Source organism: Prinia subflava, chromosome 2 (genome assembly GCF_021018805.1).
Source record: "Prinia subflava isolate CZ2003 ecotype Zambia chromosome 2, Cam_Psub_1.2, whole genome shotgun sequence".
In the NCBI taxonomy this organism is placed as follows: Eukaryota; Metazoa; Chordata; class Aves; order Passeriformes; family Cisticolidae; genus Prinia; species Prinia subflava.
The window spans coordinates 43,277,158-43,349,246 of record NC_086248.1 but is presented as its reverse complement, the minus strand read 5'-3'; the positions used below and the strand labels follow the sequence as shown (position 1 = coordinate 43,349,246).

At 38.3% G+C, this 72,089-nt stretch overlaps 1 protein-coding gene across 3 annotated transcripts; it reads left to right on the top strand.

Annotated features, from left to right (window-relative positions):
- Positions 1-14,130: 14,130 nt before the first annotated feature.
- Positions 14,131-66,365, top strand: HACE1 (HECT domain and ankyrin repeat containing E3 ubiquitin protein ligase 1). Of its 3 annotated transcripts, none has more exons than XM_063389713.1 (24): positions 14,131-14,331; positions 18,682-18,736; positions 19,834-19,923; positions 24,811-24,915; positions 26,234-26,309; positions 26,608-26,739; positions 27,600-27,682; positions 30,358-30,454; positions 33,136-33,237; positions 34,848-34,954; positions 38,787-39,033; positions 43,973-44,310; positions 45,409-45,477; positions 46,124-46,211; positions 47,430-47,541; positions 47,625-47,722; positions 47,906-47,993; positions 48,579-48,728; positions 53,602-53,798; positions 58,485-58,616; positions 59,324-59,422; positions 59,728-59,798; positions 64,895-65,008; positions 65,455-66,365. In XM_063389713.1, the coding sequence occupies exons 1-24, from the start codon at positions 14,256-14,258 to the stop codon at positions 65,555-65,557; spliced, it is 2,829 nt and encodes a 942-aa protein (XP_063245783.1). In that variant the 5' UTR covers positions 14,131-14,255; the 3' UTR covers positions 65,558-66,365. The 3 variants fall into 3 exon arrangements, with proteins under 3 accessions (XP_063245783.1, XP_063245784.1, XP_063245786.1); XM_063389714.1 differs by having other exon boundaries at positions 14,132-14,331; positions 38,787-38,937; XM_063389716.1 differs by lacking the exons at positions 14,131-14,331; positions 18,682-18,736 and having other exon boundaries at positions 19,852-19,991.
- The last annotated feature ends 5,724 nt before the right edge of the window (positions 66,366-72,089 follow it).

Genomic DNA, 72,089 nt, shown 5'->3' with positions numbered 1-72,089 from the left:
GCTTAATGGCTGGTTAAATAATTTTTAACATACATACCCATATATAAATTAGGTCTTGCATGGGGATAGATACCACCCCCCCCCCCCCCCCAACTTTATTTAAATATTACATAAGGGTATAATTTGTATGTAAGTGGATCAGTATTAATTCCTTTATAGTTGGATTTTGATTTTCTTATTCACAAGGAATCTGATGCCCTGGCTATATATAGAAAACTGGCCAAAAATATTATTCAACCCCTGTTCTAGTCTTATTGACAATATTTGTTTGAAAGACAGAGACAAGAACATAATATTTCTCATATATATATATGATTGTAATTTTTTTGATTAATATGTTTAGATAATAATTTTTGTTCCTGGATTAACTATTTAGGTGCAGTACAAAAATCAAATTCTCAGGTTAAAATAGCTATTTTATTAGCTATTATATAGTCTGCTTTTATGAATAGCCAGAAACTAGGTCATTGCGAGAACTGGAAACATCCCAGTGGTCTGTCATATTCTATATTTTTATGTGTAGGTAAGACAGTATATCGTTAATGTGAGATCTGGCATGTCTTATTCTAGAACACCCTAATTTGTGTCAGCTGTGACACTTGCCAAGGGAGGTAGAAGCCCCCACAGTCTGTGGATGCTAGGCTGTCTTAGCAACTTTTATGTGACAGCTCAGAAGTCTCTTGACCTCATGACCTAAACATATTTGCATAAGAACACAAAAGTTTAAAAACTCTAGGTTTCTGCTTTGTATGTCTGGGTGAGCTCCACAGCACAAGATCTTGGTGCTCCATGCAGCCCTACAATTAATCCAGGACGGGTGACCTGAACATGGGGCTCTGCTAGTAGAGTCTTGTTCATGGGCAACTCATTCCAGCCCCTGGAAGACGGTGCCAATAAAAGAAACTCCTCTGTAGTACTTATCTCCCTGCAGCCTTCTGCTGCTGCTGTTTCCTGTGCAGTCCTGTCTGTCTGTCCCACATGGCCGCAAACACCATGAGTACAGTGCCTTTGCTCTGTGCTGCCAGGTGCCCTCTCTGGCACCCCACCCATGTTACAGGCAGCAGAATGCTGGAGGGTGTAACTTTCCCCATGCTTCTGTAACTCATGTTACAAAGAACCAACGTGCAAGTAAACTTCACCCAACAGTCAGTGGCTACGTGCCACTTTTTGGCTATGGCTATGTTTTCTAGCACTTTGTAATAGCTGTTTTTATCATGGCTTCATTTTCCATAAGTTAATCTTTTTATACATACATTGTCTTCAGAAAAGGTGAGCTATAATTACAGACAGTTTGTCCAAAGCATATGAAATAGACAATTCATCTCACTGATTTCTCTAAGGTGTCCCCAAAGAGCTCAGGGAGGGAAGTGAGTAACAGCCCAAGATAATAGCTCAGAGTGATGTAAACCATTCTGCTTCTTGTCCTGCGTATCCTTTCCTTTCTTCCCAGGCTTCACACCTCCTTCTTGCTCCAAGGAAGTTATGCAGATGATATAAGCAAGTATGACAAGACTGGCTATTCTATGCAGTTATTTTTCCCAACTGCTTTTGATGATTAACTCTTCACTTACAAAGTTGTTCTCAATTACAGAGCTGAATTCTTTGGCAACAGGCACAATCCAATGATAAACTTCTCTGAAAAATAATAGATACTATAAGAAAGAAAAGGTACTATAATAAGAAAAAGTAATGGTGTTATTTATTATGATTATATACTTGTGTTTAGTGTGCTCAAAGTTTGCCAGGTGTTTTGAAAGTAACAGAGCAGGAATGACCTTCCCTTTCAAATGTGGATATGCCAAATCATCCTTTAAAACTGCCATTTGTTTAACTCTCTCCTGGCCCATGTTCCCAAGCCATGGTACCAAACAAAGAGCTACAAGATATATCCCCAAACTAAACTGTATCTGTTTTCTGGATCCAGAATCCCACAGGCCAGGTGCAGCAGCAAACCCAAGTGATCAGTTCCATGCGGCAGGGAGCACAAGGGAGGCCACAAGGTTCAGGAGCACCCAGAGGTACATGCTGTAAAACAGACTACCCAGCTACAGTTTTGCCCTTCAGCAGGTCCCCTGTTGCTCGGGAACCTTGCCATATGTCCAAATTCAGGGAGAGAAAAGGTGAGTGACAAAGATGCTGAGAGGTCTGAAAATTTCAAAATTCAAAATTCAAACTATGGGTTTCATGCAATACAGGAAAACACACACAACATAAAGAAATCTGGAAAATCATATTTTAATTTTTTTTTTGAAGCTAAACTCAGGATAACACCCTCAATCCTATCCTTCCACAGCCTTGCTAGAAGCTTTTAAAAAAACACCTTATCTTAAGGAACACAACATTCCCATTTGCTTGGCTGACTCTTCAGGCAGAGTCCTTAGCCCCATCCTGCCCTCTGGAAAATGCTACAGTGCAAGGAGGAAATGAGACAGAAGACTGGTAACATCATCAGGTCTGGGTTGGTTTGTTTTCTGCTTGTGTGTGTTTGGGATAGTGGAAGTTGATGTGGAGTAAGTGGATGACGGTAGTGGTTACGGGTGGGCAAGTTTCTAAATAAAAGTGGCAGGATAGAAGATAAGGGATGCGATAGGCAATCATAGGAATGCAGGGCAGGAAATGCATTGGGAATTAGTGTCTTGCCATGGGGGAGGGTGTACATCATCTATCATCATCACTGTCAGTGGTCAAAACTGATGTTGAAAGAAACATCAGTCTATGACTGTTGTGGTTTAACCCCAGCCGGCAATCAAGCCCCACGCAGCCACTTGCTCACTCCCCCACCAGTGAGACTGGGGAGAGAATTGGAAGGGTGAAAGCCAGAAAATTCAGGGTTTGAGATGAAGTCAGTTTAATAAGGAAAGCAAAAGCCAAGTACGCCAGGTAAAGAAGAACAAGGAACTAATTTGTGGCTACTCATGGGCAGGCAGATGTTCAGGCATTTCCAGAAGAGCAGGGCCCCATCATGTGTAACAGTGACTACAAAGATAAAAATTATACCACTCCAAATGTCCTCCTCCACTTCCTTTTATATACTTCCAATTTATATACTAAGCATGATGTCATAGGATATGGAATATCCCTTTGGTCAGTTGGGGTCACCTGTCCTGGCTGTGTCTCCTCCCAATCTTCAATTTACCCCCCAACTTCCTTTCCAGCATGGCAGCAGAAAAGGCCTTGCTTCTGTTCAAATGCTGCTCAGCAATAACAAAAACATTTCCATATTGTCAATCCTATGTTCAGCACAAATCCAAAACACAGCCCCAGAAGAGCCACTATGAAGAAAATTAGGTCTACCTGTGCTGAAACCAGCATATTCCATGCCATTTACATCATGCTCAGGTCCCACACTGTTCAATACAACCTCATTAACCACCACCCCCCTTCCAATTCTTTGATATAACACACAGATGTTGTTCCCTTAGCCTAGGGACCACCCCTGCAAAATGTCCACAGAATGCCCACAAAAATGTCTGTTGAATTTATGTAGTAGTGCATGACTTTGGGCTCCATCTGTTATGGTCACTCAGGACAGGAGAGGTGGTGCATATGGGGAGTTACTGGGCACCAAAGCCAGCTCAGGTCAGGTCACTGATGGACTGAAACTGCCTCTTGTAAGGTTTCTCCTCCATTGCATTGGGTGGTTCCTGTTACAATAATTCCTGAAACGTACAACTCAAATCATAGCTTACAACACTTTAAAAAGACACATCCATTAGAATCTCCACTTCTGGTCCCCTGTGGGGTCATAAGTCCTACCAGCAAACCTGTTTCAGCATGGGCTTCTCAGAGGGTCATGTCACATCCTCCTTCAGGCATCCACATGCTCCAGCATGGGGTCCTCCACAGACTACATGTGTATCTCTGCTCTCTTGTGGACTCACTCACCCATCACAGTCCCTTCAACTCATGCTCACACTGGAGTTCCAGCCTGTCCAGTACAGCAGCACAGAACACAGCAGCAATGCCTGGCCACCTGCCGACCCAGGCACATCACCATGGCTGTTATCAGAATGTTCTCAGGCACAACAGAGTGAGGTGATAAGCAGTACTGCAGCAGCGAAAGTGAAAAGCAGCCAGTAACGAGCACAATACAGTCAGGCAGGCAAGCCCCATGGAAGCAAAGGAGCCTGCCCATTACTAGCTAAACAGCACTATCAGATGTAAATTCAGTCTGCCACATCCTAATAAAATTTATTATTACCTAAAATCTTTGAACCCCACACTGGGTGCCAAAATAGGACAGACATGGTTTAAACCCAGCCAGCAACCAAGCCCCACACAACTGCTCACTCACTTCCCCATCAGAGAGATCAGGGAGAGAATTGGAAGGGTATCTCATGGGTTGAGATAAAGACAATTTAATAGGGAAAGCAAAAGCCAAGTACACAAGCAAAGAAAAACAAGAAACTAATTCACTGCTTCCCATGGGCAGGTATGTTCAGCCATTTCCAGAAGAACAGTGAGATGGGAATACAAATGCCATCCCTTCAAATTTCCCCTTCCTCCTTCTTCCTTCCACTTTATATACTAAGCATGATGTGAATATGGTCTGGAATATCCCTTTAGTCTCTTTGGATCACCTGTCCTGGCTGTGTCTCCTCCCAACTTCCTTTCCAGTGTGGCAGTATGGAAAGCAGAAAATGTCTTGGCTCTGTGCAAGCCCTGCTCAGCAATAACAGAAACATTTCTGTATTATCAATCCTGTGTTTATCTCACATCCAAAACACAGCCCCATAAGAGCCACAGTGAAGAAAATGAATTCTGCCTCAGCAGGAACCAGGACAATAACTTTGTCTTAAAATGGTAAAACTAGAAAAGCACATACTGAGAAGAGGTGAACAAGAGAATCACATTTAAGAAGCTGATTAAGCATCAGGCAAGGAAAGAAAACTTTCTTTTAGTGGAATACAGTAACTCTATTAGCTATCTTCAATGAAACTTGAGCTTGGGTTGTACTGACTAATGTAAAGATACCCATGAAACCAAGTGCTTCATGAGCTTCTAGTGTAAGAGCTGGGGTGCTACACTACTTAGTCTTGTGACATGAACAAGCTCTTTCAATACCAAATTCCAATAGAGGGTGGTTATACGTGTTGAAAAATATAAATATTGTTATCTGACTGATCTGAAAATTGGGTTTTTTTCTGTTGGAAGCATTGGACTTTCTGCAGCAATTATCTATGTCAGATATATTTTCAGATAAATTCTGGAATTTCATTGTCTTGCTGACATTTTGCATCGCTCCAGTGGTACTCATTATAAAAGAATTGATGAGCACTAAATCAATGTAAGTTAACTCCTGAGTCTATGATGCTGCATCCCTTGTGACTGTGTTAGTGGCCAATATGTCTAGTTGCTTTCCAGAACAGAAAGTACACAGGAATGAACTGATTATGCACCAAAACCCAGACAACATCCCAGGCAAATTACAAGACAGAAGTTGGGAGAAACAAGAAAAAAACAGGTTCTCATCCTTACCTTTCTACTTTTAATATTTGCAAAGGATTATTGTAAGTAAAGGATACTGTTATAATAAATTATGTATCAGGAAAAAGCTTCAACATCCCAAAACATTTTCCCTCCTAAATTCTGAAACATCCTACTACAACCCATTCATTTTACAAAGCACAGAACAGATCTCAGCAGAACATGAGTCATCTTTCAACCAGATACACAAATAACGTATGTTTGCAGCCATGCTTGTCCCAGAGAGCAGGAGACTTTCAACCTCAGGATGCAGGTTCAGACTACTGGAGGCTCCACATGAGTGCATCATCTCCCTTCTTGCCCTGTATAAGTGCATTTTGTGTGTACTCTACTTGTACTGTTTTGGGATTAGTATTAGGTAGTTGCAGAGTGGTGTCTCTGCTCTCTGTCATTTTCTTATCACTGAGAAACCAGAGCCAAGCCCCACAGCACCTTTAATCTGCATATTAGGATGCCTGCTCTTGTCAGAAAGCAGAAGAAAATGCCCCAAGGGAGACTTGCAACCATCAAACAGTGCATTATGAAACCTGAAGATACAGAAGGTTAATGAAATTTTAATAAAGTAACTTCAGTAAAATTGCTTTCAGTTAATAGCTGAATGCCAAGAGTCAGTCACCTTCAGTTAAGTGGTTTGTAAGGCTGGAGGTGTGAGGTGCAGGGGAGGCTGACAGCCTCTGTGAGGATCCCATAAGATGGCCTGCCTGCAGCAAGCCAGTGAAGGAACCAAAGATTCAGAATTAAATTTCCTGGTAAAGTGTTGTGGTGCCTTGGGATATTTCAGGTACAAGATTATTTGTAAGGAGTTTAATTGTGTTATGGACAACCTATCTGTGATTGCTGAGGGAGCAAATGTTGCAGCTCGTCATTGGATTTCACAGTAAAGGAAGTGAAAGCAAATCTGGGTCAAAGCATATTTCGGTGTTTTGTCTGTATTTTTCAGAATCTGGGAAAGATCCTGCTGGAAAATTGCCTTTTTTCACAAGGTGTCTTTATAGATCCTGGATATCACTTCAACTTTTTGAGCACAACTGAAAGATTGTATGGACTGAAGAAATAAAGGGTTGATTGGAGGCACAGAAGCAAACAGCAGTTTTGCTGCAGATCAGAGCAGAGCAAAGCAGCACAGTGAGCTGAAACAACCAGAAGAAACAACAACAGGAGGCTGTGACTGCTGGCAGTAGCTAATGGTAAACCTGGTGAGCAAACAGGTAGCAAATACAAGAACAGGGCTGGTGTGAGTAGCAAGAGGTAAAGACAGCGTCCCTCAAAAAAACCAATGTAGAGCACAACTCCTTGGTCAGGGCTGAAATGATGAACTATGAGGGAATGGATTGTAAAGTATTCCAGGAACAATGATCAATACCTGCCACTTGGATATGTCCAAGCCTGGACTGGAAATGGAAATTGGACTTTTTCTTCTTAGCTTACAAACATTCAGAACTGTATGATTAGAACATGGTCAAGACTACTAGGAAAATAAAAATAGCTTTACAGAAAAAGTCCGAAGTCTACATAATCTGGTACTCCATCTCTGATGGAAGATGCTTTGAGAAAATATGTGGAAAAGGGCAAGTGGGGAGGGACAAATTCCTGCTGTGTCCTTCCTGTGAGTGCATAGCAGAAGGGTTAAATCTTCTAGAAGAAACAAATATGCGCAGAGGCTATATTTGGATCCAATAGTTCATTTTCATGAATGTGCTTAGGACTAGCAATATTATTCCCAGATCACTTTCTCCACAAATATTTCAACATGATCAATAGTTTTCCCCAGCCTAGTTACTTATAAGAAAGGAGCCAATCAGAATAATCTACTGTAATTTATTAAGACTGACATCTTGTGGTTGTTTTTCATATAACGCCTTCTGCCCGAATTTCTTAGGAACGACTGAACTTATCCCTTGGCTTAACCAGGGATAATACATCCTCTCTATGTTTCTGAGGATGTATTAGACACACAATTCTGAAAATTATTCAGTAACCCCACCAGGGAGCTGAGAAAAGAATTAATGCTGTATCAAAATTTACTTCTCTTTTTTATTTCCCCTGCAGAGCTTTAGGTGTTGAATTGTTAATACACAAAAGCATTCTTACCACTGCGATCACAGTCTCTTTAATTGTGTCTCTGTTTACACATTAATAATTATCATCTTGAATATTTTTAAAATTGTTAGTAATCCTATCCCAGAACACTGAGAAAAGCACTTCAAGGCACTGGCTAGAGTAACAAGGGAGTCTCCTTTGGTTTGAAAGTCTCTTTAATGTTCTACCTTTTGTGAGTTAAAAGTTACCATGTCCAGCAGAATGTGTATAGTGAGACTTGCCTTTTGCATATATTGTGTCAAGACAGCTACTGGGACTCAGCTGTGTTCCCAAGGTTTCATGATGTATTTTAGTATGGTGCAAGGATAAAAGATGCACCTCTTATCTCTGCAAAATAGGATCCATTTCAAAGAATACTATTTTTTGCCAGTCCAAAGACTATAGAAATTGCCACATTATTTTTTTTAAATCTCAGGGATTGAGTTAAGAGGTTCGATATTCACATTCTTCTAAATTTTAAAGTAGAAGTTCCTTCTTAGACAGATGTTTGCAACCGGCAATATGTTGACACAAAGCTAGAAAGTAATTGGGACATTTATCTGAAACCCTGCAACCTTCCACTGGTACTTGATTAGCTTGTTCATAGGCAATGAACAATGAACAATGTCTGCAGGACTGCTTTACATGAGGTCTGGGATAACAAGGGGAGCCCACCTGGGTAGCATCAGCAGCAAGAAACAGAGAAACAGCAGAAGAAGTATCTTCAGTTATTTTATCAAGTGAGGACAGATCAACCCTGATGTGTATGATGATACATACACATCAACCTGGTGTATGTAACTAATTCATTTATTTATTTGCTTGAGAAAAGAAAGGAGATTGCCTTCCTTTGAACTTTTTTGACTGACAGAATGCTTTCTTGTCTGCCAAAAACTAAAAATAGCCCAGTTTTAATATACTCCCAAGATGAAAGTGAGTTGATTAGGACCAAATGAATAGATTTTTCTTGTCCTTCAAAACAGAATCAGTTCCAGAATGACAGAAAATAGTGTCAGCTTGAATGAATTTTAACAGTTAACAAGGACCTGAAAAGGGAGAGAGAGTGAAAAACTCAGTATATCAGAAACTCCAAATCTGCAGCAAATGGAGCAAAATAATGGTTCCACTGTTCATTCAACATTTTTAGGTTGCTGTTCAGGATGTAACATAGTATTTCAGCATTTTTCACCTTGTAGGTTTCCTTTTTCTGATCTCTGCTTGAGTGTAGTGATGATGACTTACAGGACCTTAAGTCATGTTTATTGTTGCAGAATTGTAAATATGCATGTTCTAGAAACAAAGAATATAAAGAAATGGCCATCATTATGTGGAGAAAAAACTCCCCTAATATCTGTAGAGAGCTCCTGTTGCACAGAATAAAGGTGCAAACTCAACTAACCAGACAAGTGGTAGTAAAAACATAACAACCAGAAATAATCTTGCAAGAACAACATCACCAGTGTTAGAGAGACAAGGACAGAATGGTTATTGATTTCTTCTTGGCCAAGCAGTTATTTAAATACTTGGCTCTTCCCTGATTCCACAGAGACTAACACTGAGAGAAGCATAATGATTAGGCGAAAAAAAGCCTTACGTTTATATCATACTTGCTGTTTGGTATTTTTTTCTTAAAAATGCTTTGTGCAGAAGATGGGTTTTACTAAAAGAAGAGTGATGATATTTTTTAAATATGAAACATAGTTGTAAGCTTTTCAAGCCCCTCTAAAGACAATGCAAAGCTAAGGGCTATGACATTCTGAAATAGTTCAAAGTATCTTCACTGTAATCCTTGAGCACTCTGGATTTGTTTTGAGGCACATTAAAGCGTCCTTTTGAAAAATTAATGCTAGAGAGACATAGCACAATTATAGCAGAAATAGAACTGGTGGGAGCTGCTTCAGACCAGGAGCCTGGGTGAATTAGACAAAGAGAAAGTTTAAAAATATGTCTACAAGCCTGGACATATTATTTTTGAGAAATTTCAGCAACCTAGCTTTAAGGAAATGTAGGTAGGCATCAAGTAGCATTAACTGCTCCACAGAGAATAGAAACGGACAAGATGTAACTGATAGTCCTTTAGTTTAGAAATTTTGACTCTGTAAATCATATGGGTCATAAAAATAGACAATAACATTTTAAATATTATTTTAAAAAAAATATACCTCTTTTGCTGCATAATCTCGGGACACAGGATAGTTCACACAGAAAAGCAGCAAAGAAATAACAGGCAGGATAGTTCAACAAGGCAGCTAAAATAAAACCAGAAAAAAGGGATGGGGAGTTTTTGTGATGTCCTGAGCCATAGCTGCCGACTTGTCAGTTGGCAGAATCAAAGAAGCTGTGGTGCTTTCAGGGCCCTCTCTGAGCAACTTTCCCTGCTTTGAAATTTCTTCATCGTAAAATGAAAAGAAACCCAGGCAAAGCATACACAGTTTGTACTTTTCTAGAACATAGTTTTCAATGTTATCTAGGGAGCTCAGTTTGTCCATTAAAATAATATATTAAAAAGACTTCAAGAAATCCCATTAAGTGATTATAAATCACCTGCCTTTTTACATAGGCTCATATTACTCAAAACTAAGACAAGGCATAGAAATAATAGATCTTGTTTTGTGATTTTTTAAAATCATTATTATTAGAATTCATTATTATGATGATAATCAAATATAAAATTAGTATTTTTATTATTAATAATTATGGCAGCCTCTATTAGTATTGCTTTGGCATCTATAGCACAAAAAATGAGGATCAGAAATCAAATCTGAAATCAGCCAAGTTCACGTTTCTTTTGACAGTAGAAATAAATGTAGAGGTAATCCATACTATTATTGACTTTTAACCCCATTGACAAAAAACGTGGGGTTGCATTGATTTTTTAAAGATAGATATAAATTAAAAATAGATTTCCAGTACAAATAACACATAAAAGTGAAACAGTTTAAAGCTACATTTTCTTACCCTCAATACTAATGATAACAAGGTGAAATGTAGATTTTGGCATCCAAAAAATCTCTGGGAAAAGAAGGATTCATGTATACACGTATAAAGCTTATCTATTCAATGGCAAAAATGTTGCTTGAAGTTTCACTGTGGTAGCATTTTACATGGCCAGATGTACTAAAACACAGCTGCAAGAATTAGTGTATAGGACAGACATGCAGCCGTGTTAGCACTGGAGTTCTCAGAGATATGTATAGATCCTCTGTTACTGTTTTCATTGGGATTATGCACAGTTCTCTGACTGCAGTGCCTTGATCTAATTTCCTCAATCCCAAAGAGTATACATCCAGCGATAAGAACGGACCATTTATGGGATCACTGAATGGGCTGAAACATCTCTCCTATGAAAACAGATGGAGAGAACTGGGGCTGTTTGTCCTGGAGAAGGCTCAAGGGAGGTCTTCTGTGGTCTTGCAGTTCCTAAAAGCTGCTTGCAAGAAGGCTGGAAAGGGACTTTTCACAAGGGTATGTTGTGATAGGACAAGGGGGAAAGGCCTTAAGCTGAGAGAGGGCAGGTTTAGAATAGATATAGGAAAAAAATCTTTACTGTGAGGGTGATAGAACAGGCCTCCCAGAGAAGTTGTGGATGTCTCATCCCTGGAGGTGTTCAAGAGCAGGCTGGATGGGGTTCTAAGAACCTTGGTCTAGTGGAAGGTGTCCCTGCCCATGGCAGTGTGCTGGAGCTAGATGACCTTTATGGTCTCACCTAATCCAAACCACACTTTGCTTCTTTGAAGACAAGCCCCCTCAAGAGCAGAGGAAAAGCACCAGGCCAATGTTGCCTGTGAATATCTTATGTTCTTTGAAGGTAACGTGGGGAGGGGGAAGGTAATTGAAGATCTCTGTGAATTAAGTTGATCTCTACTACAATTCTGCAAAGGTCCTCAGTTATATAGCTTCATCTTCACTGCAGGCAAGTCCCAGCATGGTATGTGTGGGCAGTTTTCAACCTTAGCCTGCTGGCATGTCCAAAAGAAGCTGATTCAGCCCACAAGGAGCACACAGCTATTGGGAAAAATGGCTCCAAGCCACACTCCAAAGACATGCTGACTCCTAAGCCTGCAGTGCAGTGGAGAAGAAAATCTCTGCTGGCAGAGCTGCTTCCAGGAAGAGCTCAGATTGTCTTAGAGTTCACTGCTAGGAAATGGAATTAAGGCAAATGAAATTGCAGGGCGAAGAACATTGGGTCATGCCTGTCTATCTGGAGTATCCCATAAAAATATTGTACTCTTTTCAGATTTTTAGTTCATTCCTTGATGAAACATGGACTACCATGCCATCTGGGTTTGTATCAGAAACAGTGTGGCCAGCAGGACCCGGGCAGTGATTATCAAAGATCACACCCTTGTACTCAGCAATGGTGAGGCTGCACCTTGAATCCTGTGTTCAGTTTTGGGCCCCTCACTACAAGAAGGACATCAAGGTGCTGGAACATGTCCAGAGAGTGGCAACAAAGCGGGTTAAGTGTTTGGAGTACAGCCTTACAAGGAATGGATTAGGGACTTGGGTTGTTTAGCCTGGGGAAAAGGAGGCTTGGGCGGATGTAATTGCTCTCTGCAACTCCCTGAAAGGAGGAGGTCAGGTGAGGGGCGGTCTCATTCCAAAGTAACGATAGGATAAGAGCAGATTCAAGAACATATTCAAGTTGAATCAGAGGAGGTTTAGATGGGATATTAGAAGAAATTTCTTCACCAAAAGGGTTGTCAATCACTGCAACACGTTGCCCAGGGAAGTTATTGAGTCACCATCCCTGGAGGTATTTAAAAGTTGTGCAGTACTTAGAGTTTAGCGCTGAGCATGGCAGTGCTGGGTTAATGGTTGGACTCAATGATCCTAGAGTTCTTTGCAGGCAAAATATATTTTTAAATCTATTTCTAAGTTCTAATATTTAATTATATTTTTCCTTTCTGCAGAGATTTACTATTTTTTCAAAATAGTCCCTTCTCACAGTTTTCCTGTAAATTAATAGGGCTTGTTGAACTGAATCTGAGCAGAAACTTTTTTTTTTTTGTAAAAGGAGACAACAAACTATAGATGAAATGCACTTTCCTGCATACTGAATTTATTCCTATATTTTGGTGTTCTAAAATGACAAAAGGTTCAGTTTAGGACTGGATGTTTGGGCTCAGCACTGTCTAGAGAAAGCTCTTTGTGAATAAGTAGCAATCTAATGACAGAAAAGGTGTGAAAAAACCTGAGATCCAAAGTTTATTAAGTCTTTATGCCACAAATTTCTCTTGGCATTTAAACATGGGAAAATCAATATCAGTTCCTCATTTCTATGCTGTAGGCTAACTAGCATAAAGTTCTTCTATTTTTTTATGTCTTTGTGAAGAATGTACAGAGGAAAAACAGAGTGAAAGAGCGGCATGTTTTTAGTTTTACACAGTACTGCATTCCATTTCTGACAATAATCTATATTCTACCCAATCCTAAAAACAAAATAATTTTTTATCTCTGAAGAAAACTTTTCTTGTAGAAAAATAAATGCCACAAGCACCAGTTTTAAAAGTTAGAGATGGTATTATCTTTTTTGCAAAGAAACAGCCTACCTCTCGTTGTCCTTGAGACTGCTCACAGCAAGAAACTTCCTGTAGGAGTCAAGGGCAGTGTATCTTTCACAGGGCGGATATCTGATATTGATTTGATTCACTGTGAAAGACAAGTTTGACCAATTGCTCATAGGCAGTGGGACATGACATCTTCAGATGTGTAAGTCCAAAGGACAGATATATTGAGGTCCCCTTATCTCAGTGTTGAAGGGAACTCTGCTGACTGCATTCAATGAGCAAATGACTCAAAGCTCAGGTTAGGTGGTAAGGTGGGAACCTTATTCTTTCCTTGAGATGTCATTTTTTTCTTGACATCAAGAAAATTAATAAAATTTGGAAGTATTGCTGCACCTGTCATAGTGTAAAAAAATTAAGCTAATTTTACTATTCTCAGCTAATTTTACTCACCTGTAGCAAGACTTAGTCTTACTACAGGTGTCTTACAAACACGTCCGAAGGTGTCTAATTCTAGTGCAATACTCACTTCTAAACTAGACAGAATTAATTACCATGCAGAGGTGTCTAATTTTCCACAGCAGTCAATCTAGGCATATATATATACACACATATATATATATGTACATATACGTATATATGTATATACATATATACATATATATATATATATAGGACAGCTGCAATACCACGGGAAAAGCACATTGTTCAAGTAGGAATTTCCTGGGACATACTAAAAGCTCATAGGGTCAAACTAAGACTTTTTTGGGGTTATGAATTCCACTACAAAATAGTCTGCTTTTCCAGCCTGATCGATTCTGTGATTCTGTCCCGCCCAGGCGCGTTTGCGGCCCCATTCCCTGCCGTGGCTCCGGGGAAATGAGCCCGCACGGGCAGGATCCCCTGGCAGGGGCGGCTTCAAAAGGTAGCACTTATTCATTTTTATTTGTAACAAGCAGGCATTTAAAGATGCATTTTCTACGAGCTTTGAAAACTCACGCCCCTCATCCCCTTCCTTTCTTCGGGTAAAAGCGAACTGAGGGAGACCGCCCCGGCCCCGCCCCGCGCATGCGCGCAGCCTCCCGCGGCGGCGGCCTGGGCGGCCTCGGCGCCGCCAGCGCCGCGATGGGCTGAGGGCCGGCGGCGGTGGCTGTCCGCGGCTTCGCGCTGGGCGCTCCGAGGATGGAGAGAGCCATGGAGCAGCTCAACCGGCTGACGAGGTCCCTGCGCCGCGCCCGCACCGTGGAGCTGCCGGACGGTAGGAGCGGGGCCCTGACGTAGCGGTCGGTCCCGGCGGCCTCCGCGCCCGGGCCGGCGGGGATGAGTTGAGGCGGCCGGGGAGAACGGGCACGGGCTTCCTCTCTCCGCCTGCGACAGGCTCTGTTTATTTGTCGCGCTGACAGCAACAGCGGCGTCCGCCTCCTTCCCTCCGGCGCGGGGGATCCCTGCTGGCTGCTGCCACCCCCGAGCCCGGGCGAGTGGGGGGCCGGGGTGCCGGACAGTGGCTGTATTCGCTTTTAAATCCTTCGTCAGGTGCCTCGCCCAGGACAGAGTAGTGATGACAAGTCTTTGTGGTTGGCGTTTGTTTGTTAGTGGTGCTGAATTTTGTTTGAAAAGGTATTCTGAGTCATAGTCACCCGTCACAGCCTATTTTTTTGGGCTCTAAACCACTTCACACAGAGCTTCAGGCTTTTATGGCAAGTGGTCCACTTTTTGGGAGGACTAACTCTAAAACTCTTGGATATGCAAAATTTCTGTTCTTGTGAGTCATGTGCTGTCACTGTACTTTCTTCAGTGTCTGCTTTTATGGGTGAGTCTTTGGCTCCCTGTCTGCCAGCGTTCATCTCCAGTGGTGGAGAAGAGGGAGCAGTATTATGTTTTCTCTGTGCATTCCCTGTTTGGACTTCCTGGTGTCCTCCTGAGCTGCGCTACTACACCCTTCACTTATTGTCACCTGTCACAGTTCCAGTGCCTTCCAGTGCAGTTGCTAATAAATTTCACTTGACAGGCAAGTTTCAGGCAGATTTCACTGCTGCTTGTAAGCCTTTGAATGGCAGCAGTGAAAATTGATGTAATACTGTTAACTTAGACTTACAGAAATGATGAAGTAGCACCAGTTTAACTAATTGAAAGTGCTAATATCAATAACAATTTGCGCAACCTGTATCAGTTGGAGCTGCTTTAAATTTACTCCAGTACTAATGTACGCAAATTGATTCTGAATTTCGTCTGTTTTCTTCACATCTTGGGCATTTTTATCTTATTCTTCAGAGGCAGTTATGTCTATGGAATGGCAGTGCAAGTGCAAGCTCTGAGACCTTTGGAACAAGTACTTCTATCACCCTGTAGTGCAGAAGGAAAGTGAGTTCTGTGCATTCCCTAGGAATTGCATGAAACAAATCAGTGGGACCGATACAAGGAGATAAATGGCCTTAACACACTGAGGTCTCAAATTGCATTCCAAGAAGGTCTCTGTTCAGTGGCCATCCAACTTTGGGTCCATCTTAGCTTGTTAGATATCTTCTTTCTTGACCTTAGTGTTCCTTAAAGTCATGCAGGTCTGCCCAAGCTCTTCTTGAGAAGCAGGTTTGGCTTCTAGCATGTTGTTCCAAACATGTACTGACAGGATCAGCTTGGAATATTCCACACTGGTCTAGGATAATATGTATTTTGGTGGCTTCTTGTGTGCTGTATCTGGCCTCTTGAATTATGATTTCCCCCCCCATGCGCCCCGTCATATTTGAATAACTTTATTTTACATTTAATTTGAAAGATACATAGTTTACCCCTCCATCCTTAAAGTGAGGGTCATAGTTCTCTCACAGGAGATGGAGATGTATGTTTGAATTTACTTATGCTGAAGAAGGCAATAAATCTAAGTATTGAACTTCTGTTGCATGTTGCCATTAGGGTATTATGTGCACTGCTCACACTTCTTTAAGATTGTGATCTCTGCCAGCTTCACAACAGCATCTCTGAGGAATAAAGTAATAAGTGTATCTTGCCAGGGCAGGATTGTAGATTATGAATTTCAGGTGCTTTTTTTTTTTTTTTAAAGCAAGTCTTAACACCTGAGTCCAGTGCCAGTGAATATCCTGAGCTTACAAGTAGAACTTCTGGGTTTTTTTATCACTCTCTCAAGGTATCTTTTAGCAGTTGTTTTCTGGACACTTCAGAGGTTGACTCAAATTTCTGAGTGCTACTATTAAGGCTCAGTGCCTGAAAACTTGGTCTTGCAGCCCAAAGCTCTGACACTGCATTTGGTGTGCCTTTTTTTTGTCTTTATATAATCAAGATTTGAAATGCAAGCAAGTTAGAGAGGAAATAAGTTCGGTGAGTCCGTGAGGGGTATAATGCTTTTTCTCTGCCTGTTGTCATGTAGTTTATGTCAGCTGGAGTTTTTTCATGACTAGAGAAAATAATCACCAAAGATTGGCATAAAAGCTCCTTAGTCCCTGCATCCTTTTAATTACTTCTGTACAGAAAACTCTGGGAAAATCTGCATGTGCTCCACAGTGTAATTTCTGTTAACAGAACAGCAAAAGGCTCAGTTTTGTAACTGTGCCATAAATGCCCAGCTACACTCATATTTAACTATTGTCTTTTTCTAGATCACTATACTTGCAATATAGTTAAATGTAATTAGAATCAGTATTAAGCATTTCAGTTAAATGTGGTGATGTATTTAAAAGTTTTTTTCACCTTTTTTTTTTGTTGTCTGTATAGGGTTTGATTGTGGAAATATATAAGCATGTCATGCTTAAATTTAGTTGTTTTTTTAAGTTTGGTTTTTTTGTTTTATTTGGAAAGCTTTATCTTCCTGCCAAGAGCTCTGAAGCAGTGCTCAAGATACATTTTTTTTTAGTTTGTGTATACTGGGAACTAATAATGGATAGATTTTTAACAAGTGCTCAAATATTTTTCACAATTGATATTTATTTAGCATCTGTTTAATTTTATTTCAGGACTCTTTCTCTGTGTGTCCCTTCCTTCCCAGCTTGTTCTTCCCCCAGCAATCAGATTCTAGGGGTGTGTGTTGGAGATGGAGTTATCTGATGCTCACAGAACTCTGCTGTAAGGAACAGTTTGTAGGGAGTTCAGATTTGAACTTGGTGATGGTTTGTGACTCTCTGCAATGTTTGATCATCATTTGGTGTTTTGAGAGGCTTGTGTCTCTTGCACCATATGTTTGCTATGAGTAATGCTGATTTTTTAAAGTTTTGTTTTAAAATTTTTGTAGCTGAGGAAATGTGATTTGAATTTGACTTACCTCTGTTCAGTGTTCAAAAGTAATAATAGATTAGCATTGCTTCTTTCTTTTGTTAGCTGCGGACACACAACTTCAAATAGCTGATGGCAGCAGTAATCTTGGAGCACTGTAGAGCAACAGTAAGAATAAATAGGATAGCTGCAGCGTGATAACAGTTTCTTGGATTCCAGTTCATAATTCTGAAGAATCTTTATTTATTATTCAGTAAATGTCATCTTGCCTACCTAGTGGAAGTTGTGAATGTGTAGAGACATGGTATATAAAAGACATGAGATACTATGCTTGTTTGGGACTGTTTTAATTCTTCCAGTTCTGATTGCTTTGTAACTTTGGATTAATGAAGGTGATGAGGAAAAGCTTGAAAATAAAAATTTTGTAGGAACAGTCTTGTATTTCCATATCCTGAAACCATATACCTGGGTTCTCAGAAAGTACAGCCCCTCCTGTCATAAGTTGGTGTCTACATGACCAATCTGTGGAGATTGTGCTCTCAAAAATGGGTAGCTTGTTGAAGGGAAAAAATTATAATTATTGTCCAAAATAAAAGAAAAAATTGCATCTTAATATAATTATTATAAATATAATTATTGTATGTTAAAAGATTTTTAGTTTTGTCAAATTAATCTTCTACAAATAGTATTTTACTTCAGGAAGTCTGTAAGTGACCGAACAGGCTCATCACACCCATGCAGTGTGCTGGCATTTGCAGCATTTGTAGTGATGACAGAGACTGTGGCTGAATGTCACTGTGTTCCCACCACTGACATGGATCTTTGTGTTCTGGACTTTCATCGTTGCCCTCAAGTGTGAAATATGAAACTGATTAGAGATTAAAAATTAAAGTGAAACCTATTGCACTCAGGTATTCAGGTACAGAGACAAAATGGAATGGTTATGAGGTAATTTAAAGAAGTCACTACTACAAAATCAAATTCTCAGGACTATGGAAGTCACCTTGCAAGAAAGGAAGCTTCCTTCTATTTAAAATTAAATAGTTAAGTGTTTCTGTTTTGTTCGGGTTTTTAAATGCACATTTCTTAAAAACTTTGAATTAACAGAATTGTCAATTCAAAGAAGTTGATGTTCCACTGAAAATTCTGTAATTTTTACTTTGTAAAAGAAGAAAAGCCACATTGAAATTTCATGTATTGCAATTGTGTTCTCTCTTTTATCTAAGTATGATGGCTTTTACTTTATAATCAAACTTTGTTTGTGTAATATCTGTGTAAAAAGAATGATCTGTTGAACAATGGACACTTGAAAAGGTAAATAAATGTTGTTAGATACATTTATTTTATGTAAAAGGTGTGGTGACAGAGGAATTTAATTTCTTCCCAGATAATGAAACTGCTGTCTATACACTGATGCCAATGGTTATGGCTGACCAGCACAGGTGAGAGCTTCTTTAAATTTACCTTTTTTTTTTTTTTAAGGTCTGAAAACCCCAGCATGTTTGCTGGAGTCATAGCTCCTAAAGCGCTCTCAGAAAGTCCTGCTGCTGAATTGCTGAGTTATGTTCTAATTTGAAGTTAGTCACTGACTGTGTGCATCCCAGCATCGTTTAACCTGTTTTGATTTATGCCATAGACCAGAACTGGGATTTGTTCTGTTGAAGCACACAGGAAAATTTGTCCTGAGAGAAGAACAAAATGTTGTTTTGTAACTGTGTCTTAGCTCTGAGGGTTTATTTATGGATGACATGGAAGCTCTTAGTCTCATTACACATCTCAGAAAGACATGGAGTAAGAGTTGGACAATGAGATTGGTACTTCTGGAATTCTGCAGATGAGCAGCTGTTTCTCTTACTGAGTTGTCCTCAAAGTGCTTGGAACCTGGAGGCTTTATAAAGCCAGCTAAATGGTGCTTCCTTCACATGAATTTTGTAGGGAAGCAGGCAATAACTCGTACTGAAAAAGTAAGCTGCTTTTCCAGCCAGGATAAACATTTGTTCTGCTATGTAATATTTTGAGATTGCATGCAAGGATTTAAAATTATGTGATCATTACAGCAAGTTGAAGAGTCCTATTTAATTTTTTTTATCCTGATCTTCTACTTCATCATTATGATTTCACATACTAATCTTCGCTCTGAACTTTGCCTATATTTGGGAAAACTTTTGGATATGTGGTTGGGATGATTGTGATAAGGAGGAAAATGGGAATTTATATTTTGTTTAAAACAAAGCTGTTGAAATTCTCGTTTTTCATATTTATAAAGAAATTATTTGATGGTTTGGTCTAATTGTTACTAGTTTACATTTGAAACAGTTTCCCAGTGTCACAGTTCATTTTTTATGTACAGTAAGAAGTGGAAAAATATTGTTAATCAGCAAATGCTTAAAAGCTGTTCGATCTCTTAGTAATTAGTTGGAGGGAAAAGAAATAGTGATTAAGTAAGAAATTTGTGTACAACTTACAGTATAAACTTTGCTTGCATACTGTGATTGATACTTGGATTTTTAAAATTAAAAAATTATTTTTCTATTTGAAGGTCTGTCTCAGAGCTGCTCTCAAATTCAAAATTTGATGTGAATTATGCCTTTGGACGTGTGAAGAGAAGTTTGCTTCATATTGCAGCAAAGTAAGACTTACTTGAGTCCAGTCCAGAAGTTAACAATGAAAATATTGCCACAAATCTAAGGCACCAATGTAAGCTGGAAAACTCTGTAGTGTCAGTTAACATTTTGTTTTCACACTTTTTGTATCTTGTTTGTTCTCCCTAGTAATGTGCCTGCCTCATAAAGAGGACAGATTTTACACATGATATGAAATGGCTTTCTAAATTCCAGTGAAGGAAGTCTGTCTAGATACTTTTTTACCTTTCTGTGGAATCTCAAGTCTTTAAAAAAATGCAGCTGTAATGTGCATCCTGTATAGCTGGGTTACTCTTGCCTTTGTGGAGGTAGAGAACTCTCGTTTGCAGGTGCTGATTGTTTTTGAGGTGTTCTAAAACAGTGGAGGGAAGCATTTGGATGTTTGTTGGGAAGCAGCTGCTCCAAAGTACTTCATGTAATGATAACTGAAGGGAATATAACTTGGGCATTCATTTCTAATAAGTTCTGTATCCTGGATAGAGTGTTGAAGTGCAAATTTTGATCTACATTGTTTATTGTTTGTACAGTTCTTCTGTTTTATATGTAACTCTGCCAAGACAGGTTAACATCATGTAAATAGAAATGAACCAGATAGTTTTTGACATGACCTTTGAAGAAACTAAACTTTAAAATGATGAATGAATACTCTGTATTTGGCTCTCCTTTTAAATATCTTGAAAGTTCTTATATTTAAACTTAAAAAAAAAGGAAAAAAAATAGTAGTAGTACTGCAGATATATAGCAGTATTTGGTGGCAGTAAATGTGGAAATTGCAGCCTCTTAAACAGACTTTTAGAAATAGCTGTTTCCTGTGGGATTGCATTTTATGGAAATGGTTTGCTCTGGCTCACCCTTGGAAAATGTATGGTTTGTCCTAAGTCTGTATCCTCCCTGCAGTATCCTGTATCTGTAACCTCATTGGCTGGAGAATGTTACCGCGCCCCTTTGAACCTCTGTGATAAGAATGCCAAGGCAGAAGGCTCTGCCCCCTCTTCCCCCTCTACCCCTGGAGGCGTCCGGACGCTCCTCTCTCCTCTCCCCCCCTTCCCCCTCCCCTTCCCCTCTCCCTCAGTGAATAAACCCTCACCTCATCAGCATCCCACCGGCGTCTGAGTCTCCTTGCCTGCAAGCCCGGGAACACCACGACCCCAAAAGACCCCGGGGGTCTCCGGGGGGCACTCCCCGGGGACCCCCCATAAATTTAAACAACAACAGATGACGCACCAACGTCGGGCAACGGCATCGACGACCCTGGGGCAGGATGGACCATGGTAACTCCGTCTCGGTGCCGTCTCCGGTGGAGCGGCCGTTCTGGGCCATCGCGGCCCGGGGCGGCCCCTCCCCCACCGCGCAGAGACCTCGTGAGCCACCACGCGGCTGTCCCACCACCGCCGACCAGCCCGGCGCGGGCCCGGGTCCCGGCCCGCCTCGGCGCTGCGCGGGCTGCGCAGCCCCGTCGGGCGGCGCGGCCCGGGCGGCGCGGCTCCGCCACGGCGAGGCTCCAGCGTGAGCCCCGGCGCGGCGGGACCGCTGCAGCGGCGCGTGGCGGCGGCGCGGCCCCGGCCCGCCTCGGCTCGGCGGCGCGGCCCCGGCCCGCCTCGGCTCGGCGGCGCGGCCCCGGCCCGCCTCGGCTCGGCGGCGCGGCCCCGGCCCGCCTCGGCTCGGCGGCGCGGCCCCGGCCCGCCTCGGCTCGGCGGCGCGGCCCCGGCCCGCCTCGGCTCGGCGGCGCGGCCCCGGCCCGCCTCGGCTCGGCGGCGCGGCCCCGGCCCGCCTCGGCTCGGCGGCGCGGCCCCGGCCCGCCTCGGCTCGGCGGCGCGGGCTGCGCGGCAGCGGCGCGGCACCCTCTGACCCGCGGCAGCCGCGGCGCGGGCGGCGAACCGGCGGCGGAGTGGCCCCGGCCCGGCACGGCCCCGGCGGCGGAGCGGCCCCAGCCCAGCGGCCGCGGCGCGGGGCAGTCCCGGCGGAGCCGACACGTGGTCCCGGCCCCGCCGCAGCGCGCGCGGGCCCTAGCACCGGGAGAAGCCGCGCGGACAAGCAGCCCTGGACAGCAGCGAAAGGAACTCAGCCAGACAGCCATCAGAGAAGGAAAAAGCAGTCTTCAGTTGTGCCCAAGCCCCGCACCTTCCAAAACTCGGTTTTGTAAATTGTGTAACCTCCTTCCTTACCCTTACCCCCTCCTCCCCTCGCTGCTCCTTCTCCCTAACCCCCTTTCCCTTAACAAACCCCCGAGAGTTAACCCCTTCCTGCTAAACCCGGCACGGCACGGCTAACACCACGTGCTGCGCTGTGACCGCATGGCCACCATGGCCACGTGCTCTCAGTCCCATCTTCCGCTTTCCAAGTCCCACAAGGTAAACGCTAAGAAACCAAACCCCAAAGCTAAAGTGAATTTGTAATACCAGTTTTACAGCCTTGTATAATTGTTAATGCTACTTTGATTCCCTTTCCCTGTTTTTCTGCCCCTGTCCCTAGCTGTTCTGGCCAAACAGCAGGGTGTCCCAAACCCGTCCATTTCCTTCCCATCCCCATGAAGTAGTTTTACAATTATGCCTTTCTAGCTTTTGTGTGTGTTCATATTGCAGATTCCCCTGTTTTCTGTTTTAGAAAGCAGAGGCCTTTTCAGGTCACAAGTGTAGATCCAAGGGAAGCAGTTTTTGAATTGTCTTCTTGTAAGGCGCGATTCAGTAGTGTAGACTATTGAATCTGTAACGCTTTTGGGTTTATGCTGTCCTCAGTTAGTTCTGAGGGTGATTGATAACCTAAATTGGTGTCTGAGAAAGTATTTGACGGTTTTTGTAGTTTTTTTTCTTTTGTTTTTCTTTTGATGACCTAAACTGGGGGTCTTTTGTTAGGTCTCTGACAGTTCTGGTGCAAGTATGGACGAAAAAAATCCCCAATGGGTACATATGGACGAATGTAAACAATTGCATGCAGAGTGTAGGTCCTTTCGGTTGAACCAGTTGGAAAGTGAAAGGAGTGGTTTGGCTCAGATCCGTGAGTGTCGGTGACTTGCTGTTCAGGCCTTAAGGGAATTCCGTGACAGATCAATGGCAGCTTGAGTTGATTTAAATTCCTCACTGCCCCTGCCCGGCCCCAATGGGGGAACTGCAGCAGGCCACCTGGAGAATCTGAAGCCGTGTGTGGAGCCCGGGGAACTCCACGTGTTTTCCTGTCCCTGGAATGGGAGCAGAGGTCAGCGCCTCAGCCTAAGCTGGGGGCTGTGGTGGTCTGAAAAGCCAGTTGGAAAAGACTAGACACTATTAGGCCAGTCACGCTGGAAAGGCTCAAACAAATTTGTTAACTTGTTTCAAATCTTGCAATATAAACTCACATAACCCGTCTACTGCAATTACAAGGTCAGATCAACTGTTCACAGTATAACATAATCCTTACTGCAATTGTATTTGGTTTCATGCTGCAAAAGTGTAATTACTGTTTCATTTTAAATTGTTAATTGTCATATGTCATATTTCTCTTCTCACATTTTAAAGAAAAAAAGGGTGACTTGTGGGATTGCATTTTATGGAAATGGTTTGCTCTGGCTCACCCTTGGAAAATGTATGGTTTGTCCTAAGTCTGTATCCTCCCTGCAGTATCCTGTATCTGTAACCTCATTGGCTGGAGAATGTTACCGCGCCCCTTTGAACCTCTGTGATAAGAATGCCAAGGCAGAAGGCTCTGCCCCCTCTTCCCCCTCTACCCCTGGAGGCGTCCGGACGCTCCTCTCTCCTCTCCCCCCCTTCCCCCTCCCCTTCCCCTCTCCCTCAGTGAATAAACCCTCACCTCATCAGCATCCCACCGGCGTCTGAGTCTCCTTGCCTGCAAGCCCGGGAACACCACGACCCCAAAAGACCCCGGGGGTCTCCGGGGGGCACTCCCCGGGGACCCCCCATAAATTTAAACAACAACAGTTTCCCAACTATTTTATCTCAGAATTACATATTGTTTATATAAAATTTACTTAAGGTAGTACTTAAAAAAATGCAAAGAAATTTTTAGCATGCGCCATAGAAGTATATTTGAAAATACACTGTACTTAACAGATTCTTAAGATACAAGAAGTTGTGTTGCACTTAGTTTCTGGATTGTCTTTTATCTTGACTTTAGTTACTGGATCACAAAGGGGTCATCAAGCTGCTAGTTTTGCAACATATTGTTAATTTAGTCTTCAGTTCCTTTGGGTTGTTGTATAGCATTTCTGACATTGGGAAGATTTGTAAAAATGGATTAGCTGGTCACAAAAGATAAAAAAATACTCTATCATTTCAATCAACTCTTCCTCTTGAAGAGTTCAGGAGCAAGATAAACATGTAATGCAGAGTTTCTGTCTTCTTAGTGACATTGGTTATCCTGAATAACTGCTATCTCATGTAAAGTAAAAGAACTCAGCTCTTTATTATAGGCTCAAAATTAATAGCAAAGGAACACTTGTACGAGTTTTAGAATTTTCCTGATTCAAACTTCTAAACATAACTTCCAGACACCAAAGCATAACAAACCCCAAAATATTTAATGGAAAATTTAATCCTGTTAATAGTTTAGCGATGATAGGAAATCGAAAGCAAAACTTTTATCACCATTTATAGTTTAAAGAATTACCAGTCTTAAAGACTCACTGTTGTGTTTTAAAGTCGTTGAAATCACAGAGAAAGGTGGCATCTGTTTATTGCTACAAGTTATATTTGGTCACTTCTCACTGCATTAAGTGACTTTCCTTTTGCTTTGTGTAGCCTGAACTATGAGGGTGTAAAACAATTTTATGTAAAGATGTTCTAGTGAGTGTGATCTGTACATAATATTGCTGTTGTCTTTATACCAATAAAGATTTGTAAATATCCTTGTTATAGTTTCTCCCTTTCTTATTTTCTTCTTAGCTGTGGATCAGTTGAATGCCTTGTTCTGTTATTAAAAAAAGGAGCAAATCCAAACTATCAGGACATCTCAGGATGTACTCCTCTCCATTTAGCAGCAAGGAATGGGTAAGTTTTTAAAATGCTTAAACTCTCAAAAAAATTTGTGCATAATGCACTTGAGCTGACATGTTCTGTAATGTTTTTGCACAGTTAAAAAAATGCCTTTCACCTCTGCCTTTTGAAAGCAGAGAATAGGGAGGTTAAAATCCTTACTTTGAATATTCATAGAATAATTTTTTATAAATAGTAAGTCATGTCTGAAATACCAATTCCAGTGCCAATCATTTTAGTGTTTTTTATTAATCAGGGACATAATGATTCTTGCAGCAGTAATTGAACAAGGGATACATTCACCTTCCAGTTAGCTGAGTAAGAAAAGGTTTTGGAAGGCTTGGAGGGGGTCACAGACATCTGATTTTTCTGAGATAGTGTCTTTAAGAAATTTTTTCCTGCAAGAAAAGGAGCATAAAGTTGGCCTGCATGTTGTTAGGAGAGGTGCAGAGAAAAAACTCCAAACCAGCAAGCAAGTACCTTTTTAAGATCCTACTTCTTGAATTATAGTATGTGAAAGCATGCGAGTGTAAAGGTAATGTTGTCTTTTTCTTTTTGGAACATGTATGTGATGCAATAACTGAATTCTATCACAGCTGGTACTTCACATGAGGAGGTGATAGTGTTTAGTGGCTTCTGAGAATGTGTGAGGTCTGTCTATTTGTAGGAGAGGAAAGAAGCAGCCAAGTGGTGTATGATGAAATGCAGAAATACACACTGGAGACAGTTATGTGGAAATGAGGTATAAGAAAGGTGTGAAAGGGACCAAATAAAAAGGAAAAGCAAAATAAATTTGTAAAGGTAAAGCACTAAGAGCATTAAAAATGTTAAAAAACCAAATAAAACATAAAGTAGGAAAAAAATACCTCTACTTTTATTAAGACAGTACTTGTACTTACCAAAGATTTGCATGGTTCTACAATGATTGTCTCATAAAGTAATGATTTAGTGGTGTACTGTAAACATGTTCACTGACATGTACAGGCAATAGTGAACTTCATGGACTTCTATTAGCTGAACTCTGGCTTTTTGTCTTGAAAGGATAGTTCATGCAAAGCTGAAACTGTTAAAGTAGTGTTAAGTACTTCTGCACTTTCCATAAACACAGCTGTGATTTTAGCCCTATGTTGTTGTTTGCTATCCTTGCACTATCTAAGTCTCTGTGGAGATCACTTCTCTCTTTCACATGCTCAGTACTTTACTCCTTATAAACTAAAGCCACCTGCTACGCTTAGAACAATGATAAATTAGAGTGAGTGGAGCTCTAAGAAGATATTTAGTCTTTGTATGTGATTTTCCCTGACTGGATTTTAATGTATTCTTTTGCTTATAGCCAGAAAAAATGTATGAGCAAGCTGCTGGAATACAGTGCAGATGTCAACATTTGTAATAATGAAGGCTTGACTGCAGTAAGTGCTATTAATTATCATGATGTTCTTAAAATGAATGAAGAATTTGGAGATTCTTGGTTTTTAAGCTTTTGCCATCTTGCACGTAAAACAAAACTGCTGTGTATCCAGTGCCATCCAGAATTGAAAGATGTGATCAAAATACCTAAGCATTTGATTGTCTTGTTTAAAGTTTCTATTAATGGTATGCAAAACTTCTCTTTGTGAAAGTGTTGACAGTAATACAGCCAGGTTTAAAATAATTTTTCTGGGATATACATAATTGCTAAAGGAAACACATACATCCTTTTGTACTTAGATTCATTGGTTGGCTGTCAATGGACGAACAGAATTGCTTCATGATCTTGTTCAGCATGTCAGTAACGTAGATGTTGAAGATGCCATGGGACAGACTGCCCTTCATGTAGCTTGTCAAAATGGACACAAGACAGTAAGTTTCTAAATTGTACGAACACAATTGATTTGTGGAGAACTTGGTAAAGCCTCAAAGTTGTGGTTTTTTTATAAACTACAGAGTAGTAATGCGCATGATAATGGCTGCAAGCATGAGGAATGCTGTTGTGTGTTTTAGTATCTGCATGCACTTCCATGGAAACAACTTATTTATTCTTGTGGAGGTGATTGGTCTCAGTGCTTATGGGAGTTTAGGTAACTTACTGTATACTGTTCAGCTCTTCGTAGTACTATTACCGGCTTGTTAATATCAAGTTTTTATATAACATTTTCAAATGTTTGAATTTTTTTTTTTATTATTTTTCAGAATATGTTTAATTCATAGTTGTGCCAGCTATTACATGATTTTGAAATCTGAAATATTAATTTACTGTGAGTAAAAAATGAAAACATAGTTGGGTCAGTTACAATTTTTAACTCTAGAAGTAAATGAGTTCAAATAAACTCTTCTGTTATTGATTTTTGTGAATAACTTTTATGCCTGGCCTTGCATTAGGGCTGACTATTTATATTCAGAGTATAAGTCTGGATTCTTTACTTGAACTGCATTAGAGCCCTATAGAGTTGTACTGATTGCCACCAGAACTATTTATTCTAAAAGGAATAAATCGTAGTTCTACCCAGGTCCTTTCTGTTATCCTTGTCAGTGCTGGATTTTGGAAGAACAAATTCTGAAAAACTGTTACCTATAAATGTAGCAAATTTATGTGACTGAAATGTCACATTGTTTGAGAGTCTGCTCAGTGGTTTTTTATTTTAGACATGCACTAGACAGTTGCAAGCCAATGGGGTTTCCCAGTGCTCTTTCTCTGAAGTTGGTGTTTTGTTCTCTTGTAGACGGTGCAGTGTTTGCTGGACAGTGGTGCAGATATAAACAGGCCGAACGTTTCTGGGGCAACTCCGCTTTATTTTGCTTGCAGGTTATATACTTTTAACTTTTGAATACTGACCTAAAAGTGAAATATTTTTCCCCTTCTGCAATAACTGAATAGAAATTACAAAATAGAGGAAATATAAAAGCTGACTGGTATTTAATCTTGTCTCATTTTTGAGTGTAGTTTGGTGTCTTATCTAAATACTTAGGTTAGTACTGCAGGCTTATGTACCTCATGTTAAACACATGCCTGTCCATGTTCTAGCATGAGTCATAAACTGAGAATTACTGAACCTTTTTCTGAAAAAATGAATTCTGCCAATTTAGATTATTTTAAGTACACTAAAACCAGAGCCTTTCATAGGGCAAGTTTGGCTGTTCCTTAATGTACTGTATGGTATTACAGTATACATGAAATGTGCATGTATGTGTTAAGTTACAATGGTGAATTAAAATATATTGTTGCTTTGATCAGTTTTTTCTTTTTGATCAGAAAATTTAGTTATATTTAAAAATCATATATGATAAATGATCTTTTGTTTGAATTAGAGCTTTTCTGCAATTTGTTAGAACATTTTCAATATTTGCAAACCGTGTGCTTTGATCACAGGTGAAATAGTTCACATAAGATTAACTGTTACTGTAAACAAAAGGAGAAATGGGCTGACCTGCTAAGAGTTATGTTCTGGGAGCCATGGTCTCTGGAGATAGCGTATGTTGGGAATAAGGAAAATGGAGAATAAATAGCTGCTAGCCTTGGTCCTCGATTTAGGGAGTGGTATTTGTACACACTTTAAAAGAAGCAAGCAGCTTGCTTCCTCTTGGCTTGGAGGATTTCCATAAGAAGGGAATGTGGCAAGTACAGTAGTCATATTCTTTAGAAATTACCAACTGGTGCAGCTGGTGATGCCTTGAGAAGGCTGACCTGGAACAGAGACTAGACAGAGCTAAGAGAATAAAGGAGGTATTTATTAAAAGGCCTTAAAGGATACACCTTGGGCAGTACAAGAGCCTGGCCGGGGCTACACCCAAGATGGACCCAAAATGGTCACAAAAAATGGATGATCGGTCACGAGGTCCCACACCTCTACAAATTTTGGTCCACCTGCATACTGGGGTCAACTGTCCAGCCACAGCTCCAGATCACAAGGTCCCATCCTTCCTGTTTTCTCTCTTCAATTCACCGTTTATGCTTTTGGGCCTGAAACTTGCAACGATTGTCCTTGGTCTCAAGCTGGAAAAGGACTGCTTTGTCTGCCTACTCTGTGAAGAGAGCTCACTAACCCTCAACATGAGGCCCAGAACCACACACCTAGGCAGTACAGAACCTGAAAAACATGAAAGCTGAACCTTAAGGCATCACTGGCAAGGTAGAACGAACAGGGTGTGTTCCACAGCAAATCTGGAAAGAAAGGTTGTAGGTCCCTTATGACAGGGCAGGATGTGGTAGCAGTGGCAGGTGATAGCTGCAGAAAGTATTGAAAGTTTGAGTCTGAAACACCTCATTTGTCAATGTGTTGCATTGTGTACTTAGTCTAGAGAATTACAGTGAAGATGCTGCAAGAAGGCCATTAGTCTTAGCTCCTTTCTGACCCTTAATGTTTGTTTGCATTGGGACAAAGTCTGGTGCCTTAGGTGAACCTGTTGGCTTACTGGGCTGGAAGGACAGGACCGAGGAGAACTCATCTGAGAGCTACTGAGAGATCAGTCAGGCTACCTCTTGCCCCTCAGCTGTTACTTTACCTGTGCCCTTTCTGAACTGACAGGCTGCACCTATCAGGCTGAGGATGCAGGCAGCCTCTTATATGTTCCAGGATGCCAAATACTCATAGACATTGTTGTCAAGGGTGTACTGCAAACTAGCTTGAGAAATAAAACTTCACTGAAAAAACTTGTATCTGTAACCTTAATTGCTATGTCTTTTCTATCAGTCTTTCATTTCATCCTTTAGATGCTTCTCTGTTATGTTTGGCAGTATATGCACTTAATGCTGGTGAAGGCAATATTCACGTAATCGTTCCATGTGTTTTTAAGGAAGTAAATCTCTGTTCACAATCTTTTTTTCAGATTAAAGGGTTTGGGAAAGTGTTGAGAGGTATAAATAGTTGGTTTTTCTGTTTTCTAGGCGATGCTGGCAGGTTGTGAATTTTTTAACTCAAGGGAGCTAAGGGGCCTAGACAATCTATAAGCAGATTAGTGAGTAGACTATGAAATAGACTTTGAATGGAAAAGTGAAGCTCATCACTTCTAGAGGCTATGCAAGACATTCATATATAGACACTAGAGCCATTTGAGTGATGTATTTATCTCTTGTGCAAAAAAAAAAAAGAATAATCAGTAAAAATACCTTGCTAATATTTTATTGATGGTTAAAGCACAATTACATTGTTTTTTCCCCAAATATGGTTGAAGTGAGCAAAGAACTTGGCAAAGAGAACTTCCTCTGTGAAGTAAATTAGGATATAAATTGAGAAAGAGCTCTCTTTTTGCAGGAAATGCAGCTCATAAATATTTGAGGCGAGGCTAAGATGAATCATTTCTGAATGATGAGGGTGGTTCTGACTTCATAAATGGCCTGAATTTTGCACTGCTTTTTTGCAGTAACTATTTTCTTCTAGCTTATGTTGAGTTTTTTTTGTTATTTGCAATAAAGACAGATTTATGACTCATAATAGATCATAAATGCTATATCAACTGTCTTTCTTCTCTTCTTTTGAATAGCCACGGTCAGAGAGACACTGCACAAATTCTTTTGATGAGAGGAGCCAAATATTTGCCAGACAAGAACGGTGTTACTCCATTGGATCTCTGTGTACAGGTATTAAGTTAGCAACACGTTTTCAGTGAATTTCTGTGACTTACTGCAGTGTCACCTGATCACTATTACCTTTTCTTATTCTTAAGGCCTCTGAAAGGTGGTAGTCCTTTGGCAAAACAAGTGGAAAACATAATTTTTTAATTATGAAATTGATCTTACAGGCAGGTTCATAATTTCTACCCTTTGCATAAGTCAGATGCAAGAATTGACTTCATGAGAAAGAGTTTCCAGAACTCCATTTGACTAGAAAGTTTGGGAATCCATGGTATAATGGTAGTAGACAATTTAGGTGCTTACCTGTTAACAAGTGAGAGGTAAAGTCGTGCAGAAAGGAGTGATTTTAAAATTTTTTTACTTCAAATAATATATTTTCTATTCTCTTGAGAAGATGGTGCTATTTAAAACAAACAAAACTCTACATGGTGATGACTTACCTTTCAAAGATATTTCTATGTCTGGATGAGGAACAAAATTCTTACATATTTTCAACTAATAGAGTATTTTTAACTGTAAAACAGTCTGTTTTGTTTGATACCAAGTACTGCTTGTTCTGCTTGCTAAAGTGTCTTTTTTTGATTTGTGAACACTTACACTTTTTTCTATCAGATCAGTTGAAGGTCAGTGTGTAAATAACACAACTAAATGGAGGCTTTTGAACCTTTGCTAGTAATCAGACTAGAAAACTGAAAGGTGAAAAAAACCAAATCACTGGAGTAAGTGGACATCACACTGCCTTTGTGCATGTCCTTAGTTTGTGAGGATAAAGTTGAAATTTTCTATTTTTTTCTGTATTTTTTAGATTATTTCAACCTCACGTGATTTAATTTCTGAGGTGTCCTCATGTGCCTAAGACTTGCACTTGAAATAATTGTGTGTGTGTGCAAGAGTGCTGTCTCCAGCACCTGTGGGATATTTTTGGAATGTTTAACTCTGAAAGCTTTATTTCATAGACTGTCTGTGGAGGACCTTGATTCAGTCAGGTTACTTACAGTATTTCTTTTTGGATATAAGAAACCAAGTAAGTCCTCAGCTCTAGTCACTGAGAAGTGCCAGATCACTATACTGTCTTACTGCTGACTTGATTGTGAAACTCAGAGTTAGAGTTAGATTTTTTTTTCTTTGTTTTGGCAGAATGACTTTTTATTACATAAAGCTATAATAAAGGTTAAAGGTTTTCTGCAGCCACAGACCTGTAAGACAGGGTATGGCAGGAGAGGTTTAGATTAGATATTAGGAATCATTTTATCATGCCTAGGGCTGTAAAGCATTGGAGAAAACTACCCAGGGAGGTGGTGGAGTCTCCACCCCTGAAAAGTGTTCAAAAAATTGTGGATATGGCACTTGAGGATGTGGTTTAGGAGCATACTAGGGTGGGGCTAGGCTGATGTTTGGACTTAATCTTGCAGGTATTTTCCAGCCAAAATGGTTCTGTGATTCTATACCAGGGTGTGCTTAATGGTACAGTTATTATTTTTCCTGATTAATGTTTTGAGTTTCTGCTTCAGTCTCCAGTTTTGCAATCCCTAGGGCACCTCTTTACACATAAAACTTCTGTTAACTTTTATTTGTGAGTAGTGACACCTGGTGTTTGTTTTGTAGTGATGATCTTACAGTGTAAGATCAGTGTAGTGTTCGAGATCATGCAGCTCATGCAGTATACAAGTTCATGATGCTAAGTAAGAATGGAGAAAACAATATGTTTTCTTTCTTTTTACATTGAGGGTTTTATTCTATGCTTACAGGTTTGTTTTTCAAAGTTGATGCATGTTTTTAGAAGACTGAAATTATAGATTCATATACTTTTTGCTAACATTACGTTGATCTTGAAGAGTTGGCTTTCATTAATTCTTACAGATTCTGGGTGGGTTTACTTTTAATACTTAATTTCTTGGTACCAGAAACAATTAAGTTAATCTTTTTAATGCATGGTTTTCACTGAGTTAATATCAACTGTCATTGAACTGTCATTCAAAGAGGAGTCCCTGGAGTTGCAGCAGTTAATACATTATGTGGTCATCTTCTCAGAGTAGAAATTGATGCATATTCAGATGTTAGGTGTCTGCTTAAAAATGCAGCTGTGTTAAATAGGATTTGATGCAAATAAACCACAAAGATACCACAAAGTCAAGTTCTGTTCTTTCCAGAAAACATTTTTTCTCAGAAGGGTGTGAGGTTCATCTAAGGCACAAGTGGAATCATGCTTGTGTATTGATTTTAAAGTTAAATAACCTTTTCATGGGTTTATCCTATTTATTCCTGTAACAAGCCAGATATGTGTCCTATGAACCTTTAGATAATATTTGTTTTGAAGGATTAGATTCTGGGTGTAATTAAGTAGATGTCAGCAAGAAGAAGAGAAGTGAAATATTGTGGTGTAATCTCTGGTAATTGTTGGCTGAAGTGCTGTTCAATTTTACCTTTAGTTTGGTAAGTAGAAAAATGTTTCAGAAACCAGAAAAATGGGAGTGGATATATGTGAGCCAGTATATGGAAAAAAATTTGATTCTGTCTTCTCCCAAACATTTGGGGATACCTAACTTTGTTACATTTTTGAATTTCAATTTATTTTAGAATAGGATTTCCCCAGCATTAAAAAAAATGTAATCCTTGATAGCTGTTATTGCCTGTAATAGTCTTAACTCGTAATTCTAATGTTTATTTTAATTAACATGTTTCCTTAGGGTGGTTATGGAGAGACTTGTGAAGTCTTAATACAGTACCATCCTCGGCTTTTCCAGACAATAATCCAAATGACACAGAATGAAGATCTGCGGGAAAACATGGTAATATGGGATTCTGTGTGTTATAGCTAGGGACTTCTCTGTGTGTGGTGGAGAGCTGAGTGCTTGATACGAGTGGCAGTCAGTACCACAATAGTTGACCACTAGGTATCTTTCTTTCCTCATGGAAAATGCATAGACTTCACATAATTTTAAACACAAGATTTTGAAATTAAATGGGGGATCTGTTTTCATTTAGTGTTCTAACTTGGCACATTTGGCAAAGTGATCTAGACAGTTTAAAGAGCAGACATTGCAAGCTTCAATACAAAGGTGCTGGTAGAGAATTCCTGGAGCATCTTATATATACAATTACTTTGTATATGTATATATGTGTATATTGTAGGGCCTATTTTCCTTTGTTTAGTCATTATCTGCAAACATCCATTCTAGTATGTGTCTTGAGGCTGAATCATCCGGACTGAACTTAAAAGTTTGTGGTATGAGCACTCATCTGGATTAAGTTGCCTAGTACAATTAGAGTGTAAAAGATTGCAACCACAGTTTCATTTGATTATTATTTCTGTAGATGAAACTGCTCTGTTTCTTTTTTAATGGTTCTCTTATACCTTGCTTCTTTGGTTTTAGTTCAATCTAAAGCAAAGAAAAATCAAGGAAAAAAGTTTTGTTTCTTAGTTGTGTAAGGGAAAAGAAGCATGGGATGCCTTCTCTCCCTTGTAAATCTAGCTCACTGTGGGTTTTTAATGCATTTGTTTTCAAATGACTGCAGATAACCTTACCGACTCTAAAAAAAAAAAAGTTTAATCAGGGTGTTGGCTGCCAGTTTACTTAATTTCATTTAGATCTTTGACGTTTTCATTTTCTCCGTAACTCCATTACTTCCACAATAACTTCCACTGAGGATTTCCTAGTCAGTGTTTAAATTTCTGAGACAGGGTTGAGTCTTACAGACTGAAATGACAGGTGAGACTTCTCAAAATGTATGTTAGATGCAAGAGGAGATGCTATAGATGATTTAAGTTAAGAGAGAGAACTAAAACAATGGAACAAAAAGACCTTTTATATATTGTAGGAATGAAGAAAATAAGTGAGAAAATTTTTTCATCTGTCTGAGTACTGGTGGAGCTGTATGCAAATAACAAGATCTTAATGCGAGTGTATACAAAATATATTAATTAAAACGTGATATATGTCTGCTTCATTGCCAAAATGTAATCATATATTGAAAATTATTTTTTATGACCAAGTCTGAGCTGTTCTGCTTGGTCTTGGGTAATGACCAGTTCATATTATCTAGAAGTGATGACATAAGGAAACTGGGTATGTGTTACAAGTCAGGACTCTTATTTTAAATGTCATAAGTTGTTCTTATGAATGAACAACACAGGGTTAAGCACTCAGTGTTTGTAGCATTCTGTAATGTTAAATACCCTGTAGTACATGCATCGACACTAGAATGTGTACCTTTGCATTAATCTTTGTAAATGATAATGAAACGTTAACTGAGGTTAGATTAGAGGTTGTGCAGTATAGATATGCATTATTATTGTTAGATATTAATGCTTGGATGATGGTGTTCTACAAAATTGATAAATTATTGTTGGTCTGATGCTCCTGACACTGTACCGATTGCTTTTGTTTTAATCCTTCAGTTGCGGCAAGTTCTGGAACACTTGTCTCAGCAGAGCGAAAGCCAGTATCTTAAAATCTTGACAAGTCTTGCTGAAGTTGCTACAACAAATGGTCACAAATTGCTCAGGTATGTGTGAGGTCACTGATAAATTACCTGGCAGTTAGTACCACTTAATAGTTTTAATAGTCCAAACTATCTGATGCTCAGTACATGCTGGAGTAAATGGATTTCAAGTCTGATTTATATGATAATGTCTGTTCAGGTCATTGTCTTCACAAAGACTTCAAGAGAAAAAGTTGGTGTCATTGTATAGCTGCTGGTATCCAGAAGCTTGAGTTGCAGTGAAGTGTATTTTTTGTTTGGTTAGTTTGGCTATGTCAGCCCTAGGAAGGGAAGCTTCTTAGACAACTATCAGGTGTTTTTTTTTTGTATTCACCCTTCTCACTTTTTCTTCCCTTCTACATTTTTACTTTTCCACATGATTCCTTAGTATACTTGGAGGAGAATTTTGTTACTTTTGTTGCTCACCTGTCTCATGTTTGTTGGCTCTGGTTGCCTTCCATGGCTACTAATATATATGAGGTAAAAAATTTGATATACCAGTGTGCTGTCTCAGCAGCACAAGCATCAGTAACGGAGAGATTAACGGGGAGATTAAGGACACAGGCAAGCAAGTTAACCAGGTATGTTTTCCTAGTTTTTGTGGCATCTGTTTGAGTTTGTGCAAAACACTTTGTCTGCAATTTATTGGAACATTTTACTATTTTTAACAGCCAACAGATAATCTTTATGCTTTACTAGAAAATCGTTACTGAAAGAGTCAAGGGTCTGAAAACGTGACTGAAGTTCCTTATTAAAATGTTTTAGATGGCATTTTGGCAAAGAGAGGTTTGAGAGTGTTCTGTAATCAGAGAAATCTGTTATTAATGTAGGTTGTAGAGGATTATGACTTCGGAAGCTTATTTTTAACTTGGGCTGGGATCCGAGGATCCCATTAGTGAGATGGAAAATAAGTAGTATATTCTTACTCCTATATGCCTTTTCTTTTCTTCCCCATTAGTCATGTTACATTTAAATGGAGCCTGTAAATAGCAGGTCAGAACTCATGGATGATTGTAGGAAATTCATTACACCATTAATAAATCTTATTCTGGTGGCTGTTCACTTTGATGAATTAATGTAAGGATCTGCATCCCCTTAAACTTTGAGGTTAAAGTGTGTAGACATTAATGAAATTTTGTTGCTGCAAAGATAACTTTTTGAAGAATTTCTGCTGTTGCTTAGCTTCAGTGTGTATCTGTTCTGTAACTTGTAACCATATGTTAACTTGTAACACATTCCTTTTGTCTCCAAACAAAGAGCCAATAGATCTCCCACAAATACATTGTGATAAAGTGTAAAACCATAGTACAGGAAAGGGTTTCAAACTTGCTTTGTATAAGGACATTATTGGAAGTTTTAGTAGCTGGATTACATCATACAAGGTAGTTGTATGTATTTGTTTCTTATTCAATGTCTTCAGAGGTAAATTAAATGGATTGTTGTTTAGGTTTGATTTGTTACTATTACTGCTCTTCTGATTGAGCAATGCCCCCTTGGTGTGGCTGTAGAAACAGTAGCTGTGTGCCTGTTTTGTCTCTGAGTTCGAGCTGCTGTGTGCTCCTGTATTACTGTGTATGGGTGAGCTAGTGGAGGCTGAAGACAAGATCACAGGGTTGCATTGCATTGGATGCAGTTGGATGAGGACTCATTTCTGGAGATGCTAGTAGTTGGAGTGTGCTGTGGACTCTTACTGGCCAGATTCTCTTTGGTACTTTGTCGTACTTTGTCACAACAGAAATGTGATAGCAAAAGAAAACAATTCCAAGACAGTGTCACAGACACAGTTTTGCAAAAACTGTGTCTCTCTTCTCTCCAGCCTGGTTTCCTGAGAGAAGCAAGAAATATTTCTTGGTTGCTTTCATGTAAACACAGTGAAGATTAAGGTAGTACTTGGTGAATGCTCTGAGCTTGGGCCTCTTTCCTTCTCTCCTTCCAACAAAAGTGTGTACAATGTACTTTGTCCATGAAGACCTCCAATAATGATATTCTTGCATGGCTGAACTAATATAATCTCGATTAGTTTCCTAGGTACTAACCCACAACCTGTTGCTTTTGGGTTTGTCTGTTGTTTAGTTCAAAAGTATCTAAAATTGTTTCTTGTAATGCTTCTAGCAAGTATGCAGGAGTGCCACTAAGCTTCTGCCTGAAGACTTCTGTCTTGAGTACAAGCAAGGACCTTGTTTCACTTAGAGTTATCTTCACCATGTATTCCCTTTTTCCAAGAAGATAATTGAAGTGTGACATGCTTTGGTCTTGCTAGTGCAGGTTAGGCCTAACTGAATGTTTACAAAAATGCCAGTAGAAGTTTCAGTAAACTATTAAAAGCCCTCTAAAGTTTTTCTATATTTGTGGGTCCTTATCCTGTAGACCAGGAAATTTCACTAGGAAGACACTGCTGCTGAGATAAACCTCAGTTTAAATGTTAGTAGTTTTTTTGTTTTGTTTTTGTTTGTTTGTTTGTTTTTTTCAATAGTTAACTTTTGAGTTAGCTTCTTCTATTCATAGATTCTTTTGGTATACAAGCAAAGATTTTACAAATGCTCATTTTTAGCTATGACAAGAGCTTCTGGTAACACCATTGCAGACTGCCAGTCAGGGGATTTTCCGTACCTGGTTAAAATCTTAACATTCCTACTGTAGCATTGTTTACTCTCTCTGTTCCTTTCTTATATTGATTTACTGAAAACTTACCTGGTTAAAGCATAAATTGTCACAAGAAAGTCATACTTTGTACGGTAGTTTGGTAAAACTCTTGGTTCATTGCTTTATAAAGTTAACTCAGTCATTAAAATGTAGTGCTGAAGGCACATAGGTCTTTTGCTGATGGCATGGGGTGAATGAGATCATAATAAAGCTACACTAGCTGTTAGAACTAACAGTGTTTTGGGTTTGTGAATTGACAGATTATTAATTGCAACAGACATTTACAGCACCCTGTAAGATGTCGATTTTCTGGTGTTTACCCATCTTCTGGCTTGGAAGTATGCTTTTAAGTTGCAAGTACTTTAAAGATAGAATTGACTTTGTGCTCACTTCCATAACATTTTGAAGTTAGTGCGTTTTGATACAAAAAGAATTAATTTCTTGCCGTTTGTTATGCATTCAAGACAGAAGAATTCTTAGTACTTGGGGTTTAAGAAAGAAAAGCAAGTTGAATTTGATGGAGACTCTTCTGCTTGTGCATAAAGTCATGAATATCTCACTGTTTTGGTACAGAGTTCAATGTTTGCCACTTCAGCTAAGGAGACATAAAACTTCTAGTGTATTTGTTGGATAAATAAATAACATAGTGGTGATTTTGTTTAATATCTTTTAGATTATGTTTTTCTTGAGTAGAAATAGTGGCATCCTTACCATCCTGATCCCTTGTCTGGTTGAGGTAGTTAATGGGCATCTAGAATAATAGCTGGTGAGGATGGGCTGTGGCAGCATATCTGATCAGTCAGTAGGCTTTTACTGTTGGATGCTCTCTTTTCTGGGTTGAAAACCATTTTCATCTGGATGGATATCCCAATTTGCTTCATGCAAATTTGCTTCACTGAGATTCTTTCTGTAGGAAGTCAAATTTCCTCCTAGAGGTTCATAAGAAGTGCATTAAAAAAATGAAGCATCTTGAAAGATATGGAATTTGCTTTTCTTACTTCTAGTTAAAATCACATGTACATGTTAGTAAAATCATAATGCTTATATTTGACTTCTGGGGCAGGAAATGAAAGTTAAAATTTACTAGGGTTTGAAGCTTAGGGGTTTTTTTCAGCATGTCTATCAGACCCTACCTTTAGATTGCTTGCTCCTTATTATACTAAATTGTTTTATCTAAGAAAAGAAACTTAAACATTCCATTTTTTTCCCCCAGCTTGTCAAGTAATTATGAAGCTCAAATGAAGAGTCTCTTAAGGATCGTGAGGATATTTTGCCATGTCTTTCGCATTGGCCCATCCTCTCCCAGTAATGGAAATGACATGGGCTACAATGGAAATAAAACTCCAAGAAGTCAGGTGTTCAAGGTCAGAAAAGTATATGATGTTGTTAGGAAGATAGACGTTAAAGAGATGAATTTCTCAAAGCATGCATTCATTAATCAGACATCTCATGAACAGGAAGTAAGTTTGGTTGATGTCCCTATTCCTTTTTAAGTTAAACCTACCTCTCTTCTTCTCCTGTATTTTTTTTCTCCACCGAATGAATTAATTTAGCCACTGATGCACATCTCATGTTATGATTCCTGTTCATTTCTCATTTAATAGATTGTTTATTAGGTGTTGAAGGTTTAGTTACCCAGGTGACTTTGGTAAATTTTGGTTTTATTTCTGTTAAGAGTATAGTAATCTCAAAATATGGTGATATTAATATAATAAATTATATTAATGTAATTTCAAAATGGTAGTTGGAGATACACAGATGGAGTGCTGATCAATAAGCTTTATCCACCTTCACAAGACAAGTGGAAACAATTGAATTCTTGATCTGTTTGTTGTTCTCACTGTGGTCTTTTCCCACGTTATTCTTGGATTTTATTATGTGCTTTGAAACATATCAGATCACTACTACCCAAGGTTATTGGTTTATAGCTGCTTTCATACACATGCTTTAGGTGGTTGCTGTTTAGAGGTTTAGTTCCTGAAGGTGTTTGATAGTTTTGTGTTTGTTTGTTAAGGAATCCATCTGTAGAAAGTCATAGATTGCCTTTTTGTAAAGAAGCCCCAATTTCCACTCAATCTTCGTTGGATATACAATTGCCATACTTTTCAGAGCACCTAAGGAAAAAGAACTGCAGGGTAATCTTCTCCCATCTTACTCCATACTCTTACACAGCACAGCTCATATCAAGAAGTTTAGATGCCAGTAATTACTTGAAGATTTTTCTTTGCCTTTGCATTTCTTCCACTGTGTTGTGAAAACAGTATTTTGAAATTACTGCAGTTGTTGGATGATATATGTTCATCAGGTTGGTTTTAAGGGCTTTTAAGACAGAGCTATATTGATAAGATCATGGAAGATGGTACTCTTAATTCCCGTTTATTTAGTGAAGTATCTCAGTTTTTGTTTAAATTTCTTTTCTTGGAAAGAACAGAAGCATTAGACTGTTAAAAAAGCCAAAAAATATGCAAGCACAAATGTTCTTCTGGTAGCACAATAGTTTTAAGAACAAATTGATTTATATAATGAATATAAAACTAGGAACAATAGTGTGTGCAAAGTGTATTGCATTGTACAGTGTGCAGCGTTATAATTGTCCTTTAGAATTGTTCATCAAAATAAGCCAATAATGGGGGTTTAACCAGAATTCTGTTTTTAAAAAACAAAGCTCTACCCAAATCATAAGAATTATTTTATTAAAGGCAGCACTTTCTAACAGCTTTAATGAAAATTGCTTCAAGTATACCAGGTTAAATAACAAGCAGATGTTAAACACACTTCATACAAGAACTATATCCAGTGAGATATTCTGCTACCAAGCCCAAAAAGGAAAAAAAGAAAGGTTTCCTGCTTTTCAACTCCACATAATTTCAGAAATCAGTCTAAAATAAATAAAAATATTCAATTGCAATTTGCAAAGGAAGTGGTATATCAGTAGAATCACTTATCTGCGTTCCCAAACAACTTTGTATGATGAAAGAATTGTTTCTTAATTTACTGTACATTTAAGTTTTGTGCAGTAGACTTACATTAAAAAACTGCCACAGTTGTCTCAGAAAATATCAGTAATTCTTAATTGTGTGAAAACATGCATGTTTTTAATAAATTAACAAAATGTATACTACTGTTGCATTACCTAACCAAACAAAAATTTCAGGATGATTTAAAAATTATTATTGCAATTATTGTAATTTATTTATAAGTTTTATGAGTAAGGCAACCCTGCAGTAGGACCACTGATGTGTCCACGGTATTTTAAGGATCAATTTAAATTTCAAACTCAGAAATATAAAACTGCTGATGAGAACTTGTTGTTGTTTGGGACTGGGCACACAGGTCTGACAATGCTGAGTTAATCTACAGTTGTGGTTGGTTTAGTCTGTTCTTCCCTGAATTTACAGTAGACTGGGTAGTGAAAGATTAGATACAGTGCTGAGTGAATTGGTTGAATTCCAATTTTAGTCCTACCTTTCCTTCTGCTTTTTTGTCCTTTCTTTGAAAACGTGCTTCTGATGATCTTTTCCACCTTTTGGGAGGACATAAAAAAGACCTGACTTTTCGTAAGGCTTCATTGAATTTTTCTGTATCAATGTACTGATTGAGCACATTTTGAAGAGTTGTCACTGTAGTGTAGCTGAGGAGGGATTAAAAATGTGAGTATTCTTCATGTGAGCCTACTGAGAAATGTTACTGCTTGATAAGGTCAAGAAAATCACAGAGCTGTCTGTGCTTTAGTGGAATTCCCTGTGTGTGATTCAGGCCTATCCAGATGTTTTAAAATGGAAGCACTAGCTGATGATACACATTATTGTACTAATCCTGTAAGATACAAAAGAATCATTGAATTCTGTCTCCCAAGCTTGAAACAAGTTGCTAACTCAAATGAGATGTTACCAGTGAGAAACTTTGAATAGTAATTTTGACCAGGTTTACACTCATTACTTTTCCTTGTATTGCTCTTCCAATTGCTGTTCAGTGTTCGCATATTAGGTAAACTTGCTGCAAAATTTCTCTGTAATTGAACAAGGTTGGGAAGTGCTTAATGTTTTTTCCTTGTTTCAGATACTTGTTCTTTTCTAGAATTGAGGTAACTTCTCTGCTGTGTCAAAGTCACTTCATGGATTAGTGATCTCTCCTGCATCCTGTGTCTTAAAAAGCTGTCTGACATCTGGCAAAAGATTTTGCTTCAGTGTTGCAGTTTGAATATGGATTTGGTCTTGCTTTCTAGATGAGTAAAGAGGAAGGTGTTGATTGCATAGGTAAATTCTTGTATTTGGGAGGTAAGGTGTGCAGCTGTAAAAGCTTGGTACTCCATTAGACTCAGCTGTATAATTTTAGAGAAACTTTTCTGCACTGTGAAATACAGCAACTGAAGTTTGAGTGGAGGTCTTTGTTTAATATGAGGTTCCCAGTAAGAATTGACTGAAGAATGCTGACTAGTAGTTTGAAAATAATATTGCTAGTGGTTTGATTGAATATGTCCATATGCCACTTGAAAAGGTCTGGTCATGGATGCCAACATAAAATGCTGACACTCTTGAATATGGAGGTGATGGGCAATTTTTAGAAGTGTTTTGTATCCTGAAGTTGGACTAGAAAGAAAGAAAATGAAATGTTAAAGCTGCTGTGCTTGACTAGACTTTTAAATGAGTTTATGATCAGAAGCTGTGAACTAGCTTTGGAAAAAAAGTATCGGGTGAAAAAGATCTGAAAGGTGTGCTAAATCTGTGGGAAATAAAAGATGAAACACAAGATATTGGGGGAATATAGTGTCTAGCAAGCTAAACATTGAAAAGTTTGGGGGAAAACCTCTAAATTTTAGTATTCTAGTAAACAACTACCTAGTTTCTCCTGAGTTACAGGTTGACAGTACAGGTGTATTTTAATTCTTCTGTGTATTCAATTAATCCTGTTTTTTATTAGAAAGTTTTTTTAAGTTATGTTTTGTGGTAAAGGTCTGCAAGATGGGTCTTGGAAGGAGAATAACTTGATCCTATATGGCAGACATTTATGTAGAAAATGCCATCTATGCTGGAGGTATTCAGATCACCATCTAGAGAAATGTGTGGTCACTAGGAGCACAAGCATTAAGTGAGTGACATACGAAGTATTGAGCAAAGCCTACCAGTATTGGTGATAAGGCTGGCTTTCTCCCACACTCCTATTGGGAGAAAATGGAAGGACAGTGGTAAATTTTCAAATGGTGAATTTCAGAAGAATTGTTCAATACACAGCTCTTATGAGAAGTAATTTATTGTGTCTTGAAAGTGTGTCAATTATGAGGTGCAACTGACAGTGCTCCAGACAGTATACAGATGGCTGTGAGCAGCTCTTTATTTTCAAAAGCAACCTGAGAATATGAAAACATAACTTCCAGTGTTTGCTAAGTCTTTGAATGTTTTCAGTGGTGAAAAATGCTGATGCATCAGTAATATGTGGAAAAAGGAACCCATTTAGAAGATCACTCTTACTTTTGGAATGCTATGAAGTACTTGAATCGATAACCTCCCTGTAGGATTCATATCCCTATGCTCACTAGACTGTAGGCTTGTGAAACAAACCCTTAAACACCATTAAGGGACAACACAGTTGGCACTTGTGGATATTTTTATGGTCATTAGAAAGCCATAGGTCTTATCCCTTTTTCTCCTCCGTAGTAGGCCTGCAGCTCAGAGTAAATATGTAATGAGGGAATTGTACTGGATTTCAATTATATTGGGTTTTAGCAGGTAATAGTGAAAAAAGCATGTTAAAGTAAAATAAAATGTATAGCCTTATAATTTGATGTGGGATTCTGCTGATACTTGTTGCTATTTTGTAAAGCTAGATGTTAGTGACCCTTACTCTGAAACATCTGAGGTATTATCGAAATGAGCTGTATGAGCTCACATTATGCATAAAACACATTCTTACTAGACATGTGCACGAACCTAAATCTCAGTGGTATTGTCTGGGATTTCCTCCATCTTCTTAGTAGAGGAAGCTTCTTTGACCAGGTTTTTCAAAAAGAACTGGTTCTCTTACTCTTGCAACTCAGCCTGTGTGTTCCTGTTTCCCTGCTTGGCTGCAGTGGTTAGGCAGTAGTGTGCTGTGTGAAACCAAACTTTGTCATATAGTTCAGTTCTATAGTTCTTCTGTAGTTCTTTCTAAATGAGTTTATTTTTCTTCCATCTGCTGCTTGATTTTCCTTCTATATGAAATTTTCTCCTTCTGCTGTTTGGCTACAAATACAGAACTTTTTCATGAGTATTTGCCTCTTATCTCTAACATGACGTCTACAGGATTATTTAAAGCTTTAAACTGTGCATGATATTTATTTGCCTTAAGAGGATTATCACATTATTAATATTATCTAATGTCAGCATGTTCTTTTTTGTCTGTTTTTTCATGTGTTTATTGCAGCCGCTGGAACTGCTCTGGCATTCTCTGGATGAGTGGCTTGTTCTGATAGCCACAGAGCTGATGAAAAACAAAAGGGACTCTGCCAACATTACTTCTATTTTATTGAAGCAAAAAGGACCAGATCACCAAGATGCTACTCCTGCACCTTCTTTTGCCACTGCAGGAACTGAGGGAAGAAAAGAGCTGTCTACTGATGCTGTCGAGTTAAAAACATATGACGTTGCTGGGAAGCAGGAAGCGTGTGCTGACTGTCAGGATGTTATTTCCATGACAGCAAACAGGCTAAGTGCTGTCATTCAAGCCTTCTATATGTGCTGCTCCTGTCAGATGCCTCAGGGGTAAGGAGAGGATTCATTATTCTTACACAAATGGTTACCATTTTAAAATCATACATACTTTCTTGGAAGAATTTTGATACTGACCACATTGTATTAGTGACAGTCAAGGCTATGCTGTTTAATGCTTTCACCAGTTCAGTTATTTGATTTTTTTTTTCTTTTGAATGGTTCTAAAGGCACCAAACAAGGTGCCCTAAAGGCACTGCAAGTTTTCCATAGTGCTGCTGCCTATGAGCATAGCTGCACTGGGGCACATTTTGTATTGAATGTGTAATGGCTCTTTGTAATCATGTAGTATACTTGTAGGCAGTAGGATATTTTGAAACTTAGCTGTATTTGCTGTTGGCTCTTAATGTGAAATTAACCCTGAATTTAGTGTGATTATCCAACAAGAAGTGCTATCAACTCAGAAGAAAAAGAAGTGAGTTATCTTTGTGTATGAAAATGATAGCTGGGGCAGAACTTATTTGACTGTATTATATATAACTAGGAGAGTTCAGTCTCAAAGTAACGCTCACTTGGAATGTTGTCCAAGGCTGACAAACATGTAGTTTTGTGTAGAACATGCAGTTCGGCTTAGGTAAACCTAATGCCATTGAGGTCTGGTTTAAAAAGGAAACAAGTATGGCCACTTGTAACTGAGGTCCTAGTCTGTCCAAGATTGTTATGGATTATATTTGTGACTTTGGCCCTCATGAGTAGGAGATTAGGCAAGTATGATGGCATTACAAGCTCCCTGAGGAATCTAGAAGCAAGGGTCCTACTACATGACAACTCTTGGTTATTCCTAATCACCATAAGGGTTTTTTCTTTCTCTGCCAAACTGAGTTGAATAAAAGCTTTCAAATTGGCCAAGTAATATTTGGGGCATAATTCTCTTTGGATGTTCTGGAAAATGATTGGCTATTGACATTTTTGCCTTTTCTATTAGTTCATTATGAGATCTTAATGCTGGTGAATATTTAGTTTCATGATGACTAGTTAAACAGCATTAGTTTCTATTTGTGTAGTATTTATTTAGAAAAACCCCCAACAATTTATGTAATTCAAATTAGTTTCGATTGCACTAACCAAAAATGTCTTATGATTTTTGAACAGAATGACATCACCTCGTTTTATAGAATTTGTTTGTAAACATGATGATGTCCTTAAGTGTTTTGTTAACCGGTAAGTTTCAACAAATATGGACCTTGTAATCCACCCCTCTGTTCCTTCCCGGCAATAATTCATTTTTTTCTTCTTAGTGAGTTGTATTTTTAGATTGTTGCTGTGATATATGAGCAATATGCAATTTAATGGTCTTGCTGAACTCAAGGGAGTGTAGATTAATGATTCAGAACTCAGACTTAAATGAACTCTTCTGCATATTTAAGTGATCTATTTTTAAGATTCGTGAACTAAATCTATTTCACTGAGCAACAGAATAATTTGATGAATGGATTCTTTCCTTATATTTGTTCCAAATAAGGCCTTCTCTTTTAAGGTAGATGGAAACTTTCATTCTTCCTCAAATGTGTGATGATTTAGAGGAGTCTAAACCATCTTTGTACAGTTGGCTGTTTCTGAAGTTTCTCTGGGACTGCCAGGTTTATCACCTTCCTATGTAGGGAGCTGCTTCTAATCCTCCCATGTTTAACAGATGAGGTGGTAGTACAAGTTGTTTGGAAACAAGAGTTAGGAAAAAGTGATAAAATAGAAGAATATCTTGAAACTTGTCTATATGATTAATTGCATGGTTTCTTTATGTAGAATTTTTGCATCATGAAGCAATATTATTAAATCTCTAACAGGCTTTAACCTATTTTTCTTTCAGAAATCCCAAAATAATTTTTGATCACTTTCATTTTCTTCTGGAGTGTCCTGAACTAATGTCCAGATTTATGCACATCATAAAAGCTCAGGTAAATGCCAGGAGGTACTTAGTTACAACTTCTGTGAATATACAAAGGATTTTTAAAAATAATATTTAAAGAAAAAGCATTTGAGCAAGATTAAAGAACTAAACATGGTCTCTAGTGCTTCTGAATCTGTAATGTGAAAAGATCATATTAAACAGACATGGCAGCCAGATTTCTGTATTCATAATTCTCTAAAATACATAGGTAAGTCCACTTGAGATAACCAGTGTTGGACATGTCTTACAAGTCCAGCTTTCAATAAAGAGTGAAATTTCTGTTTTTAAATCTATTTGTGCACATCTAATAGATTGAACTTTAAAGTGCTTTACTTTCCCCTAAATGACACATATTTTGAGACAAAGCAGAGGTTAAATAAGTCACTATTACTTGATTGGTCATAGTTAGTGTGAGCTTCTTTAGTGAAACATTGTCATCTTGTTGTCTGTTCCAACAGCTTTATTTCCTTAGTCGTGAACCATACTGTGCTTTTATTTTTAAAGATAAATTGCTTTTGTTAATCCAGTTTTATTTTTGGGACATGGTGTAGGTGTATTGTTTTTCCATTCTTTCATTGAAATGTGTGTTTTTGAAACTCGATACCTATGAATAAGGAGGAGACCCGAAGAACTGATACCCTGTTTGTTAGATCAACTCATGTGTGGTGAATTGCAGGGGATGAGAAAGGCCATTCTTGTGTCATATGTCTCCAAAGAGCTGCAAAATGTCAATAAACACGGAGTCAAACAAGTTAGAACCTTCTCACCTAGGAATTGCTTTGTAAGGTTTCTGGTTCCTTTGGGCTGTTTTATACTGCTAATAAACCTTACTGCAAATAGGGCTGGTTCATACCACTTGTGCTTCTGTGCTCAGCTGTGGTTGATAATCAGCAGTTTTACAGAAGCCAGTGACTTTTTTTTTATATAAGTTCCTTCATGCTCTCCCCTAACCCTAATATAAAAAGTTTTGTGCTGTTTTTCTCTTCTGTGGAAAGCTCCAATAGCTGTTTCTGGATAGCTGGTCCAGTGTTTCTGCAGACTCAACTTCTGCAAGCACTCAAGCATATGTGTAGTCCTTTCTTCTTCCCAAAATACTGTACAGCATATTGGGACAACTCTGCACATCTCAAAAATGAATTGAAAATTATGCCTAACCATTTGCTTATGGAGAGAAATTATTCAGGGGAATGCATGTGTGTAATATGGTTTGCACCTTGTTTTGTAGCCCTTTAAAGATCGCTGTGAATGGTTCTATGAACATCTGCACGCTGGACAGCCAGATTCAGACATGGTGCACAGGCCTGTCAATGAAAATGACATACTGCTGGTTCACAGAGGTATTGTGTTCTAAATGGAATTAGTGTGTCCTTGAAAGATAATGAATGAAGATGAAAAAAATTAATTGGTATTTTGTATTTAGATTCTATTTTTAGGAGTAGCTGTGAAGTTGTGTCTAAAGCAAACTGTGCAAAATTAAAGCAGGGGATTGCTGTGAGATTTCATGGAGAAGAAGGCATGGTGAGTAAAAGTGCATGGGTTTTTTTATGGCATTTTCATATATAAATATTAATTCTCATTCACAAGTGTGGTTTTGAACTAAAGCCTACTATAAAATTACTTTAAAAGAAATATGTGGTTACTCAGCATAACTATTGAGTGAAAGTTTTGTGTACTAATACGTTTTATTCTCTTGACATGCAGGGACAGGGTGTGGTGCGTGAATGGTTTGATATCTTATCCAGTGAAATAGTTAACCCAGATTATGCCTTATTTACCCAGTCAGCTGATGGTATGTCTCTGCCCTTTTTTTTTTTTTTCAAAGTTTAGGGTATCATTTTTATAACAGCATTTTTATCATCCAAAAAATCTGTTTAGAGGTACAGATTATTTTATGAAAGCTAAAAGGAGAGGTTCAGGTCTGCCTGTTCAAAGTAGTCATCTCCAAGGAGATTAGGCCAGGACTGTCTCCTGCCTGCATCTGTTTGGAGACAGGTGAAAGGAAGTAGATATATTCTCGTCCTTCCTTTAAACATGGTCACAAGTTTATAGAAGCAAAGCCCATTAGAGTGAGTAAAACATGTATATAGCAATACAGCAAGATGGAGGACCAAATTTAGCAGTTGGTAATTACCCTTTTGTTGATCATAATTATTTCAGAACAGTGCCTTGGAGAGTGGCTAAGCAGTATCATTGTAATAAGATGTCATTACATTCTTAGATATTTCTTCCTGACATCTTTCTTGTGTAAACAAAAAACCCCAAACAGACTTCCAAAACTCCTAGATAAAACTCTTGCAGTGTTTTCAGATGCTTGATAAAGAAAAGTTTAATTAAAAAAGATGTAATGGAACATGGTAATATTTTTGTTTTACAGGAACAACTTTCCAGCCGAACAGCAACTCTTCTGTAAATCCAGATCATTTGAACTACTTCCGTTTCGCAGGCCAGATCCTGGGGCTGGCTCTGAATCACAGGCAGCTGGTGAACATCTACTTCACAAGGTCATTCTACAAACACATTCTTGGTATGATTTTGTTAAAATCCTGCTTATTAGTTCATAACAGTTGTCTGAGTAGTAAACCTTTTCCTTTTTTACTTTTGTGTGTATGTTAAAAGTGAAAAAGCCTTGGAAATTAGTATCTTGGTAGTCTTTTATGTACATCAGAGTCACAATTCTTTGCATCATAATTGTGAGATTAATTTGCTCTTCTGAGTAGTGTTACTGTTGAGAAATGAGAATAATTGTTACTTAGTTAACTTAAGACAGACAAAGCTGAGAATGTTTGTGAATTCTGGCAAAAATCTATCAGGCATTCTTGATTATGTCTGTTGTTCTTCACTTGTGCAGTGGTTTTTAAAAAGGTGAAGCCCTGCTGTTGAAAACTTCTCTGTCTACCTACTCCAACAATTACTAATACTAATTTCCCAAGATAGGGTTTCAAAGCTAATCCAGGTTCATCCTGTCTCTTTAATAAGAGATGTTAATTCATATGCTTTTACTGTAGCATTCAAGAGAATTGGACAGACGTTTTTATAGAAATGTAACTGTTTTAGTAGATTATAATCTCTGTTACCTGGTGGTGTCTGTAGTCTAGGGCTCTTCTCTGCTCTTCTTTAAGAGCCTTGTGCCTCTTGATTGCTGAACAAGGTGCCCCTCTTCTGCATTGTCATGAAAAAACTTCTCTTGAAAGAAGATGTGATTCCCTGTGCATTGTTGTTACTCCTCCAAGTACATAAATTTATTTTCTGTTGGATGCAGAATTTCCTTTGTGTTTGATCACTAATCTTCTTTGGAAGTATAAGAGAGCTTGATGGTTTTCTATAATCATTTTGTCTACCTACAGTCTTCCTGTGATATTTGCTGAGTCCAGGACAGATGACCTCTTAACTTCAAGTTTACTGTTTATCTTTCCTGAAAGTGTTCAGAGAACACTTGCAGTTCATTGAAGGTGCAGGTCAGTCATGTTTGTCAAGATCTTCTTCACAGAGAAGCATATTTTGCTTCTCTCCTTCAGTACTGCTTTCTGTGGCAGGAGAGTGACTGTGCTGGGCAAGAGCCAGTGGAGCACTGCCTGTCTGCAGCAGCACTGTGTTGGCAATGCTTCATCAGGCTCCCATAGTCATTGGTCTTCACACAGGAAAGTGGTTCTAAAGTAGAGGTATCATTGCATGGCACAGTGCACAGTTTGGTGCTAACTTAAGCCTTGGCCTCTGACATCAAGACGGAGTGGAAGAATCGTGAATGATTTGACTTTGAAGGGATCTTGGACACTTTGGGCAGGGACACCTTTCTTTAGACCAGGTTGCCCAAAACCCTGTATGGCTTGGTCTTGGAACACTTCCAGGGACGAGGCATCCACAGCTTCTCTGGACAACTCGTTCAGTGCCTCATCACCCCCACAGTTCTTCCTAATATCTAGTCAAAACTTACTGTCTTTCAGATTTAAACCATTCCCCCATGTCCTGTCACTACTTGCCTGTATAAAAAGTCCCTCTCCAGCTCTTTTGTAGGCTGGCTTCTGGTACTGGAAGGCTGCTTGAAGGTCTCACTGGAGCTTTCTCTTCTCCCGGCTGAAACAAGTGCAACTGTCTCAGCCTTCAGTCTTCATAGGAGAGGTGCTCCAGCCATCTAATCATCGTTGTAGCCTCATCAGCACTTGCTCCAACAGGTCTGTGTCCTTCTTACGTTGGGGCCCCAGGGCTGGATGCAGTACTCCAGATCGGGTCTCATGAGTGTGAGGTAGAAGGGCAGAATCATTGCCTTTGACCTGCTGGCCATGCTGCTTTCATTGCTATGAATAACACTCACAGGCTGATTACCTTATGATGTATTCACAAAAAAAGAAAATTTTACTTTTCTGCTGTTCTGTGTTACCTTGAAAATAGTGAAATGTTGCTCTTACCATCTCTTTTGGAAATGACTGCTAATTTTGGGTTCCTTACTAGTTTTGGCTTGTGATGATATGCTTGATTTGTTGGTTTCTGAATTGACAAGATGACCTATTACTTTTTTCCTTTTTTTTTACTTTACTTGAGTAACTATTGCAAACCAAGCAGCAGTCATTAGTCTCTGTTAATAAGGTCTAGCTGGTCTTAGTAAGGTCTTGTCATTCCAACATTGTATTTTACAGGCATCCTGGAACTTTCTAGAGGTTTATACACATTCAACTTGTTTAAGGTCAAATTGTTTTCTACCTCAATTACTGTGATTTATTTAAACCTTTCCAAGGCCTTTTCCATCAGCTTTGCACATCTCCTGTCTTCCTAAGGAATCAGAGTTGTGCAGTAGTGGGTGCTCCTGAATGGATTTCTTTTTGCTAGCTCTTGTTCATGCCAAATACAAGTTATCTGGTTATAGACATAGAAATTCCCTTCAGCTGCTTGTCATGCCTTAAGTAAAGGAGTATGAAATCTCTTGCAGGCTGAGACTGTTTCCATTCCTTCGGTTTCTCACCTTGCACTGAGATCCTTGTTTTCTGCAGCTGATGGCACTGAAACCACCGGTTGTGTGCCCTTCTGTATCTGAGAAACACTGTGAATCTCTTTCAGAGAGGAACTCCTCTTTTTAGTCAACAGACACGGTGTGGAAGTGCTTTAATTAGAAGCTGAAACCTGTATGAACAAATGTTCTTGCATTTCTTTGAGACCCAGGTGGCTGCATTACCTTTTTCCACTGTGGTGAGTTGAGATCTTCCTGCAGCAATATCTGGTAGGTGAGGAAAGATCATTAACTTATGTGATGACAGCTAACACACAACTAGTGGGCTTTATAAAGTATTAGATATGTAGTGTGCATGATTTTTTTTTTTGTGTGTGTGTGCTGTGAAACCAAACATTGTTCCATAGGTCTGCATGTTTATTGAGGCTGCACTCTATTCCTGATGTAGCACAGAGAGAGACACAGTCAGAAATTAGTAAGACCTTTTAGGTTTATTTTTCTCACACTTCTTATCTATCAGCCTTCTGCTCAAACAGGGGAGGAGCAGATGTTTTTTCTAGTGCTGTTTTCCAGTTAATTTGTATTTCTTTATAGATACAGTTACTTTCTGCTTTGTAAAAGGAAACTTCCACCTCCAGCTTACAGATAGCCGATGAATTCTTAACTGTTCTATCTATTCTTACATTCCACTCTATAATAGAAAGTACTCCTTGAAGTGGCATTAAAAAAGTGCAAAATAATTTCTGGGTCAGTGTATTTTGAACTGGAGGCCTTAAAAACTTGAATAATTAATGAGCTTGTCTCAGAGCTTACCTGTACTATATCTTTGAAGTTCAGTGTTGCACTGAAATATCTGCCTCTCACAATTATGCTAAGATAGATTTCTCTTCCTTTTCAAACTACTCAAGGGTATACAAGAGAAAGATACATAGTGTTTTGTGGGATTCAAATTTTGTCATGATAAATCTGATGGAATTTTTTATAACTGCCTGCTTGAGTCTATTCACTGATAAAATATCTGTCAACCAAATGACTGAGCTTAATGAATTGGTCTCACAACATGCTGACTATGAGCATATTCTCATCATAACACTTGTTGAGTTTCTTCTCTAAAGCAGTTTCTGATTCCTACTTTCCAGTCTTCTTTTCCCATATTTTGCGTATATCCCTCGGAGCCATCATTATTTCCACGTTTCGTGTGTCAAATGCACACGTGCTTGCTAGTTGGCAAAAGTGAAAGTCCTCTGGAAACTACTAGACAGCTGTTGGATTTTTTATTTTGAGAGAGATGACAGTGATATTTAATTAGTAAGTTATCTATCCCTCTCTTTAAACTGCAGTGTTGCTTGATTTTATTTGAAAAACAATGCCTTACAGCAGTGTACACTGTATTTCAGCTTCTCAGCTCTTCCAGGGAAATACTATAACATGTTTTACACTTGGATGTTTTGCAGTGGCTGGTAACCTTTGAATTTTGTGTTTCTCTGGGGTACCGCATCCACAGTTCGTAGTGTGCTGAGGCTTCTACTACTGGGCACCCTTATGACACTGCACAATGCATGGAAGATGCTGAAGCAGGGACAGTACTTCTCAATAGCTTGCTTTTCTCTGAACCTACTGCTACCCTTACCCCCTGCCCCTTTTCCCAGATATTGTATCTGTCTTGGTAGAGTTGAAGTATCTATCATGCCAGAGTTCAAATAATCAAGGTCTGCTTTCTTGTGAAGAGGGTATCTCTCTTGCATAAACTAGGGTCACTTTGTTCTGGGCCCATTTGCTCAAATGTGCTTGAGGGCCATGCCTGTGAAGGGTTTGTAAATAGGCACCTTCTGTACCTGGATGAAAGTCAGACTTCTAGAAATTCTGCTTTTAATGCTTCTAAGCGACTTGCAAGTTCAGTTTGAAATGTAAAATTCCTATAATAATAATAATTTTTAACTGTGTAATAGATCTCATTTCAAATATGAGTAAAAAGAAGAACACTGAAGAGTAGTAGAGTTTTCTGGATACAGGAAGATTGTCTCCTCCCATGCCCCCCTAAGTAATGCTCTGGGGAAAAGATACTGTTACAGAGAAACATGGTATTTACATTTCCAAAATTTAGGTAGAAAACTTTAAGACTTTGTAGGAAACATTTAACGTTTTGTGTCCAGAATGAGTAGATGCTTTTACTGAAATCCATTAGTGAACTGAAAGTGTGCAAATTGGTTTTGCCTGAGTGGTATGTCATTTGCTTCACTAGGAGGAAAAACATACAGAGGAAACTTGATTCTGTAGTATTTTAAAAATACAGCTTGCACAGTTAGCAACAGTGCATCCCTTTTCCCCTTTTCCTATTACTGCATTATTCTGGTTTCTCTCTAGAGGGCAATCTTCTACCACGTATTAAGTCAGAACACTTTTTGCTTTATTGTATTTATTTGAGCAGTTTTGTCTCTTCATTTGTTTTTTTTCCTAGGCATACCTGTAAATTATCAGGATGTAGCATCTATTGATCCAGAGTATGCAAAGAACTTGCAGTGGATTTTAGATAATGATATCAGTGATCTGGGTTTAGAGCTGACATTCTCTGTTGAGACTGATGTGTTTGGAGCAATGGAAGAAGTGCCATTGAAGCCAGGGGGTGCAAGTATACTTGTTACACAGGAAAACAAGGTGAGTATGCAGGTTTATTCAGAAGTTTATTCAGATAGGAAAAGCCAATGGATTGACTTTCTGAGTAACTGGAAGGATGAATAGTATACCTGTTTTGAAGAAACAAAAAAAAAATCACAGTTGCCAGCACTCTTCCCCCTTTTTCTAGGTTAGCATGTTACAGAAATAGTACTACTTAAAATCTTTAAAAGAGTTCAGATTAGAGATTCTTCTTTCTGACAGAACTCTGGAAGGGAAAAAGGATCAATTTAAATGAAGGATTTATTTTAAATGTTACAAATATTCCTAAATTTATATCTTAGGTATATATACCAAGAAAGTAGAACAGTAGCCATTGCTAAATATAAAATTAATGGTAATGTTGCAAAGTGTGCTACCTACTAGGCCAGGCAATAGCACTAGGTTGCTCTAATTAATATGCAGATAATACACAGAGTAAAAGTCTGCAGGAGCTTTTTCACCCCTTTGCAAGTCACTTGGTGTATATGGAAATAACCTACTTTTTAAGTTTACTTTAATAGTAACAGGTTGAGAGCCCTCAATTCCTCTGCAGCATTTATTCAGGAAAAAGAAATATGGGAAGACACAGCCAGATTTTGAAAATCATCTAGAAATTATGATAAACACAAGTCTAATTGAATCCTGCAGTTACTGACTGAACAGTTCTGAGTAACTGCAGGAATGTCACGGGTATACCTGCAGTTTTTTGTAACGCTGACTCTTGGTCCTGATGTCTGCTTTGTGTCCTGATTTTCATTTGTGTTGGGCTGGCCGAGCCTGTTCTTAGTGCTCAGTAAGCATTCTTCAGAAGTGGTGTTGGCAGCTGCTGCGCTGGGGAGCAGCCGCTGGGTGTCAGCCTTTGTTGCAAGGACATTGCAGTTTGTGTTGGAGCAATTGGCATTGGAGTCTTGCAGCCTTAGTCCTCATTTTCATTTAGGCAGAGTGTCATTCCAATAGCAGGAATACATGTTATTAGCCTGATTCTGCACTGATTCCTGCAATACAGTAATTTGTGAAAGAAATACAGATGGTAAAACAAGTCTAGTTGTGAAGGTAGTGGATGCTTAGTTTCTTTATTATCAGTTAGAGAAAGCAAGGATGTTGATTCTTCTATCTGGTCAGTCTTATCTTCTCAGTATATAAAAAAGATGTATTTAACATAAAATGTAGTTTCATAACAACTATTTAAAACTCATTTTCATTTAGCATAAAATTAAAAGTTTGCCCACATGAGGGTACTACCTGTTAGCAGCTTAATTTGCCCTCTTAACTTTAGAGCTGGGGCACAGTCTAAAAAGGGTGATTGCAAACATGTAGAGGAGATGTCTCCATTCTATCCTATCGAGCCTTTGTCAGCACAGCAGAAGGGGACTAGAGTTTTGTGTAGCTTTAATTTGAAGGGTGGTAAGAAAGAGGTGACTCTGGTGGTAGCTTTGAAACTATTAATATTAACGCGTTTTTTGAATTTGAAGTTGCAAAATGTGAATTCAAAAAACATCTGTAAGATGGCACTGTTTTTTTCACTGGCACAGTTATTGACAGTGGCCAAGTTGTTGCAAGTTGGAGGTGTGTATTTTAGTGGCTTTGGGGGATTTTTTTCCAGTTTATTTAATGTGACATAGTTTTGCAGTATGTTTTAGCTTAGTTGTTCTATCTATTTAAATAGGAATGTGCCTACTTTATAAAAAAAATCTCTTTTTCTCCTGCAAGTGATAGCTTCTTTTTTTTCCCACCTTTACTCAAGGAGTAATAGATCACTGTTTAAAACTCATTGTATTTATTATACCTCTGGGAGAAGAAAATTCAGCTTCTAGAAGAATTTGCTGTGTATGCACACTAGCAGATTACTTGTTAAAATTAAATTATGAATGAATCTTTATCCCGTAAAAAACCCAAACAACAAACACATACACAAAAAAATCCCCCAAGCCAAAACCAAAATAAAACATACCCTTGCCCCTCCCTGCACAGAAACCACCCAAACAGTCTCTTTCTCTCATTGAAAACTGAAACGGAGTAAATGCACTAGTAGTAAGAGCTATTTGTAAAATGTTATTTCTTTGAATGGGGTAATTTTCTTTTTTTATATAAACTGTGTAATAGGTGAATGGTTGTGGGACAATTAGATGATGCAACTATTCATGTCTCACAATTGCTATGTCCATGTAGCCCAGCTGAAATACAGTTATAGCTTGGTTCAAGTGCCTTTTTTCATGGTAATGGAGAGACTTCAAAGGGAAAAGTCAGGCTTTGTCCTGAATTTATCTTTGCTCTTTGCTGTGTATCATTTTGCAGCTTTAGACTTTTTAGGAAAAAAATAAAATTAGGCCTAGTCAAAGTCTGACTATGTTATTTTAAAGAATGGTGCAGATCTCCACAATCCTATGGCTTTCTCTGTCCTTCCTGAACCTGTCTATGAGCTGGCCATTCTGTTTGGCAGTAAAATAGTAGGTATTTTTTTTCTCAGGCAGCTTTAAAATGGAGCTGCTCTCTGAATGTGAAAATCATCATAACCATTGATCCTTGTCTCACAGTATATGGGATTGTGAAATCGAGGAAGCATGATCTCTGCTTTATTTACCTCAAAGTAAAATACAGAACAACCCCTCACCCAAACTAGACTTGTCATTATATTTGTGATGCCTGTCTAAGGTGTGTTCAATCAAACCTCCCTTCCTTAAAGAAGGCTAGATCATAACTTCATGTACTATGTGGGAATGCATAGGTAGATCTGAAATGATGTAGGTATTTCTGTTTTGTAATGTGCACCTAAGGCTTCAGAGGGGAGTAAAATGTAAATGAAGTGCACAGAAAGCAAAACAAATTGACCAGGTTGTTTACTGACATGTATTATGTAAATTCTGTGCTACAGATCTTTCATCCTGCGCCAGTGCTGATAGCCAGGATGCTTGGCTGTTCCAGGCGATTTTAAACGTTTCTTGTTACAGCTAAAGTGCAGCAACTGCTTTCTCTCATACTTAAAGCGTTCAATGTAGTATTTTTGTCATGCATAAAATAAGTAATCTTTTTTTTTTTTTAAAAAATGATTTTTCAAAATAAGGTTGTGAATTTTTCTTTCCACAACCCTGTTTTTCTGGGTAGCCTAGTTTACATAAGAACAGTTTAAGAGGTGTAAAACATGCATTTCTGATCATTGAAGACAACCAGGATCAACATTAATTTGAATCTTGGTATTGCAAAATTTTCTGATCTCTTCTGTATTCGCAGACTGACTTTTGTCTAGTGCAGTTAATCTCCTTTGGCTGCCCCTCAGCCCTCAGAGAAGGGAGGTGTCTTCAGCTCCACTGATAGTAGAAGTAACCTGGGGAGATTACTAGATTGAAATTAGATTTTTGGGAGCAGTTGAAGGTATTATTAGGTCATGTTCCTCTTCGTCAGAGCACTTCACAAATTAATGGTTCTGTCCATCCAATAAAATGGTGATCATGCATTTAAAGGTATCTTTTAACTGCAAAGAAAACATCCTCTCTGTGCATCTGTGAATGTAAGGAGCTGCCATTAAAAATATCCTTCTGTTTTGAAATGTTTCATACTTCATTTTCTTTTTCTGAAAGGAAAGAAAGAAAAAATGCTTGGTTGCTTTTGTGCAGGTTCAGAACCTAAAAGTTTAGGCTGAAGTATTTTAAAATTTAAAATCAAAGTAGTATTTTCATAAGATTGTTTTCTTGAAGGAAGCTGATAGTTGAGATGGTTTAATTGGGAGATTTATTTCGTGATTTTCTTATTAAAAGTCATGATTATGAAGTCAAAGCATTTCTTTAAACAGAGTGCCTTAAATAATCTAGGAATAAATTTTGTTTTCAAGTACAAAACTATTTTCTTGACTAAAGAAACTTTATAAAACTTGTGTAATTTGGTCTGGGTAGATGAGACGTATATAGAATTTTAATGTAGGCACTTTTCCCTTCTAAAAGGCACTTCTCTCCTTCTAAAAGCCTTCTTCCATTTACGCCTCCTATGCTTTTGTGTTCTCAACAAAAGCAAAGTTCTAGTGGATTCCTTTTCTGACTGGCATCTTTTAAAGGGAAAGGAGCCCCCAGATCTCTAAAGCATGTTATAGTCTATTCCCTGGCTATGGCGGAAATCGTTTTCTGGTGTTTTTCTTTTTTAAAAACTAATGAGATTTTTCAAGACTTTCTTAAAAATTTTGAAATTCTTATTAAGACTGATTACCTTTGCAGGGTTTATTGTGTATTATTCTAAGCTTCCAGAGCCAGGAGGAAAACAAGGCAGCTTTTTTACTCACAAATATTCCTTCAGAAGTTAGCCCTTTATCCTGAGTAATATCAGTTTGCTTAAATAGAGTATTTTTGCTTACAAACATTGATGTGTTTATGCCCTTAGTTGAGCTTAATGGAGGTTGTATTAGATGTGGGCATGGCAAATTAAGTTTTATTTACTTCCTTTATCTTAGTCTGAGTCCCTGTTTTTTGACTGGTTTATGTGACAATTCAAACACTTGTGTTTTGGAATTGTCTTAGGAGGGAAGGTGGAAGAGCAGAAGGGGCTTATTTTGGGTTGCTTCCATGTGAAAATGCAAATGGACTCTTACTACCTTACAGTGGAAGGAATTTGTAATACATTGAGGACTGCATTTGTGTGTGTGAGTTTGAGTGCTGTGTGGTTTTGCTGGGGTCTATCTTAATATTGTTTTCTACGTTGCAGGCTGAGTATGTGCAGCTTGTGACAGAGCTCAGAATGACCAGAGCCATTCAGCCTCAGATAAATGCCTTTTTACAGGGCTTCCATATGTTCATTCCACCATCTTTGATACAACTTTTTGATGAATATGAACTGGTAAGCAGAAATGCCTATGTTTTATTAAACACTGTGTTCAGCATACTTCATCAGCAGTATAAATGATGTAGAAACAATGCTCAGTAACCACAGAATAAATATTTATCTTTCACATTGTCTTTGCTTCCTGAGCATCTATCAGGATCTCATTACGTGTATTCCTGCTTTTTCTAGTTACTCAGGATTACCATCTTCCTGAAACTTAACATGGCAGTAATAAATGCCTTAAATTATAATTTCAGTACAGAATCAGTATGTTGTGGCCTTTAAGTCTTTGCATATTTTCCTTGAGGAGAACAGAAACCATTTAAGAGTAAGGAGATGCTGCCTGTTGTCTTTATTTTTTCTGAGTCACAGAGTCAAATTCCAGTAAATTTTTGTTGGTGGTTTGATCTTCTGTAACCAACGCATCTCAAATTTTCTCTGAAGTCATGGCAAGACTCAGAGGTTTTTTCCTTTAGATTCTTTGGCAACATTTTTCCTCTCTTGCTAATGCATACTTAAATTAAACAGATTGTATGAAGTTACTTGAATTCAAGAATCTTCATGTATTAAAATTCAGTTATGGGTTCCATAAGTTTGCAATAAACTGAAAAAGCACTGTAAGCTTTCTACTTCTTAAAACATTACTCCTTAAAATAGCATAAACTTTTGAAATAAGTGTTCAGTCAGGAGGACTAATCACAATCTATGTGCTTCTCCTGAAGGAGCTTTTGTTGTCTGGTATGCCAGAAATTGATGTGAATGACTGGTTAAAAAATACAGAATACACCAGTGGCTATGAGAGAGGAGACCAAGTTATTCAGGTAAAATTATTTATTTGTTTATTTCCTTTTTTTTAAGTAATGAAGACTATTTAATCCAAAAAATGTGGTTTTGTTGTTGTCATTATCTGTGTGTGATTGTGGAAGCTTATTTTGGCTGAAATTTGTGGAGGTTATTTTATACTGTATTTAAGTAATTTAATCATGTATGAATTCAGTACAAAAAAATCCATAATTTAAGTAGCAAGCTCACATATATTCCATTTATTGTTTTATATTTTCATATATATTTTCAAGTATTGCAAGTATTTATTGGAAAAATACAAATTAACTTTTTTGTCATTTAGTGGTTCTGGGACGTGGTGGAAGAACTAACTCAGGAAGAGAGAGTGTTACTATTACAGTTTGTTACTGGCAGGTGAGAGACTCTTCTGTAAGAACAAATACATTGTCTAGCTACTCTGAAATAAGAGACTTGAGAGACCGTAAAAGATCATCTGCAAACTGTTTTGCATACTGGTTGTTCTATATGTTGATCAAAGTAGACAAAGTGTGTGTTAATACTTTTGCTGTCTCTGTTGCCTGCAAAATGACTGATTACATATTTATTATACTTGACCACTCTGCAAGAGGCCTTTGTTGCTGTCCAGGCCGTTCTTGACAAAGCCACAGTGAATTAAACTGAGCTTTATATTCTTGTTCCTGTTGCATATTTATGTGTCTCTTGGCTTTTCCAGTAATCAGCTGAGGCTGTAATAGATGAGATAAGTAGGTAGCACTTCAGTCGGTGTACTCAGAATATCCTTCTCCTCAAGCTGAGTTGAATTTAACATTAGTGCAGTGTGTCAAGTAAAGATGTAACCTTATGGAAGACTGTTTGTTTTATAAAGGTTTTCTGTCCTAAATTCCATTTGTTTTCTAGGGAAAATCACTTTTATTTCCCTTATGGTTTGGGGGCAGTGAGGGAATGTTTTAGCAATAAATGGCCCTGTGAGCTGGGTGAGTTGCTGAGCTTGTGGGTACAGACATTTCACAAGGTGGATCCATAGACATAAATGTGACACCTGAGTTGTGCAATCCAGGCTTTTTCTGGTAGCAGGCAGAGATCACAGCACCTTCTTAGTTTGATGTTCCCTTAATATTCTGGGATTAGTAGAGTGGTTGACCTTTTGTGTATAAGTTTTGTGGTTAAGCAATGATAAAATACAAATTAATATGATCAAAACTACCTTTTATATTAAGGAATTTCATAGTCACAGATGTATCATCAAATGGCCCAGTCTCCAAATACTACTAGTCTCACTTGATGTATTATGAATTTCTTTAGTTTTAAGGATTGTGGATGATTTAAGAAGCTAGTTGTATGCACATTGATCTTTTTGTTCTCTGAAGAAATGATTCCTGAAGTTGTAACTGCCCATATTTGGCATGCCAGCTGCTGGTCTTTAATTTTTAGTGGACTGTTCCATTTCTAAATATAGACAGCAAATAAGGATCTTTAAATGTAAGGTCATGTTTCAAATGCTTCTTAAAACATTCCAAATGATACAGAAGTGGCATTCAGTACTTTCATGGCATTTGGGATAATCTACTGGATTCTAAGGGGTGCTTTCTATCAAGTAAACAGTTACACTGTCTGATTAGTTAGTGCATCAGCATCATTTGTTTTGGTCACAAATCACCTACTGTCTTGTTCTTACCCATCTTCTTGTTAGCAGGAAAGAAATTTCTGGTGTGGCTGTAAGAACTCTGGTCTGGAATTTAAAAATGATCTGCTTAGGATTTTGTTTTTCTATATCAGCTAAGAGGAATCCTTTGTTTTTCCTTCAGTGTTTGAAATACAATAGATATATTTTTTCCATCAATACTTAACTTTTGAAAGTTACCTCTAATAGTGATATACAGATGGCATTTTTGTACATAAGCCCCCAGACAGTCCTACTTTCTTTTAAATGGAAGATTTAGATGCTGACTTTTATATGAGCCTAGTGCAGTAGTCGGGCTGGTATCTTAAGTAAAATTTTACATGAAAAGTACACCTGATTGCAAACTATGATGCTTTTCTGGCCTTAGTGAAGAATTTGTTTCTGTGGGTACTGGTTGGCAAGCTACATTCAGAAGTCTTTTTTCCCGCCGTTTCCTTTTAATCTCTTCTGTACATTAACTTACTTGATTTTTTGTGTGTGTGTGTGAAGTGGAACTGTTCTTTTTTTCCAGTCAAAAACTATGAAATTAATCTAGTGAATTAAATAAAATAGATCTATGATTATGTCTTCAGTGTTTCTCTGACATCTCTAAATATTTCTTAAACTTAGCCTTTTGTCTTCTTGCCCCATTTTTACATCTCTTTCTCTTTTTCTTCTTACGAAGTCTTGCTTTGGGTTTCAGTGGAGATAACACTGCATTTGTCATTAATACAGATTTTGAGACATCTTTAATAGTAATTGTCATGAGCAAAGTTTGAAGATATTTGGAGGTCTTAGCACACTCAAGAAAATGCCTGAATGTTTCTGTGGCTCATATTGGGGATCTGAAAGTTCACTTATGATGCCATTTATTCTTTCTCAGCTAACAGCTACTTGACAAGATATTGCCAATTCTACAAGCTTTTCTTATTTTTCCCCCTCTTGATCTGTTTGGTATTTATAAATAATATTTGGCTAATCTATTGTTAATTCTCCACTGGCAACTTCTGATTGGGTTTATAGTGAACAGTTGGAAGGAAGTGTTGACAGCTTGATAGATTCTAAATGATAAATTCATTTATCATTTGTATTCTACCGCTGCAAAGATTGTATAGCACTTCTTTGGGGACTGTGTTTTTTGCTGAGCAATAAGCAATATCCTTATGCTTTTTGAAGGAAAGATCAGCATAGTTGTTAAATATGAAAGATACATGTGTCTGCTGTCACGTAAGAATAAAAAAACATAAAGAAACAGGCTTAAAATCTCTTCTACAGTGTTTTCATTCCAAGAAAATTTATGCAAAACTTGTCAGTGGAAAAATAAGTAGAAAAGTCATGATTCGGATGTAAACATAGAAATTTCCCAAGCTTTGAAATTGTATTATTGCTCTTGCACACAGCTATTGTGATATTTTTTGCATCTATTTAGAAGGCTTTCTTTACTATATTGGCAGTGTTTTTCTTGGAGACAAAATTCATTCTTGGAGGTACAAGTTGGCAGCAATCTCTTTCTTTTAAATGTTCAAAGCCTTGGCCATGCTTTAAAATTTTGATCTGTTATATGGAAAGCATTATAATAAGTTACATTGAAAAACTTCTAGAATAGTGGACTGAAAGAAATTTTCAGCAGTTAGGTCTCTGTTTTATTGCTGATTTGAATGTGGGATGTTTATCAGAGGGGAGAAAAAAACGTTGTTGCAAGGGAGGCGGGACTGTATTGGAATGTGAGCCAAAACCATGGTATAAGAGTACTGATGTACCATCTTTACCACTGTTCTGGATTGTTGCTGTAAGCACAATTCCGTTTGTGTCAGAAATAATGTGCTGCAAATAATCAGCACTTCTCTCCACAGTGGTTATGTTGTGTAGCAGTGTTAGAATTGTATGCTCAACATTGCTGTTGTTAAGCTAGGCAATACAGATTTATGTGTTGCATACTTCAGCTAGTTCTAAAAGGTATATTTAAAAGGGATTACTGTGAGTTGTGTCCCAGCTCCTTCACATTCAGCAGCAGCAACCATTACGCTTTTGCATTTTTGCCAGGTAGTTTTACTGTGAGTGGAAACTTTACTTCTGTTACACTTGCTTCTGGCTTTTACAGTCACTTGATTTACACTGTTTTTAGTATAGCTACCTGTAATCCAGAATCCTATCAGCTATTACATATTTTTGGAAGGTTTATTTTGTTTTGTCAGTTTCTTTCTTTGCTAGCTACAAAATCACAAAATAGCTGAGATTGAAAGGGGCTTTTGGAGATAAAGACTTTGCCAGGATATTCTGAGTTGAAAGGGACGCACAACGATCATCAGTGAAGTCATCAGAGCATAAGTGAATGGCTCTTACAGGGATCAACCTTGGCATTATTAGTACCATGCTCTAACCAACTAATGTAAGCTCATTGTCTAATCCAACCTGATATTCAGAGCAGGGTCAGCCACAGCTGGATGCTCAAGATCTTGTCCAGACAGGTTTTGACTGTGTCCTGGAATGCTGACCTCTCAACTTCTCTGGGCAACTTGTACTAGTGTTTGACCACCTAACAGTAAAAAAGTGTTCCTTATATTTATATGGAAATTTCCTAGACTTGAATTGGTGCCTGTTGCCTCCGGTACTGTAACTGGGGACCACTGCTTCATCTTATTTATCCCTTCAAGTATTTATACACATTGATCAGATTACTCTGAGTTTTCACTTCTCCAGGCTGAACAGTCCCAGCTCACTTTTATCTTGTGTTGGGTGCACCAATCCCTTACAATCTTTGTGGCCCTTCACTCAGCTTGTTGCATTATGTCCCTGTCACTCCTATAGTGGGGAGCTTGGAGCTGTATATTTCTCCACAAATACAGAGAAAGGATAATCACCCTCTCCCTACTGGGTGGCATGGTCCTAATGCATTCAACTTCTTTTATCCTTTCATTATAGTGGAGTTTTAAGGGGGGTTTTTTTTGGATGCAAGGGCTGTGCTAGCAAGATGTTATCTTGTAGTGTATGTCTGCTTAAGTTGATATTATGAAAATATCTGAATATTTTATTCTATTTGTTAGTTTAGAATGACAGAGAGGGAGTGTGAACAATGGGCTATTGCCCATTTACACCTGGAGCAATCTTTGAATAATATGTTGGTGAAGGGAAAAAAAAAGAGTAATATGATTAAGTGAGATTGCATTCCCGAAGATGCTAGTGATTTTTTTAGTGTGTTCTAGTTTTGCCATAGATTGTCACTGGGCTGTAGTGTGACTGATATAATGGTTTCATTAGTTGCTTGAGATATTTGGTCTGAAGTAGTAAATGAACAGACATGTCAAGGACGCTTTGGTCATTTGTCCCACAGATAGTAATCAGAGAATAAACTGTTTTGTGGTGTAGCTTAAAATTTAAACATAAATAGACATGTTTGTCTTAACTGAGATAATGCCACAGTATAGGAAGGATATAAATCTGTTAGAAAGCGTCCAAAGGGTCCATGAAAATGGTGAAGGGCCTTGAAGGGATGCCGAGGAGCAGCTGAGGACACTTGGTCTGTTTAGCCTAGAGAAGAGGAGACTGAGGTGGGACCTTGGAGACCTCATGCAGTCCTTCTTGCAAGCAGAAATATCTTAAATGTCAGTCAAACAATATGATACCTATTGTAAGTGGACTATTGTGTTACTCAGTCTTGTAATTAAAAGCTTTTAAACAATGAGAATTTTGATATCACTGAGAAAAAGGGAACTTTAGTAAAAGTATTAGTACCTGTCAAATTATCCTAAGTAAGAGATACTTTTCAGTGTAAAGGTTACAATTTTTTGCCTTATTATTGCACTGTTCTAATTTCTGTATATTTTCTCAGTTCCAGGGTGCCTCATGGTGGCTTTGCCCATATCATGGGTGGCAGCGGGTTGCAGAATTTTACTATTGCTGCTGTACCATATACTGCAAATCTTTTACCAACATCAAGCACATGGTATGTTAACTATGCTCATTAAAATATCTTAAAACCAGGGCTTTTTCCTGTCAGTCACAGTCAACCATACACAGTCAAACATTTAGAATAATTAAAAGGTCCAAAAAAATTTTGACAGTTTCTGCAGTATGCACTCTCCAACATGAAAGTGATGGGTTTTTTTTCCAAATGATGTTACATTGTTTGCAACTTGAATTTGGCTATTTAAAGGTAGTGAAATAAATAAAGGAACACCGAAGTTAAGTTATTGTATTACAACTTACTGAAGTGAAAAAACAACATCATTTCCTACAACATATTCAAATGCTCAGTGGTACTATAAGCTGTAGTATGCACAGGCTTGCTTTCTTCCATACATGTGATCTCTTCAGGGGTCTTAATCAGAAATCTTTACTCTTGTGTTTTTTTGCTGAACTGTGGTGTACTTTTTTTTTTTTTCTTTTCAGTATCAACATGCTCAAGTTACCTGAGTACCCAAGTAAAGAAATCCTGAAAGACAGGCTTCTTGTGGCATTGCACTGTGGAAGCTACGGATACACAATGGCATAATTAAGTCTAGAAAACCCGTCTGACTGTTAATGTGCAATTTTGAGTGGCAGAAGTACTTTTGGAAACTGTCAGTAGAAAGCATCTTAGATGCTGCAGCCCATTGGCATGGCTGGGCTTCAGAACTGGCACAGCATCATCACCTTTCTCTCCATTATTGTGTTGTCAAGGTAGCTTTGATACCATCCTAACAAACTCCTCAGTGTGCTGTATTTTCATTTTTTAAAATTACAGATCTGTATGGAAATCAGTTTACATGCTTTTCATTATTACTTCAATCTGAGAAAGTTTGTCAGAATCTCTTTCCACAGTTTACATTTGATTTCCAACTCTGTGGTTGAATGACATTTGCATTGCAGTTTACTTTGCACTCAGATGGAATACTGCAAATGAAAAGAGTTGTACTTTATGCCTTGTTGCATGTGAAAGTGCCATTTATTTTTGCAGACCACTACAGAAAGTTCAATTGGAATATTGTACAGTAAGACAGAGCTGATGTATTTTCCATTTCTTTGCATAGTAACAGAAAAAAAATTTTATAACTTTTTAGTATTCTAATGTATATAATATGTAAAGATTAGACTGTTATGACTGGAAAAAAACCAACAGATTGAGTTTGTCTAGTTTATATTAGAATTTACACTATATTCTATTAAATATTTAAAGTATTTGTGACTTTAGAGTCAACTTGCAGTTTAGAATTTGTAAATATTGTTTAAGATCTATATCCATTGTTTGAATGCCTTTACTCTTTCCTTAATATATTGTATGTTCAAAAGTTATTAATTAAATTTTAATATTTTAACGAGAATTGGAATGTGAGAAGTCTCTGTGGGCAGGCTGTTCTTTTTTCTATCAGGATTTTATTAATCTTTCTATAATTTAAATTGTTGTGGAACCGATGTTTGAGGAATCAGTGTCAAAGTGTATGGATGGACATAAAAAAATGCACAAGGAAGTAAACTGAGCTTATGAGGTTAACTGACAAAACTGTGATAGAATCTCGTGACAAAATTTATATAGAATTAGAATCTGTTACACTTATCCAAAAATACACATTTGATAAGGAGCTGCACATGTTGGGGTTGATGATGCTATTGCCTAACTGCTTTTCTAGGGCCCCTGAGGTAGGCCTACATTCTTGTTTTGATTCATGCTAGGAATGTTTTGTTCTTGTTGTTGTTATGTGTTTTCAGTTTTGGGTCTTTTTTTTTGTAAATTAATCTGGTCATCCCAGTTTTGCCTTGGAAAATGCAAATTGGATTCTGTCCAGATGAAGCTAGACAGAGAAAATTGATCCAAAAATGTACTGAATGCTAATGGATGAGCATCAAATTTATATCTGCAAGGCTTAAATGATATAAATAATATCACAGAAGAATATTACAGATCTGAAGAGTTCACAGATTAATTTGGTCTTAGCAAACCCACCAAACACGCAGATTTTAAGGTTCAGGTCCTCAGCAGAAACTGTTTCTTACTGATCCCTTGATGTTTTCCTGCACTAAGTGCTAATACATATGTAGACTAAGTTCACCAGCTGATTTAGACTGCTTATTTAGTGCTTTTTTTTTTTTTTTCTGATTTTTTTTTTTAAATCTAAAGCATACATAACCTCTCTGGGGTAGTGAGAGAAATCTATGGACCATCTTGCCATGATAATTTTTGTCTGGACTAAGCTTTATACATGAACTTACTAGCTTCATTTCCTTTTTGGTTCTGTTTGTGCACATGTGTAAATGTTGGTTTAAATTCTGAGGCAGAGTCTGTGACTGCAACATGAGAATATCAGTTTTAGTTGGTGGAAAGAGCAGACTCTTCCAGCAGAGCAGTGCAGGGAAAGCTGCTTGGCTGTTGCTTCAGTCAATGGGGAGGTGCTGTTCTTCTCTGGCATGCTTGAGGAAAGCTTAGTCTGCTTGAATAGGTTAGATGTTTGAGGATGTGTGGTGTATTAACATTAAATCCCAGTTAACTTGGTCCTTCTGTTTACCAAAACTACTTTGCTTTCTTGCACAGCTGGACTGTGCTTGGTTCCCTGGTTCTATTGCTTATTTTATTATGTGCTTCTGCAAGCTAGATTGATGGGAGGACAGTGTTTTGAGCAGTAGAAGGTATTTGTCATGCATTGGGTGTTTGTTTTCTTTATGTAAACTGGGATTTTTGTCTTTATCTAAGGCTTTACTGTAAATAATGTTTGTTAACTGCTGTGCAATCTGTGATTTTTTTCCCTTTCACGTTTTATTTACAGTAATATACAGCAGTTTCCAGGAAGCCAAAACATTGCATGATCCTGCAGTGTTCAAAAGAAGTCATACTGCAAGGATGAATGAAGACAAAAAAGACTTTTTTTTTCACTTTTGTATTATACTGTAGGTGACAACAAAATGAATTTGGTCTCAACCAGTTCACCTAACATGCTTGGCAGCTGGTTTTGAAATGCAAAGGAGAGCAGAGTTTTAATGTTCTCAGCAGTTTCCTATGACAGATCTCCCTGTTACAGCCTCACAGTGGTAAAGCAGGTTATTCTTGTTGCCTCTGTGCCCCATGTGAATCATACACCTGATGTATCTTGTAGGATTTCTTGTAATGTTTGCATTACTTAGCCCCCTAACAGATCAGAATGAAATTCCTGTAAAATCCTCCTGTAATAAGAAAGCATGATGTTAATGTGTAGATAATAGGAAGAGAGCTGTTGATACTGGACTCCTGGTATAACATCAGCCTTGTTATTGCTTGTTTTGAACAGGGTTTTTTCCTGCAGAAACTGAACAATGCTGTTGACTGCAGCTGACCATGTGAAGTTAGCAGGATTTAATTACTGCATTGAAAGACTGTTTTTAGGGCACCTGTGCCCTATTAGCAACAGGGTATGAGAAGCCTGTTGAGAAACTATAACTTAATATAGCTTATAGTTTAGAATGGTTAATTGGTTTATATTTGTTCTCTCCTACTGTGCCAGAACAAGGCAGGGAGAGTGTTTTATCTTGGAAAGAACAGAACAGATGTCTTGTCAGATCATAGATCATGAGTGCTCATTAGCTTTTATTATCTATATGAAAAGTTAGATAGCAAAGCCTAGTTTTTGATGCTTGAAAATGTGTTGTGCATCTAATGTTGCAAAACCATTAAAACCATAAACTGTGAAATGCAGCTTAATGACTTCTACTGTATGTTCCATAGTCAAATAAGATTGAAAATAGAATGAGAAGAAGATGGTGGTTGGCCTGAATTTTCCAGATGCTTGGAGACTTTCACATGCACAGTAAAAGAAATATTAGGATCACCTGTGCTTTAGAAATTATGGGCAAGTCAGTAGTTTATGCAGCTATTACTACTGAGAATTTTTAGCTTGTCCATAGAAGAGCATTTGTCTAGTTAAGAAGTAAAATCAGCGAACTTACTAAACTGATGTTAAGAACCAAAGCTTTAAATCAACTAGATTAAACCTCCTCAGGGATTCTTGAGTTGTAAAAATAAGAGCTTTTCAAGTCAGAACATCTGTTTTTATCCAGACTTACTATAGAGAATCATACAGACAAGAGACAAGATAGATAGACAGGAGACTGTGATACATGTTTTATAGACATGTGTGTCAATTCAACAACATTTTTACACTCTGAGGAGACTAACAGAGTTAATGTACTTCTGTGGGGCTAGCTGTTGTTTAGAAGCAGTAGGAATCATACCACATAAGGAAGCCTAGTGTAAGGTTACTGACTTAGTCTTAGGTTAATTACTGGCTCATTTCATTTAAAAATAGCTCTGTGCAGTTAGGTAGATTGAAACATTTCTAATTATGTGTGTAAAGCAGTATTTCTAGTTTCAATTTTAAAATCTGCATGTAATTCAAACTAGTAGAATATATTAATGAAAATCGAATTAAGATAGACTGTACCTTTGGTTTGGGTTTAAAAATGGCATTATTGCCATTTTATTTCCATAACTGGCATGTAATTTAGTTGGAGAACATTATTTTTGAAATGCTCACTTAATATGTTTGAAATGCTACATATTAGGCTCAAAACACCACTAAGAAGGGCTGCACTGGTCCACTGAAATATTTCTTCTGAAATCAGTGTAATTTATGTGTCAATCAATTGTGTCTTACAAAGTCTCTCATTGGAAACGCTGTGGTCTCCTTATTATATTAGCTATTTTACATTGAGAGTTTTTCTCTTATATCAGAGCTCTCCCAGATTTTTCCTGATCTTTTTCTCTGAATGTAACATGCAGCCATGGGTAGGAATAGCAGATAACATCCCTAAATTTGTGTCAGGGCTTTTCCTATGGGAAATTGTTTTAAAAAAATAAAATACGCCAATATGATTGGAAACTGGTTCATGCCAAAAGAGCAGAAGTTGAGCAGGAGTACAAACACTGAAGGAGGTGTCCGTGAGCTCACTGTTTGCAGCTGCATATACTTGCTGCATTAAGTGCTTGTGACATTCTGTGCCAAGAGTTCAACTATTCAGTTTCATACAACGCCAAGTGATTCACTGGGATTATTAGGATACTCCTGGGATAGCTTTGCCATACTGATTGCCTCTGACATACCAGTTTGCTTAGATTAAAAAGCAATTGTTGCTGTCTAGTCAAATTTATAACCCCTGGTAAAAGGAAATTGAACCCTAGTGCTATCCAGTATATAAAAACACCTTTAGTTTACATATTACATGAATTGGAAAGAAAACTGAATCCTTGAAGAATAATACTAGTTAACATGCATAGGGCAAAGATTTCACAGGTATCTAATAGACAGCTTTTCTATGCTGGTAACTTTATTCTGTATTTAGGTCAATGTATAAGCACTATTGTAGATTAATTCTTCTAATTGCTGTCTTTATTTCTACAAAGTGATGCAGCTATTGATTGGTATTTGGATGCCTGTGGATGTTAGCTGAAAGATGGAACTGTACTATGGGAAATCTAAATTTTATATTGGAGTAGGTCTGGAGAGTTGGCCTGGAGACAACTACTGTGCTTCCCTGATTTGTGGGACATATTAGTGATGCTGTTAGGTGTAGGACCATAAGCAAGAAACAAGAGGAAATAAATGGTAGAGGCACACTTCTGAAAGTGAAGAGTATCTTCAGGAAAGAGGTGAGTCGTGTCCTGAGTATAAATGTGGAATAACAGGGGTGTTTTGAGAACAGATATGTCATTCAGCTGGCAGTGGGAAAAGTGCCTGGGCTTCTTAGAGATACGATCCTTTTTTCTTCCCTGCCTGGTCTGAAAGCTGCAGCCTGCTGCCACTGAGACTGGGAAGACTGGTTGGACTCAGCCAGGAGGGTTGCTGGAGCTTGGTGGATTTTCTTTATGTTTGATGCTAGCTCAGAATGAGCCTACTGCTGACATGTCATTTTGGTATATCTCCCCCACCTCATGCCTTAAGGTAGATTTTTTGGCAGTGTTTGCTAAAGCAAGTTCAGCTTCTGCTGAAAGAGCATCACTTCGAATTGTATGTGAGAAGAGGCTCCCTTCTGTGCAGATGAGATTGCTCCCCATTCAGCACAGTGGCATGAATAACTGCTGAAATGTGTCTCCAGTTTAGGAAAATGCTAAATGTAAACTCCACAGGCAAGACACGTAGGGCTTAATAGTAGTATCTGTGCTTTTGGTCCTTAGCAACTTGACATAATTTTAAAATGCACCTAATTTATGTTGTGTGTTTGTTTTGGAAACATTCTCTGTGTGTTTTTGTTTAGGTTGTGGTTCTTTGTGGAAGAGTTTTTATTTTAGAGTATTTAGAATATCCATCTTCAGTATTTACTGGATTGTGGCATTTTAAGAACTGTCTTAGACCAGGTGAACATGCTTCCAGTCTTTGCTGTTTGTTAAGAGTTTCTGTGTATTGTGTGACAATTTCCTGCGTAATGCTACCAGAGGAATGGACTGAAATAACAGAAATCTATGAGTGAACAACTCATACAATGTGATAAACTTTAATGGAAAGCTATGCTTTCTATAAGGTGCATTATTAATACTTGGTTTACACTGTCTAAAAAAGTCCAGCAGTGTGTAATTACAGCTCATAGCAAGGTGCATTTTGTGTGTGTGTGTGTGCAAGTGCCTGAAGAAAAGGGTTTTCTTACTGTCTTTTATAGAAAAAAAAAAAAAAGAAAAAAATACCTTTGACCATGTCTTGCCCTGCTGGCCTGTAGGTTTTGTTTGTGCTTGTCTCTCTGTCTTGTTTCTAGTACTAAGCTTCTCGGTTACTCAGTCTTGACTGGTTTGATGTGAGTTCACCAGGGGCTTTTTCTTTGTCATGTATCTTTGTAGTTAACAGACAGCAAAGTTCAATGGACAGGCAGATGACAGGGAGACTGCTGCGGCTCGTATTTGATGTCTGCGTCTGTCACTGACCCCCTTTGTAACCTTGGTGAATCCCTTCGTGTCTCTGTACATAGGCTGTGCTATTGCAGTTAGACTGTAAACTTCTGAGGGAAGGAGACAGCCTCTGTGTCTGTGGGACACCGTGCAGAGCAGATGAGATTGGCAGGGATTATGTGGAAGTATCCAGACACAGTGTCTGTGT

Coding starts and splice junctions, on each gene's coding strand:
- HACE1 (XM_063389713.1), top strand. CDS start 14,256: ATGGAGAGAGCCATGGAGCAGCTCAACCGGCTGACGAGGTCCCTGCGC. Junction 33,238..34,847: donor AAGATCTGCGGGAAAACATG/GTAATATGGGAT, acceptor TTAATCCTTCAG/TTGCGGCAAGTTCTGGAACA. Junction 58,617..59,323: donor TTTTTGATGAATATGAACTG/GTAAGCAGAAAT, acceptor CTTCTCCTGAAG/GAGCTTTTGTTGTCTGGTAT.